At 44.5% G+C, this 61,775-nt stretch overlaps 2 protein-coding genes and 1 pseudogene across 3 annotated transcripts; 2 read left to right on the plus strand and 1 right to left on the minus strand.

The window, feature by feature from the left end:
- Positions 1 to 22,196: 22,196 nt before the first annotated feature.
- On the minus strand, positions 22,197 to 24,727 carry LOC308154440 (annotated as a pseudogene). The gene has a single exon. The product of its transcript is annotated as an uncharacterized misc_RNA (transcript).
- Positions 24,728 to 26,377: 1,650 nt separating this feature from the next.
- Positions 26,378 to 29,655, plus strand: nrm (nurim; the record flags this gene model as incomplete). The annotated part of the gene is made up of 4 exons (XM_080525589.1): positions 26,378 to 26,528; positions 27,518 to 27,711; positions 28,300 to 28,476; positions 28,944 to 29,655. 4 exons carry the CDS (start codon positions 26,378 to 26,380, stop codon positions 29,250 to 29,252), a joined length of 831 nt encoding a protein of 276 aa, XP_080381715.1. The 3' UTR covers positions 29,253 to 29,655.
- An 18,796-nt stretch (positions 29,656 to 48,451) lies between these two features.
- On the plus strand, positions 48,452 to 59,671 carry cratb (carnitine O-acetyltransferase b). The gene is made up of 15 exons (XM_080525516.1): positions 48,452 to 48,657; positions 49,494 to 49,715; positions 50,307 to 50,425; positions 51,132 to 51,185; positions 51,893 to 52,055; positions 52,478 to 52,652; positions 53,753 to 53,843; positions 54,509 to 54,596; positions 55,042 to 55,142; positions 55,571 to 55,690; positions 56,557 to 56,679; positions 57,198 to 57,333; positions 57,554 to 57,616; positions 57,729 to 57,866; positions 58,380 to 59,671. Exons 1-15 carry the CDS (start codon positions 48,607 to 48,609, stop codon positions 58,581 to 58,583), a joined length of 1,848 nt encoding a protein of 615 aa, XP_080381642.1. The 5' UTR covers positions 48,452 to 48,606; the 3' UTR covers positions 58,584 to 59,671.
- Positions 59,672 to 61,775: the final 2,104 nt, after the last annotated feature.

Consider the following 61,775-nt stretch of genomic DNA (forward strand, 5'->3'; position numbering starts at 1 on the left):
TGTGGGGTGCATGACAGATATTCAGGCAAGTTAAAAGAGTTCAAACTGATTCCTGTCAGGACCAAAGACTTCCAGACCAAATTACTTTGAGGCATCAAAGAGGCCAAGGCAGACCACAGAGAGAAGATTGAGGAATGCTTCCTGAGCAACGACTCCAGGCGGATGTGGCAGGGGGTTCAGCACATGACAAACTTCAGAGCCAACAGGCTCACAGCCGCAGAGGACGACCCCCTGCTGGCGGAAAAGCTTAACTTCTTCTACGCCCGGTTCGACGAGGGGCGAACGGAGGTAACCACAACACAAACACCACTCTCTCCAGCTCTCAGCAGCCTCACCCTCACAGAACATGAAGTGAGACGCGTGCTGAAGGCGGTGGACCCCAGGAAAGCCTCGGGGCCGGATGGCGTCCTGGGACGGGTGCTGAGGGACTGCGCCGACCAGCTGGCCGGGGTTTTCACCAACATCTTCAACCAGTCCCTGTCCCAGGCCACCATCCTACCCTGCCTGAAAACCTCAACTATCATCCCAGTCCCGAAGAAAAGCACGGTGAGCTGCCTAAACGACTACCGCCCGGTGGCACTCACACCAATCATCATGAAGTGCTTCGAGAAACTAGTCCGGGCCCACATACTCACACGCCTCCCGCCCAACCTGGATCCATACCAGTTCGCCTACAGAGCCCACAGGTCCACAGAGGACGCCATCGCGACGACTCTCCACGCCACTCTATCCCACCTGGAGAGGGGAAACAGCTACGCGAGACTGCTCTTTGTGGACTTCAGCTCCGCCTTCAACACCATCCTTCCAGACAGGCTAGTGACCAAACTACTAGACCTGGGTCTATCACACTCTATATGTGAATGGATCAAGGACTTCCTGACCGACCGCCCCGTGGGCCCCCACACCTCCACAGCCCTCAGACTCAGCACTGGGTCCCCCCAGGGCTGCGTGCTAAGCCCCATCCTCTACAACCTCTACACCTACGACTTCACCCCCGTCCACCCCAGCAACTCCATCGTAAAGTTTGCAGACGACACCACCGTGGTGGGATGCATCTCGGGGGGGGACGAGGCGGCGTACAGGGATGAGGTAGAGCAACTGAGCAAGCTGTGCAAGGTTAACAACCTGCTGCTGAACAAGTCAAAGACCCAGGAAATCATCGTAGACTTCAGGAGGAAAAAGTCTGAGATCCAGCCCCTGCTCATCGACGGAGAGAGCGTGGAGAGAGTCTCAACCCTCCGATTCCTGGGGGTGCACATGCAGGATGACCTGACCTGGAAGCACAACACACAAGCCACCATCAAGAAGGCACAACAGCGGCTATACATCCTGAGAGTCCTCAGGAAGGAACACAGCAAGCAGGAGATACTGGTGACCTTCTACCGCGGCGCAGTGGAGAGCATCCTCACCTACGGCATCTGCAACTGGTTCTCCAGCTGCACAACCGCGGAGAGAAATGTGCTACAGAGAGTCGTGAGAACAGCCCAGAAGATCACCGGTGCCCCCCTCCCCTCTCTGGAAGAGCTGTACAACACACGCTGTCTCAGGAAGGCCTCCAAGATCTCCAGGGACCCAACCCACCCTGGGTACGAACACTTTACCCGGCTGCCCTCGAAAAGGCGGTTCAGGACCATGGCCGCAAGGACAAACAGACTGAAGAACAGCTTCTACCCCAGGGCCGTCCAGGCCCTGAACACAGCAAAGACCTAGGTTCTGGGCCCTGGACAGTCTGGACGGATTGATGGCAGCTGCTGGACTGAAAAAATCAGGTGTAGTGCTGAGGCACAAATATGTACATTTCAAGCCTGCAAACTGCGACACTTTAAATAAATGTGCAATAACACTATGTGCAATATGACAACCCTAGTCGTCTATCTGTACAGTATAGTATAGTGGATAGTGTACATAGCCTTTATTTATGTAAACCAGCTCCTTCCCTTCGTGTTTTTTTTAAAGTGTTTTTTTTAAGTTTTTTTTTTTCTTTCCTAACACCAGGGGAGCCACCCCTCCTAAATGTCGTTGTTTGGTACCTGCAAATGACAATAAAGACCATTCATTCATTCATTCATTCATTCATTCATACTTGAATGTTGCACTAAGCGTTCGGACCATTGGTCTGATATAGTGAGAGGAAGATTGCTATATGTGAATGACCTTCACGCTGCTGACACAGTATACCACAAGTCTTGCAACGGCAGCTTCAGAACTGGAAGACAAGTTCCCAAGTGTTTTCAAGATGGCTCAAAAAGGCGTAAATCTGGGAGGCCCCGGTCCCTTTCTCGTGGTGATGCTTTTTTGAAAGTGGCAGACTATCTGCGCCATAGTGATGAGGAGCAGACGACAATAAATGACCTCATCATCAGGATGAAGGACTACTTAGGAGATGATGAGGAGCCATACAGCTTTCGCCACATGAAAGAACAACTTCAGAGTCACTTTGGTTGTGACATTTTGCTCAGTGAGGTAAAAGGAAAACAGAATGTGGTGACAATCCGAAGGACGGCTTCAGCAATTCTCCATGACTTTTTTGAAGGATCCAAGAGCAATGATAATGACAAGGAGAGGCTTATTATGGCTGGAGCAGAAGTCTTGAAATCTGACATTAGGTCTGTTGTGCAGGGAAATAGTTCCTATCCAACAAGTCTAGAAATGTCATCAGTGATGAAGACACTGCTATATGTTCCACAGTCTCTGCAACTCTTCCTGCGCACACTATTTGTTGGGAAAGAAAAGGAATTAAAAGTTTGTTCCATCGGCCAAGCCATGATGCAAGCTACCAGACCAAGAGCTCTACTTCCACCACTTCAGCTTGGGGTTGGTGTACAAATGCATCACCACTTTGCATCAAAATTTCTAGTTGACAGTCTGTATCACCTTGGGTTTGGCTGTTCATATCCAGAGGTACAGATGTATGAAAGAAGTGCTGCAGTAGCTGAGAAACTTGAGGTACGTGGACTCACACCTGGGCACTTCATACAATATGTTGCTGATAATGCTGACCATAATATCCGAACAATTGATGGCCATGGAACGTTCCAAATTCCAAATTCCCTGTTATAGAGGACCTTGACTCTAATATGACAACAAGATGAAACAAGAATTTTTAACCTGGCTTTATCCAATGTTCAGATTTCTGATCTTGAATGTTATGCAAATTAGCACATATTTCATTAGATAATGCCTAATTTGCATATTTAAACATAATATTTCAGAAAACTTGTAATACAAAAAATAGTAGTCTTAATGTAAGTGATTAACTGGGGAAGTTTCATGGTGATATCTATTAGTTAATTTTTTTATCCTATTAACTGGCTGTGTTGTGCCTGGCACTAAAAAAACACATTTTCGACCCCTGAATTTACCTTGATCCAATAAATATTAAGACTAAGACTTTTAATATGTTATTTGGTTGTCCCTAGGGATCACAAAAAAACTTGAATGATTACTATTGCAATTTCCCCTGGGTTAAACCACAGATTGACTGGACTACTAGGCCACCTCAGTCCCTCCCCCTTTTGTCCTTTCTGGCTCATTCATTGGCTAACAGAGGCAGAATGGGGACGAGTGATTGGCCCTCAGACCTGTCAGGCATTTCTGTGCTTCATAATGAGCAGGAGGTGTATTGGGACTACCTGACATTTATTTATAATGAGTACATTGTAATTAACACAAAATGTTAAGAGATGTTAACTCCAAAATAAGATTTTGCTGGTCTGGAAAGGAGAAAGCTCAGCTGGAGGGAGCTCTGGGGAATGGAGGCAAGCAACATCAGCTTCATCATCAGAGCTACCTATGATGTGCTCCCATCTCCAAAAAACCTTCACCAGTGGTATGGTGAGGACCCAACCTGTGCCCTCTGCCCAACTCCAGCGACTCTCAAACACATCTTGTCCGGTTGTTAGACCAGCCTCACACAAGGCCGCTACACCTGGAGGCACAACCAGGTCCTCAAGAGCCTGGCAGCAGCTCTTGAGAGCAAGAGGAATACCACCAACTCCTTGCCCTTGAAAGCAACCAATTCCATCACGGCACCAGCATTCATCCGAGAGGGACAGAAAAAGTCCAACCATCCTCCAACCAAACCAGAAGCTGGACAGCTAGCCATGGCCCGGGATTGGAAGATGCTAATGAATAAATGAATAAAATGTTTAAAATGTTTAAAATGTTTAAAACAAGCACATTTATTCAATTAAAAGCTTCACACACCAAAGCCACGTGTCATTATCACTCTGCCTGTCAAACGTGCGTGTGTGGATGTATCAACTCGTCTGGGACGTATTCTGACAGTTTAGAGGGGTTTAATAACGGTTTTAATGCATTTGAGATAAGTAGAAAATATGTTTAGACACAGACCGCATTTATCTGGGTTAAAGGACAGCGACGTATAGACGCAATTTAAACCACCACTTCCGCATGAATAACTATGCTGGACTACATGGAATCTCAGAATAAATGACGGTCTGGTATATATTTTGACAATCTACAGGCGTTTAGGGTATTAATTTAAACTCAACGTGCTGCTAGACTAAAACAGGTTTAGACACAGACCGCATTTATCTGGGTTAAAGGACAGCGACGTATAGACGCAATTTAAACCACCACTTCCGCATGAATAACTATGCTAGACTACATGGAATCTCATACTACATGACGTCTGGGACGTATTCTGACAGTTTAGAGGGGTTTAATAACGGTTTTCATGACTTTAAGATAAGTAGAAAATATAGCCGTAATATAGCTGGTCTATATTGGTTTATATTCTAGACGCGAGGTTGAAAAGACGTCTATTGCTCACTGGGTCCCATCCAACCCATCCCATTTAACCGGTATATTCATATTAATATATCCCAATAATCGGTTACAACGGAAGAGCATTACTACGGAAGATAAGAACATTAAGCATTGCCTTTAACACAGAGAGGGGGGTGCACCGTTCCTGGAGGTACTGCAATACCAGGTCGATGCGTGGAGTGGACGGAGCAAGCCCCTATTCCATCTCCCTGCTCCAAAAATCAATTTAATATATGGTCCCCGGGTAGGGGACGTATCAGATATTAAACTGATAAGAACAGATTTTTTCTTTCGAAAGGTTTTATTGTAAAAAGTACAAGTACACGTTATGACATTACATGTTTAAAAAAAAACATGGCTGTTGTACAGGAGCGGGGTGAGTCCTTATCAAGACTGCCTCGCCCGCCTTCATGAACAGTTCCCCGCGACCGCCGTTTCAGGCTCCCAGAGGAGACCCTCAACCATGGCAGCGGTGGCACTCGCGCAGTCAGGGCCGGACCTCTATGGTGGGCCTCTGACCCCCTCCTCCGAATGGGCGACGTGCGACACATCCCCTCAAGGTCTCAATGGCCGCAGCTACCACCGCCTGTGGGGTGGTCTCCACGCGCTTCCCTACCAGCAGGCTGCGGGAGGTCCAGAGTGCTTCTTTAAAGCATGTCAGGGTGAGCCAGAGTCTGGCGAAGTCCGCTGATGGTATGCTCCTCCGGCTCACCCTGTAGAGCACCAGTTGGGCATCTAGGACCTCTCCCGCTGGCAGGCACGGGTATAGTAGGGGGCCGGCTCGTGCCCACAGGTCTTTCGCTGTGTTGCACTCCCAGAGCAAGTGCCGCACCGTCTCGGGGGCGCCACACCCTGGTCGGGGGCAGGTGGCAGATGCCGCCATGCCCCGGGAGTGCATGACGGCCCTGACCGGGAGGATCTCATGGGCCACCATCCACGACAGGTCTCGGTGTCTGTTCATGAGGGCAGGGTGGGCTACGTTGCGCCAAACGGTGGAGGGCTCGCCGAATGCAAGCCCGCGCACCGGACTCACTGCTTCCCGCTCCTGCACAAGAGAAAGAAGAGAACGGTGTTTAATTAAAATAGCTTTGTTCTCATTCTCCATGTTATATCTTTTTAAAAACTTCTTGATAAAAACATATGCCGGTGGGAGATTAAAAGACACGGGTTCTCTCAAGTCTGTTTTTAAAAGTTGCAGCCGTCTCAGGTATGACCCCATCCAGAACCGTGCCATCGCAGTTGTTTTGTGATCTCTGGATGGGGCCAAGGCGTATGCCATATGTAGCGTAGTGTAGCGGCTGCCTAAAAACAGGTGGAGGTCTGGGAGTCCTTTCCCTCCGTTCTTGGGTGTCTTTTTTACCTCCTCCCTTTTCAGTCTCTCCCACTTGGACCCCCACAGGAAATAAAACATGGCTCGGTCTAAAGCTAAAAGAGTGGTTCGTGACGGGATAAAAACAGAACAGATGAGTAAAAGCACAGGTAAAATCACAGCTTTAATGATTAAAACCTTGCCTTCAAAAGTCAGTCGTCTGAGTCCCCAGTACCCCAATCCTCCCCAGTATCCTTATCCTCAGGCCCTGTACCAGCAGGCTCCAGAACAGCTTCTTTCACAGAGCTGTCACTCTGACAAACAATCCACCCCCCCCCCCCCCACACACACACTGCTGAACACCCCCTCCCCCGGGGTACAATGAATCTGTATCACCCCCCCCACACACACACACACACACACACACACACACACACACAGGGTACACTGACCCTCCCCCCCCCCCCCCTCCTTTGATATAGCCACTATTTATACAACTGTACATAGCTACCTTAACTGTACATAGTTCATAACTGTATACCGTACTTGCCATACTGTACCTATCACTATCACTGTCATGTGTTCATGTTCTTATCACTATTTGCACCTCTGGTTAGACGCTAAACTGCATTTCGTTGTCTGGTACTCTGCAATGACAATAACGTTGCATCTGATCTAATAGGTCTGCAATAGGGTCTTGACTTGCCCACTGCCAGACATCTCACCTCCCTGCCCCCACGGGAATAAAGACTAGATAATTCCCAGAGGCCTTCAGACACCTCATTAACATTTTGGATGGGGGTTGGAGGGTAGGTCTACTGCTCAGGTACCTGTCGGTAGACATTCGTCGGAGTAGCTTTTTACAATTACTGGATTTTAGCTGCCTGACGCTACTATATGTGTTTCCACCCAGAAACGCCAAACAAGGTATGTTGTTGTTCCCTACAATAGTTTGAAACTAAATGTTTTAAAAGAAAACGGCAACTGTAACTGCAAACGACATTCTGCTGCATGAACCTGACCTGTGTAGGTGTTTTGAGAGGGAGTCGATGCTTGTATGTGTTTTCTATGTAACTTTCGCTTTGACAACACGGTAACAGTGAATACTGTGGTTCCATTTGTGCAAAGATGTATGTAGAGAAATAGGCAGGTAGAGTTGTACTTTGGGTGACACACAGGCGGTGGGGTAGGCCTGCATTCCTAACGGAATTGTATTTAACTTAGGAGCGGACAACTGTCCCTCCTTGTTGTATTATTCTCATGTTTATAGACCAAAGGTTTGTAGCCCAAATGGTGAGTTTGTCAACTTTTTGCCAGGCTTGCCAAACATGGACAGGGTAGGTTCTTTACGTAGGCCAACTGTAATTGTAGGCCTATCAGCTAACAAGTGATGCTAAATAGACAGCCATTTAGTTTAACGCTTTATTGTTAAGTCACAAAGACCAATAAGCCGGCAGGATAGTCAAGATAAATAAAGTGGCAATAGTTACAAGACATGAGTGAAACAGTTGGACAATTGACAAGTTGTGGGAGACAGGACACAATTCAGCAGTACAAATAGTACAAAATAAAATAGTACAGAGAATTTACATTTTTGGCATTTAAGCAGACGCCATTATCCAAAGCGACTTGCAACAAATTACATTTGACTATGTAACTGACATGTAAGTGAATCATCTGTCCACTATCATAACAGGAAAAAGTCATCTGTGCTCAGGCCTGGGGCCATTAGCAGGCGTCGTGCTAGAAGAAGGAGGCTTTTCTTTGGTTTAATATATTTTTTTTTATTTAAAGGCAATATTAAAAAGATGGGTTTTTAGTTTTGACTTGAACATATTTGCTGAGGTTGCATCCCTAATGTAAACTGGCAGTGCATTCCACACTTTGGGTGCATAAAATGAGAATGCAGCCTCACCAAATCTCTTCTTTTGTACATGTGGTACACAGAGAAAACCAGCGTCAGAAGACCTGAGAGCTCTATTGGGCTGATATGCTAGCACAAGGTCTCTCAGATATTCGTGTGCTGTGCCAGTGAGAGCTTTATAAACAAGCAGAAGGATCTTGAAATCTATTCTGAACTTAACAGCAAGCCAGTGTAGAGTCTCTAAAATAGGAGTTATATGAGCTCTTCTACTTGTTTTGGTTAAAACTCTCGCTGCTGCATTTTTTACTAATTGCAGCTGGCCAATAGCTTTCTGAGAGAAGACCAGAAAGGAGACAATAGTCCAAACGGGTAATAACAAAAGCATGCATTAACACTTCTGCATCAGCTATCACAGGTGATTAGATTTAGATTCAACTTTATTGTCATTGCAGAGTACACGAGTACAGAGTAAGAAATGCAGTTTAGCACCTAACCAGAAGTGCAAATAGTGATAAAACACGACAGTGATAAGTGACAATATGGCAAGTATGGTAGTTAGGTATATACAAGATATGTACAGGTAGCTATGTACAGTATGGTGTATACAGATGTATACATTAGAGGCTAAAAAGTGGTATGTACAAATGTGCAAAAATATGGTATGTGCAATGGTAGTTTGTCCAAACAGCAGTGGTGCAATGGGTAATTGAGCGATCACATTGACCAGGGGTCTGTGCAAATAACAGTAATGCAAAGGCTAAATTGGTTGTCCAAGCTGACCGGGGGGATACTGGGAGTCAGCGTACCCCATGTTGAGGGTGGGGGTTGTTCATCAGACAACCATTCAGACTACCATTCATACCCTAACCCTTGCTCTGATGAATGGTAGTAGCATACTGCATACTAGCATACTCATTGGCTGTGTTCGGAATGGTATACTAGCATACTGCATACTAGCATACTCAATGAGTATATACTGCATACTGCCTACTAAATTCATATAATAAGTATGCATACTGCCTCCCAGAATGCATTTCGCCGGGAGCGGCGAATTTAAACCTCCATTAGCTAAAACCTGTACTCTTGGTTTTACAAGTGTTAACATGTCATTTTATGAAGTTTTAATATGCTTTCAGGCGAGACCTAACCCTTTGAGAAGAATGTCAATGTATCTCTTGTAACAGTGAATAACAATGCGATCATGTGAAACACGTGTTTGGGTTCATACCTAATGTTACTCTAACGAAATAGAATCCCTTATTTATTTTCACAGGTGTAGGAAGCCCCGCCGTAAAGCAGGGCATCAAAAAATTAGTTGATACTCATAATGTTCCTCTCCACGGAAATCTTTAGTAAAAGGTGTTTTTTATTGGTTTTTATAAAAACACAACACCGTATATACAATCAATTAATCAAACAATCAGACATTTAAGACATTACATTCAACAACAACCAACATTAAACTAACTAAAGTGCTCAGTGTTCAGTGTATTGTCCAGTGTAGTGTAATGTTCAGTGTTCAGTGTTCAGTGTCCAGGTTCCAGTGTCGGTAGGAGGCAGGGGTAAAAAACCTGTTCGCTGTGCATCCGGGAAAAAAATTCCCCTGCAGCCCTCTAGTTGTAGAGCGACTACTATCCAGTTTGCCCACCAGTGCAAAGCCGTGGCTCCCCCACCTCCCTCCCCCGAGGGACCCCACACACCCGACTCACCCGACCCGCCCCACTACCGGCGCATCCGGCCCAGCCCACCAGGCTCAGACTCCTGTAGCCCTTCACGAGGCTAGCCGGACCAGGCGCCCCAGCGGCGGAGCAGATCGAGCACGCAGGCCGACCGGAGGCCCCTGAGGAGAGGCCCAGAGAGCTCGGCGCATGGCAGGCAAGCAGAGGCGAAAAACCTGTACACAGCTTATCCAGGGAAAAAGCTCCCTGGCTCTTCTCAGCTTGTTCCGGGCTGGGGGTTGGGGGTTGGCGGGTCGGGGACTGGGCCTGTAGCTGGGGGCCTGGAGTTGGGGGGGGGGGGCCCGGAACAGGGGGTTTGGGGTCGCTGAGTTGGAACCTGGGGTTGGTGCTGGGGTGACGTGGTGGTTCCCGCCGGTCTCTGCTCCTGGGTCTGGAAGCCTGGGTAGGTGTCAGAGCTGGATATGACATGTGCCTGAAAAGATACAGGAGTGAGAGAAGGGAGGTGTGCATGGTTTGTGTAGTGTGCATTTTGGTGTCAGGCGGGTGATCAGTACTTCCCTGTGACCCAGTGGTGTTGGTCATCCTGGTGCTGGTGGTGCTGGCAGAGACGGCTGGTTCGGCTGTGGGTTGTGTGTGGTGATATTCTGGTGAGGGTAGGAAGTGGGTCAGTGCTGTGTACATGTGTAGGTGGTGGAAGGTGCAGTAAACTTCCCTGTTGGTGTTGTGCGCTGCTCCTCTCCTGGTCCTTGTGATGGTGATACTGCTGACCAGGGCTTGTGCTGGAACGGTGGTGAAGGTGATAGTGCAGGAACTGGTGGTGTAGTGAGGTAGGCCCGGGGTGGGGGGGGGTTGGGCGATGCGGCGCGGCATGGGGGGGGGATTTAGAGGATGACGTCCTTCCATCTCTCCACCCCCCACACCGCTCTTGCTTGATCCGGGTTATTTTTAAAGTCAACAATAGCATGGTCCCTGAGGCAGAGGGTGATTCTCCTCCTCAGGGTTGTCAGGTGGACGCTCTGTTTCTGATAGACCCTGATGTTCCTCGTCTCCCAGAGTACCTGCTTGACGGCGCTGATGATCCTCCACTGTTGTTGTAGTTGGGGGGTTGTGCACCCCCCGGGAGGACCATACAGGATGTTCTCGCTCGTCAAGCGGGGCAGGGTCAGCAGGCTGTTTAGGGAGACAGAGGGAACAAACAGGGCCCAGACCCGCCTGGCCACGGAGCACTCACAGAACAGGTGGTTAATGTGTTCTGTGTCCGTGCATCCGTGGGGGCATTTATCAGTCGTTGCGATGTGCCGCCTATGCAAGAATTCCCTAGTGGGGAGACAACCATGAGCAGCCATCCAGGCAATGTCTTTTTGTTTATTGTTAGTACATTTATGATTAATGTTTTTCCATACCTGTTTGGAGTCCACGGCTGTGCTGGCCTTGGGGTGAGTAATGGTTTCCTTCGACCTTATGAAGGTCATAATGTCTTTGTATTTCCATGAGGCCAGCCCAGCCGCGGACAATCCTGTCTTGAAGGCAAAGTCCCTCCATATCTTGTAGACTGGAGGGGGGTCCCAGCTGTAGGGCACAGTGTGATTTATTGATGCGGTCACCCTGAGTGTCCGGAGGATGGGTGTGGCATAGTATATTTCAAAGAACCTGGCTTTCCTATCTTTGTTGTTGATGTTGTTGATGAGGTTGGAGAGTCCCTGTGCCCTAATGATGTTTAGGATGTCTGGGACCCCTTTCCCCCCATTCTCCACTGTTTTGTACAGGGTGGTGCGTTTTAGTTTTTCCATCTGGCTCCCCCAGACAAAGGTAAACATGATCCTTTCGATGGTTTTGGATACTGCTCTGTCTGGGGGAAACACCCTGCCCAGGTAAAGGAGAATGGGAAGAACAATAGCCTTCAGGACCAGGATCTTGCCTGTCATTGTGAGAGGCCGTGCACTCCACTCACAGATCTTCTTTTGGACCTGGCGGATGGTCTCCTTCCAGCTGCCGGAGGCTCCTCCATCTTTCTGGTAGGTGATCCCCAGCAGCTTAATGTTTTCCGTCTTTACAGGGAAGGAGGTTGCCAGGTTCTCCTGCCAGTGCTGCGACAGAAACAGCTCACACTTACCCCTATTGATCAGGGCGCCAGTGGCTGCACAGTAGTCCTCCACCACTTTCGTTGCTGTGGAAATGGAGCGACTATCTGTGCCGACGATGGTAATGTCGTCCATGTACGCCACCACCTTGAGCCTCTCCCCCCGGGCCCCTGGTAGAGGGTAGCCCATGATGTTGGGGGAGCTCCTGATCTTCCGTAGGAACGGCTCCAGGTAGATGACGTACAGTAGAGGGGCCAAGGGGCATCCCTGCCGTACTCCAGCTTTGATGGGGAAGGGGTCTGTCAACTGGTTGTTGATCCGAACTCTGCTCGTGATGTTGTTGTAGCAGAGTTCGGTCCAGTTGAGCAGGTGCTGGGGGAAGTTCATGCCCCTCAGGACCCTCTGCAGGAAACCATGGCTAACCCTGTCAAAGGCCTTCTCCTGATCCAGGCTGAGAAGGCCTAAAGGGGACCTCCGCTCCTGGGAGTGCAGGATGAGGTCTCTCACCAGGAGCAGGTTGTCGTTGATGGACCTACCGGGGACGCTACAGGTTTGGTCAGGGGCTATAACTGAGGGGAGGAGGGTTTGAAACCGTTGGGTGAGGGCTTTTGTCATAATTTTATAGTCCACTGGGAGGAGATTGATGGGGCGCCAGTTCCGGAGGTCCTTGAGGTCCCCTTTCTTGGGGATCAGTGTGACCGTACTCTGTCTCATTGACTCTCCAAGCCTCCCTTCCCTGTAGACGGCTTTGAAGACCTCCGCCAAGTCCTCCTTGAGGAGATCCCAGAGAGTCTTGTAGAACTCTGCTGGGATCCCATCCGGTCCAGGGGCCTTGTGTGTATTCAAGGAGTGCACGGCCCGGGTGAGCTCCTCCGTGGTCAGCTCTGGGTTCTCACTCTCACCACCCTCGGGGACCCGGTCCAGACCATCCAGGAAGGTGGCCATGAGAGTCTCGTCGGTTGTCTTGATGTTGTAGAGACTCTCGTAGAACTCTCTTGCCACCCCCGGGATGTTGCCTCTGTCTGACACGGTGTCCCCATTGGTGTCGTATAGGGACAGGATAGGCTTGTGTTTTGACCGTGCCTTGCGGAAGAAGTGGCGTGTGCATTTCTCCTCCTCCTCCAGGCCCTGGAGTTTTTCCCTGAACTGTTTCTTTTGTTGTTGCTCCCGGTAGAGGGTGGCAAGGTGTTGTTTGGTCTCAGCCAGTTCTCGGGCCACATCCAGACCACCCAGTTGTAGGAGACTTAGGCGTTGGAGGGCCGCGTTGTGGTGTTGAAACCTGGCCCTCTGTTCTGCCGCTTTCCTCCTTCCGACTGACCCGAAGTAGCCCTTTGTCCTGGCCTTAACCATCTCCCACCACTCTATCGGGGAGTCGAACAGTTCTTTTAGGGTCCTCCACTCCAGGTAGCGCCTGGAGAAGGAATGCACCACTGTTGGGTCCTGAAGGATCGATGTATTCATCCTCCAGGTACCCCTACCAGGCGAAAGATTTATGCGATCTGAAGAGAAACCAGAGTGTACTGACTTCTACAGAGGAGATCGAGACATGCCGTTCTCAGAGACAAGAGTCGCGGTGACGGTGTTGACCTGGTCTGTCACACTGACAATAGAGACACACAAGAGCGATTATTAAACACGTATGTATGCTTGTATGGATTTGTGTGTGTGTGGATATGCAATTTATAACGAGTGTAGTTGTGTATGAATCTCCTTTAAGTTGTGTGTTCTGTTTGAGTTTTGCTTATTTTTACGTGCATTATTTCGCGCGAGGGGGGGATGACGGGAAATGGAGTGCTAGTCATTTCCTGGTTTAAAATAATTCGCCAATTCTAAGATATTGAACTCTCGGGTTTACTTAAGCACTGGAATACATGTAAGGCATCACAGGGATACAAACATAATATGCCATGTCAACAGTGTTGACAACATCTAACATGGTCAAATGTAAGCTACAAGGGCTGTAGTTCAACAATTGAACTTTCAACGCATGCGCATTTCCATCAGTGCATCATATCGACATTACCAAAACTGGTCGCCAGGTGGCAATCACGGGTCGTTTTCGGCTGTCCTGCAGTTAAGAAAATAAGTAGGCCCACAACTCTTCTCTTTTTTAATCAATAACGCCATACAATGGTAGGTCTACCTGTCTGGAGGAAAGTCGTTGTATTTCCACGATGGTTCATCAAAGTACCCTTACAGTTATGAAAGGTTTATAAAAATTACAACCATCAACATTATCAACCATCCCAAATTTCGTTGTATGGTACCTGTACTGTATAAATGACAATAAAGACCATTCATTCATTCATTCATTACCAGTGGCGGACCCTGTTTGAAGGGCAGGGGCAAAAAGAAAAAAAGGGCACCTACTGCACAACATGGGACCCCATCAGTGAGCAAAAAGCTATGATGCGTCATGTATGGTGAAATAGTCCTCATCCTGGATTAATATTAACCTTATGTAGTCCAGGCCAGGGGCGGATTTAGAATTGTAGGAGATCCGGGGTTTAGCCCAGATGGGTAAGGAAATGCGCGCATGGCAGGAAAATGTGTCGTTTTTTTTTTTGCTGCGACACCACAAACTTCAACTTACCACCACCTTATAGCTGACAAAAGGCACTGGAGAACACTTATACCAGGGGTCGACATTAAGCTTTTTATATAAATGATACATCTTTATCAAATCAATAGTAGTCAAATTAGTTATTTGCACTAACATACACTCACCAGACCAGCCACTTGCACTGGTACACCTTGCTATTACCAGGTTGGACCCCCCTCTTTTGCCTTCAGAACTGCCTTAATTCATCATGGCATAGATTCAACAAGGTGCTAGAAACATTCCTCCGAGATTTTGGTCCATATTGACATTCTAGCATCACACAATTGCTGCAGATTTCTGCCAAGAATATATCCCCCACACCATTACACCACCACCACCATGTCCGCCCAGAGAACTGACGTCACTGGATAGTTTTGTCTTTTTCTGACCGTTCTCTGTAAACACTAGAGATGGCTGTGCGAGAAAATCCCAGTAGATCACGCAACGTTTTCAACATGGTCAAGTCTAGACCATTGGAAGGGCCACTCAATGCCACTCAAAAGGGCACTTTAGCCACTCAAAAGGGCACTTTAGCATGACGTTTTTCAACTGTGGGGGCACATGGTCAAGTCTAGACCATTGGAAGGGCCACTCAATGCCACTCAAAAGGGCACTTTAGCCACTCAAAAGGGCACTTTAGCATGACGTTTTTCAACTGTGGGGGTCTAAACTGTCAAGTTTAGACCATTGAAGGGGCACTTACTTCTATAGAAGCAAAGCAGTCTTTGGACTTTTGCGATGATTGTCTGGATGAACATACTGGTGTCTCTCTTCATTCTGAGTGACTGGTGTCTCTCTTCACACTGAGTTTTAAGCATCGAATAGGCCGACTGTTGAAACCCAGGAGTGACTGTGGAAAGACCAAATCTTACGTTGATAAAATATTGCTGTCCAGATATAAATGAAAGCTGCTTCGATATGAATAGTAGGCTAAACTTCGCCTCTGTTACACCTTTAGGGGGTAGTGGTGGTCTAGTGGATAGTGAGTTGGACTTGTGATCGGAAGGTTGTGAGTTCAAATCCCGCCTGAAGCCACACCACTACTAGTGTGCCCTTGGGTAAGGCACTTAGCCCTCAGTTACTCCAGGGGGAATGTCCCTGTAATTCGTAATTGTAAGTCGCTTTGGATAAAAGCGTCTGCTAAATGGCAAAATTATTAATTATTAAAATTATTTAGGCAATTCTATTCTGGTTCACAAAATTATAGAGAATTTTGATCACACAATGGATACATATAGTAAGAACGTGTAGATCACAGCAGATAAGTATCTATACATTGATACAATGACATTATTTGCACCGTTTTAATAACATGACCTCACATGAATCGAAATATGATAAAGGTACTGGATTTGAACCCCCAGTCTCCCACATATTCTATAACTTAAAGTCACTGAGATGTGGAAAAATTGAGGTGAGGTGTGCTGTGCTATACAAACTGTATTCAGCACTCACAGGAGAAATAATAGCTCATTCTCTTGTACCTTTTTCTTTCTTCCAGGAGGAAGGCGACCATTGGAATAACATTGATGGGGCTCCACAGGCCATAACCCTAACCCATGGACACTGCAGTATTTAAACCCTACAGTCAATGCTTACCCTAACTCTAACCCTAACCCATGGACACAACAGTATTTGAACCCTTCAGTCAATGCTTACCCTAACTCTAACCCTAACCCATGGACACCGCAGTATTTAAACCCTACAGTCAATGCTTACCCTAACTCTAACCCTAACCCTTGGACACTGCAGTATTTAAACCCTACAGTCAATGCTCACCCTAACTCTAACCCTAACCCATGGACACTGCAGTATTTAAACCCTACAGTCAATGCTTACCCTAACTCTAACCCTAACCCATGGACACTGCAGTATTTAAACCCTACAGTCAATGCTCACCCTAACCCTAACTCTTCCCTAACCTAAACCCATGGACACGACAGTATTTGAACCCTACAGTTAATGCTCACCTTAACATTCCCTAATTCTAACCTTAAATGTAACCCTTACTCTAACCATTCCTTAACCCTAACCCTACCAATCACTGAAGCTTACTGAGCTAGAGAAGCAACTCATATTGTGGGATTTCTTCAGCATATCTGAAGATTTGACATGGCCACTGAAGAACATTCCCTAACATATCATTTGTTTGAAGAGTTGATCAGTAACACTTTCAGAACCAAACCAAACTCACCTGGTCCATATTATACAAGTGTCACAGAGTAGAGTAGTGGTACCAGAGATGATATGAAATGATTGGAAAATATTTCTGTACGGTCCATTATTCTGGGGGCAAGTACCATACCAAATAATGTTGATGATTGCTAAGTTCTGTGATCCACATTTACGGTACTCAATTTAAATGCTTAATGAAGTTTAACTTGGGTGCTTTTCTTTTGAAGAAATCCTCATTGACATTGACCAGAAGTAGGTTGTTGTAGCTCAGGGAACACAGATGCACCACAGAGCAGAACCAAGACACAACATGACCACTGTGGTGGTCTACAGTCCGTTAGTCAAATCATAACTTAGATTTTTAATCTTCTCTTCTTTACGACAGATCTCATCATAACAAAGATGTCATGTCATTTAATGAGGCATTAGTAACAGGGTTCCCACGGGTCCTTGAAATCCTTGGAAGTTTGTGAATTTGAGAAAAAGAAATCAAGGTCTTAAAAGTTTTTGAAAATAGACATGGGTCATTGGAACTGCTTGAATTCCCCTCTCTCTTTAAAAAAATAATAATATATATATTCAAAGATGTTTTACTTAGCTCGTCAACTAGTTCTGTCTCAAACTATGCCATGTTGCGTCCTTGAATTTGATGTTTCAGAAGGTGTGGGAACCCTGTAGTAAATCAGTTATCAACAGATTATTCCTGAGTAGAGGAATGATATCAATAGCCACAGCTGATATATCCACTCAGTCACAATAGCAAGATCCTACCCACTTATGATCTTATTTACCATAGATGCAATGTAGTTTGAAATTCTTATAGTTCAAAATATCTTAAGTCTATAACTTAATTGTGTTGAGAGCCATTGTCCAAAGCTAAAGTTCACACTTCAGCAAACTTACAAATACAGGTGTCTATTTTTCTACAGTTCTCTGAAATAAATCCAGCCAAAACGTGATTTTTCCATTAAAACAAAAGAAGTTTATTTAACTTTTTCTCTGTATACTTTTATTATAATAAGACACTTCTCTGCTTGTGCATTGCTCCCTTGAACTTAAAAAATGGCAACATTTGTTTGTGGGAATGTAAGTTGGGGTAGACAAAACTTAAGATACATACATGTTGTGTATATTACGGTTCCATTAATAAACCATAAAAGCTAGTACAGCTTGAACCACTCCAGGTACCTGGGTAATGCTGGAAATATAGTACAATCTTTGAGTATTTCAGGAAATACACTTGTTTTTTTCTTTAAACATGAGTACATGACAACGTACAATGAGAGCACATCAATAGTAAAGAGTTATGGAAGGAAGGAGGACTCTTGTAAGCCTGTGGAAGGGCATGGCTACCAATGGGACACAGGAGGTGAGCTGCATTTATGGATGTGTTCATGCCAAGTAGAAGTCATAGTGAAAAATAAAATATACCCACTTAATTTGCCTGCCTTAGAGTGTATGGTGAAAATGTCCATACACCATGAACAGTTCTCCACCACCATGTACTTCTTCATTTGAAATAAGCATATACACACATTTGGATGTATATATACGTGAATGTATATAAGAAAGCAAAACTGGAGAATTGTCCTAATATTTGTTAAAACAAAAGTGTGGGCAAACAAGGCAAAAGTGTTTGCCGTCCACATTTACCTCCTTCCCCTCCCCCCCCAAAGTTATCGCAGTAGTCACAAGAAAATGCACGCACACTCAATCAAAATGCCCTACTCACAACATCCCAAAGCTAATGTCAAAACTGTGGCCGTCAGTAAATACAAACAAACCCCAACTTACAGCAGTGAAAATTTGATGCAGATGGAAATTAAAACGTTATTTGATCTATCTCAGCTTGGGGGGTTTTGCCCTGTCAAATTTGTCAAAACAAGCTGTGTGCCATTTTGTGAGTTGTTGGTGGTGATGATACATCTGTCAGTGTACATGTTTGAATCCCAATGCATTTCCTGTAACACTCTTGGAGAATTACAGTATTTTACTTACAAATGTGCATATGGAAATGTGTTAAATACTGGTATGTGAGAATGATCCCTCTTCCCACCTCTCCACCACAGTCCTGAATTCAGTTCAAATGAGCTATATTGTCGCTGCGCGGCCTGCGCCTCCTCCGTGGTGTTGGAAGGGAGCGGTTCGCTTTGAAACACTTTCCCAAAATTGAGCTCTGGCCTGTTCTACGATGTCAGAAGAGTCTCAGGAGTGCAGATGTGTTTGAGTAGAGCCATCCTGCAAATCTGAGTAGGACAGCAGAGTATGTATATATATATATATTAGTACAATACTCAGATGGCCAATCTTCATACTCTGGGAGCAGAGTACCACACTGGCTGTGTACTGTAACTTGGCTCAATAATAAAAAATTAAAAAACACCAACCATTTCTTTATACTATAGGAGTGCTTAAAATTGACTCACCAATTGAGTCTCATCTATTGATGTAAAACCATTTTCTTAAAGTAAATAATAGTTTAATATGAACTTAAAAATAAAGAGCAAATAACTTTGTATTAATTGTTTTATCAATATGACTACCGGTAATATGAATATGACTAATATGACTATCACTGAACAGTTTTCCCTAACAAGACATTTCAGGCGAAGGTATGTTCCAGAGAAATAGTAGTCAGTAAAGACAATGTTAAAATAAAGCATTCAAGCTATCAATTCAGTCTTCTTAGGGGTAAACAAACTTGAAAATTAACAGGAGAATCTTTTCTTTCTCCCACAAAACGTGTTTGCAGTGTACAGAACCTCTGTAGGTGAAGAAGATGCGTTGTTGAGGGAAATGTAATGGGACCAAGCGCAACTAAAAGTAGAGCAGGTCAACGGGGAAATAATAAGAATAATAAAAAAGTCACACAGTCTAGTTGTGAACAAGCAGCAAATACATTGCTGCATTACAACACTTTCTTTACAACCATAGCCACTAAATTAGTTAACAATCTACCACCCCACTCAGGGCGCTATGGTGTAGAGCACATCCGTGCGTTCTACAATAAACTGGGTGTACGCAATGATGATTTTAAACTCACCATGGTGTCAAACGATGAGGTGTTTAAAAAGCTGGGCGCTCTACACTCAGAAAAGGCCACGGGCCATGACAATATTCCAGCCAGATTTCTAAAAGACTCAGCTGCCTCCATTACCCCAATCATCACCCACATAATAAACCTCTCCATCAAACAGGGACACGTCCCCCTTGACTTTAAAATAGCAAGGGTAACCCCACTGTATAAAAAAGGAAGCAAATTAGACCCAGGCAACTACCGACCTGTTTCTATTCTTAATTCCATCTCGAAACTTATGGAAAAAATAGTTTATGAACAGGTTGATAGGTACCTTACCGAAAAAAATCTGATGTATGAATTTCAATCAGGATTCAGAACATCCCATTCCACTGACACATGCCTTCTCTATTTGAACGACCACATCAACCATGAGGTGGACTCGGGCAAGTACTGCGGCATGGTCATGCTGGACCTCCAGAAGGCCTTCGACACAGTAGATCACCACATATTGTTAGATAAACTGAAAGCAATTGGGTTCGATAGAACATCGGTGAGCTGGATGCAATCCTACTTAGAGGGGAGGGAACAGGTGGTTAGTGTGAACGGAACACTGTCCCCCCCTCCTCCCAGTGACCTGCGGCGTTCCACAAGGAAGCATATTGGGACCTTTACTGTTCCTAATATATGTGAATGACATGTCATCAGCATGTGATTGCAATTTGTTCCTGTTCGCGGATGGCTCGGCTCTGCTGGTCTCTGACAGGGACATATTGCAGGTGGAAAAAGCGCTAAGCACTGAACTGAGTAGAATCTGCATCTGGCTAGCTGACAATAAACTATCAATACACCTAGGTAAAACTGAAACCATCCTATACGGATCCCCATCTAAACTCAGAAAGGCTGAACATTTTAAAATAAAAGTGGGTAACATTAATATCACAAGAAAAGAGGATATTACATACCTGGGCTCCATCTTAGAGGCAAATCTTTCCGGAGATAAAATGGCAGCAAAAGTAATCAAAAAAGTGAACCATAGAACTAGATTCTTGTACAGGATATCCTCACTTGTCAGTAAAAACACACTGAGGACCCTATCAGGAGCTCTCATTCAATGTCACTTCGACTATGCCGTAACATCATGGTACTATAGAACCACAAAGGCCCATAAAACAAGACTCCAGACAGCCCAAAATAAACTGGTTAGGCTTCTGCTAGGCCTCAACCCTAGGACACATCTAACCGCTGCTCATTTTTTGAGCCTTGATTGGCTACGAGTAGTTGACAGAGTGCAGCAGCTTGCACTGGGCCTGGTCTTCAAGATACGCTACACCACAAAGACACCCAAGTACCTGTCAACATACTTCCAAAAAGTGAACAACGTCCACACATACAACACCAGAGGAAGCTCCACGAACCACGTTCAACCGCGTTGCACCACAAACAAGGGGTTAAACTCGTTTGCAAACTATGCAGTAAAAATGTGGAACGCCCTTCCTATAATCTTAAAGGAGTGCAAAACACTGCCCACCTTCAAAACCACTCTCAAAAAACATTTACAGGAGGCTGCAATCCGTAACTGGACCCTCTAAAACAACAAAAACAAAAACAAAAATCAGATTAAAAGACCCGAACTACCCACTGTACATACTTTGTGTTTTGTCCCCCGCCCCCACCTGTGGTGTATGTCCCCACCTGTCCTACCCGATACCTTATGTTTTGTTGTATTGTTCTTCCCATGATGGATGTACGTTTATCTTGTAGATAGTAATAGTTATTTGTCTGTATTATCTTGTAGATAGTACTAGTTTTTTTCTTATGTCTGTTTTTTCTTACATGTAACGATGAATTGAAAATCAAGGACCCCAATTGAAATAAGCCAGTGGCTTTCTTGGGTTTTTATCCTTTTAGTTGACCTTGTATGTAATATGTACTTTCATGTACCTACTTCTGCAAATATTCTAATAAAGTTTTCAATCAATCAATCAAAATTGATATTAGAGACAAAATGTAAGTGTGGGTGAGCAGTAGTACTTGAAAGGGTCTGTGGTCACAGTAATTAGAGATGTACTTTTTCAGGAGATCAAAAACTCAGAAGGAGGTGGGGGATTGTATAAAAAGGTATTTTAATGACCTGCTTTGCAGAAGAAAAAATACACACTCCTAACTTTTTAAGGGAGGGAGGCTGAAACAAAACTGTCAAATGAGGCAAAAAAAAAAAAAGAGAAAAAAAGAAAAAATCTATGGTACAATAGTTCTCATTAAAACAAAGAACCTGCGAGTAACCCCCCCCACCCCATCCAGGGAGATTATGCATAACTGCCCTCCTGAACAACACCCCAGCCCAAAGCGTGGTATAAATATACACAGGTACATGAATATAAAAATCTGTTGTCTCTTGTTTGCCAATTCATCCTCAAACTTGTATTTCATGTTACACGACACCCATACTACTGCGTGTGTCAGTTATAGGTCATATTGTGCTTGTAAATGCAAACATGTATCATTTTTTTTAAGAGTGTTTAAAACTAACCATGTATCCTGCTTGATTCTTAAATGGGGGTGAGATTCAGAAGGGTGTGAGAGAGAGATGGGGGGGTGGGGAAACTGTAACGGGGGAGCATTACAGGGGGGGCGGCGCAGAAGTGAGAATTTACAATAACGGACGGTAGACACCAGATAGATGAGGAGAAAAAGCAGAGAGGATGGGGGGGGCTAAAGTGACTGTGTACACTGCCTCCATAACTATGTGTTGTACAATAATGTGCTAATATGTTAACGGGATGAGAAAGATAAGAGAGATGATGGAACGATAAAGACAAGAAAGGGATAAAGAAGAAGAAAGAGAGGGGTGGATATCCAGATTTAGATTCCATCACTTTCTGTTTTTGGGGGAGGGCCAGTTGCCGCGCCTTTCTCCACGATTGGCCCCTCCGTTACCGGCACCACCTCCACCCCCACCGGGCGGGCCTCGTGGGCCTCTTCCTCCTCCGCCCCCCCCGCCTCCTCCGCCTCCCCCCCCTCCCCCTCCGCCTCCAGCGTTGACCCTCCTGTTCTGTCTCTCCATCCCGGGGCGTTGGCTGGAGAAGCTTCTCTTGTTAGCCGCCGACTCTTTAGCGGTCATCTCTCGTTCTCCGACCCCACCTCCTCCTCCTCCACCTCCACCTCCTCCTCCTCTTCCTGGAGGGTGGTGATGGTGGGGGTGAGAGGAATAGGATTTCCCTCCCCCTCCCCCTCCTCCTCCTCCTCCGCCTCCCTCCCTCTCTCGGAACTCTGTGAAGTCACTGCTCTCCGAGGCGGTCTCCCACTCCTCGTTGGCCTGGTCTGAGTTCTGGTTGGAGAAGTCGGGGGATTTGGCGCCCCCTGTGGGATTGTGGTTGTGGTGGTGCTGAGGGTGGGTCTGGCCTGCGCTGCCGCCTTGGTTGTAGTGATGGTGGTGGTGGTGGTGGCTGTTCAGGTTCACTTGGTTGGGACTACCGATATGGCCGCCGCTACTGTTGTTGCTGGTAGTCGTCGTGGTGGCGTTAGCGTGGTTAGCATTCGGGGCGTTGCCAGTTGCGGTTGGAGCGATCGGAGCTCCGTCTGCTTCCTGAGGGGAATTCTGGGAAGGCGAGGAGGGTCGACCGCCTCCGATCACCCCGACCCCGCCTCCTCCTCCATTGATCCGGGCGGCGTTCTCGCACTCCTTCAGCCGGCGGAAGCGGGGCGGCTTGTCCTGCTGGTGCTGCGAGCGCCCGTGGCGCCGGCGGCGGGGGGGGTCTCTCGAAGCCCCGGGGAGGGAGTCCCCCCCCGTCAGGGCCGGAGGAGAGAGGAAGCGGGAGAGGGCCGCTGGAATTCGACGCGGGGTTGTTGGTGGAGGACTGCTGGGCTCCCACCCCTCCTCCGTTCTCTGTGGAACCCTGTGGAGCTGTTGGAGCGGTCGTTGCAGCAAGGGTCGACTGAGGCGGGTTTGCAGCCTGATTCTGGGCTTTGCTTCCGTCCACCGCCGCCTTGTCCTTCTTCTCCCCGCCACTCCCCCGGCCAGAGTCTTTGGGCCCAGAGGACTGCGACGGCGCCTGCTGCTGCTTCCGGACCGAACTTCCGGACTTGGAAGCCCAGCCGTGGGAGGAGGCCGAGCCCGATCCCGACCGGTGTCCTCCGGCCATCCCTCCGCCGCTACGGTAGATGCCCCCTCCTCCGCCGCCTCCGCCCCTGCCCCTCCTGGAGGGAACCCCACGGGGGGTGAACACCCGGGCCTGGGAGCCTCTGGCGGGAGCTGAACCACCGGCCGGGAGGTTCTCAGGGCCGACGCCGTTCTTCGCGGGCTTGCGGTCTTCCTTGTCCGACTGGGCGAGGTCGCTGGCCGCGCTCTCGCTGCCCGTCTCCGAGCCTCTCTGCCGCCTCCTCTTGGGGATCTCCTCGTACTCTGAGCCCTCGCTGCGGGTCTCGCTGCGGTTCCTGGCGCGCCCCGGGTTGGGCTGTTGCCCCCCCATGCCGTGTCTGCCGCCTCCCGACACCTCGCCCTTGAACTCCTGGTGGTAGCCACTGCCACCGGACGATCGGTAGTCTCGGCTCCGGCCTCCCGCCCTGCCACGACTGCTGCTGCCTCCGCCGCCGCCTCCTCCTCCTCCGGCGCTACCCGCGTACGTTCCCCGGTAGCCTCTGCCACGGCCGTAGAACTCCCCTCCCCGCCCTCGGCTGGCTCTGCTGCCCCGGGCAGGGACTCCTCCCTGGTGGTAGGACGCACCGCCACTGCCGCCTCTTTCGAAGGAGCGTTCTCTGTCCCTCCTGGAGGAGGGGTGGCCGCCGGAGTAGCACGACTGCGAAGGGACGGGGTGGTCCCCGTCTTTGGGCCCCTTACTCGTCCCTCCTCCTCCTCCGGTCGATCGGTCCTTCCCTCCGTTCCTGGGCTTGGATGTCTGGGCCTGTTGCTCGTCTTTATTACCGGCCTGTCCGGAGGAGGAGGAGTTCTGGAGGCCGTAGGGAGCGGCCAGAGACGACCCGGAGCAGTCGTGTGACTCTTTGCCGGCCGTCGTCGTCTTTTCCGCCCCTCCTCCTTCGCCCTCCCCTCCTTCTCTCTTCATCTCCTTCAGCACCGGCCTCTTGATGGGACCCGCCCTCTTGTTGGCGTTGACGCCGCCCCCCAACTGGCCGCCGGAGGAGGAGGGTTTGTGGTCGGACAACGCGGGGTTGGTGGACGACTCGTCCCCTCCCCTCCCGCCTCCACCCATGCCTGCGTTGGAGAGAGAGATATGTCCCCATCAACACCATATCTGAGAAAATTGGAAAAGACATGTCTAACTGTCTACCAGCATGTCATGCACTCACTGGCTGTGACACAAGTAGTTTGTACAGAATAGGAAAGACAACAGCATTCAACAAACTCAAGACCCATCTCAGCGAGCTCAAAGATCTGGCCCATTTTGGACTCTCTGCCAGCTTGGAAGAGTCTTTGCCAGTCGCAAGAGAATTTGCGCTACTCCTATATGGAAAGAAGAAAATGGAAAATGGATTGATGTGCACAAACCTGGATGAACTGAGGTTCATCATTGCATCAACATCAGATACAGCCTCTGCAAATCTGCCGCCGACAGAGGATGCATTTCAGCAGCATGTGCAGAGAGCAATGTTCCAGACAGCGGTATGGTGTCACAGCCACATGCCCAAACCCCTGTTATGGAGTCCTATTGGCAAGGGGTGGATTATCAGAGATGGGGCCATTCAACCTGTCCTTTTTACAAAACCCCCAGCACCTACAGAAGTGAGAGACATCACTCACTTATATTGCAAAGATGCAAAGTGTGGAGAGAGTGGAAAGTGCCAGTGCCTCTCTGTTGGCCTTCCCTGTACAGAGTTCTGCACCTGCTGTGCAGAATGTCAAAATGTGTCCCCTAATGTTTGAGGACTTTATTTAATTGTACTTTGAATTAAGGTTCCAGTTTTAATAAAACCTTTACTATTTACACCTATGTTTTAGAGGCTTGCAATTTAGAACTAATAAACTTTATTTTATTGGGTTACTCTTATTCTGACTATTTGGTGATGTAGTTCAGCCACCTGGTATTTCCCTCTCCAAATATGATGACCATCAGAGTGAGCATTCTTAACTTATAGGCTATTATGCCACTTATCCCCCATTCGGAATTTGACTGTATCAGAGAAGAGGTAGGCCTATGTCTAAAGAAATCTCATTTGCAATAGAACTGTATGAGATATTTCCATACAACTACTGGTTAGTGTTCAATAGCACCCTAGACAATTCAGTAATGATATATTTTTCAGGGATTTCTGTTTTTCTGACAAATTAGAGAAAAGTGATGGAGTCCTATGTTCCTGTCACCAAAAAGTACAATTTCCGTCTTAACTAAAGCTACGTTTACAGGACTATAATTCAGTATTTATTTAGGTAAATAGTTGTCTGACTATTTGGTGATGTAGGACAACCACCTGGTTCATACCTCAGCAATTCTGAAGAGGAAAAGAGTGATCATTCTCAAGTTATGGGCTTTTTTGTTACCTTCCCCATATTCGGCCTGGTCTGATTTGGCTATTTTTCAGGGATTGGGGTAGCTCTAAAGAACAAAAAAAAAAACTCATTTCCCCAAAAATAAAATTTGACAACAATCAATTTCATTAATGGGAGACCTTAAAGATAAGAAAAATCATTGTTGTCATTTGTTCTACCTCGGGTAGGGGTATCTCAAAATCTGAGGGCCCTTCCTGCTATTATGGCGTTATGTATTGCCTACATTAGTGCAAAAAAACTAAAATGCTGTAAGCAGTGACACCTTGTGGTAATATTCGTTCCCACATGTTTTCACCCCCGGAAGAAACGAAGCTGTCTCTCTAATCAAGAAACTAAACACAGGCCTAATGGAAACATGGCGTCAGTCACGGCTCGGGGTTTAATGTTCTGCACCTTGGCTCTGATCAACTTTGTCTTTGTGTTTATAAGCGGCGCTGACTTTGTCCGGTTCATCTCTTTTAGAGCCATATATCACAACATCACTGGAGAGTCCACTCTCTGTCAAGGTATGTCTCCTTGTTACAGTGTTACAACATGTTGCTCATCACAGTGGTTGATGCGACCGGAACACAAGTTAATAATACGGTAACAAAGTAGCTGGTGTGTTGGTGTTCAGATTCAGATTCAGATAACGTTTATTGCCATTATGCTTGACACATATAGGAATTTGTTTTGGCATTACAGAAGGTGCATTTATGCTTTTTTTCCACATATACATGAACAAAAACAAATACAAATACAAATGCAAAAACAGGACAACACAGGACAGACAGTGCATGGATAGTGCTGTATATGTATATATAAAGTGCAGTGCAGAGTTATTCAACGTGTATTAGCAGTGTTACAACAGCGAGCGAGTGAACTAGTAGTATGTAGACAATGATATTGTATTAGTATTATTATTGTATTATTTTCTGCACCATCTGACACTGTGTGACCGTTTGAAATACATCATGTTTGATGGCTGACTGCAGAACACTTCTCCGGCATAATAAGCCCCAATTGTGGCCAGATTCAAAGATGAACAGAAGTTCATGGGGGCTTTGCAAATAATGGGTTTTTAACCAGTTTGTCATTTGTTTGGGCTCATCCTGTTTATGACTGTAATTAATTCACGGCATTTCTGCGTGACATTGTGTACTGATGATAGGCTCGCAATGTTCTTTTCCGAGTCCGATTCGTCTGTACAATTAGGCAGAACAGATCTTTCCAGTCTTATTCAAACTCTCCGCGCAATAAGATGTACGCATGTGCAGTGTGGTTATTACCGCCCGGCTAGCTCAGTCGGTAGAGCATGAGACTCTTAATCTCAGGGTCGTGGGTTCGAGCCCCACGTTGGGCGCTACTACTTTTTCAATCATTCTAAATAGTACGGGACAAAGCGGTAGGTTAAAGTGTTCACATTTCGTTCCTGTAGATCTGCTATCACCTATTATAAGAAGATTGAACTTTTGAACTCTTTTATTTCCCTCTCCAACTGTGTCTTTGATCAAAGACTCAATACCATGGTCAGTAGCCTTGCGGGACAGCTCGGTGCTGAGGGCTCTGGGTGTGGACCTCGGACTGCTGGCTCTGTTCACGGCTCAGCACAGCTTACTGGCCTGGCCTCCCGTCAAGCAGGCCTGCCAGTCTGTCCTGGGCGTGCTGAACCGGGCCATGTACTGCTCCACTACTGCGCTGGCACTGCAGGTAACTCGCATGTTAGTGTCTCAACATCTCAAAGCCTTAAAGGCCAATAATGACCTATAATAATTACAATAATTACAATAGCTACATTCATTTGTGTTCTTATTATTCTTTTTTATTTCTTGTTGTTGTAAAATTGTTTTTATTAGCTTACCGTATCTTTATTACATTCATTGTTGTTGCTGCTGTTGTAAATGCTGACAGCGGCTCTGCCCATGGAATTTGGTTGCATTGTGTACTTGTGTTCAGTGTAATGACAAATAAACAGAACTTGAACTTGAACTAATGCCTTAATGGACCTATCGCTAAGCCACGCCCCCTTTGAAAACTCGGACAAACAAACAACGCTTCACTGACAGTGACTGACTGACCGACCGTGACTGAATGACATTCAATGACTTACAATGGCGGGAGTCGGCACATCTCTGAAATGTCTGCACATTTATTTTCACCATCAGATATTAGCGAGTTGTTTGTCCGAGTTTTCTGCCTGTTGTGACTTTTGCTGTGATATGATTGGACAATTTCTATTTTGGGGACGTGGCTTAGCGATAGGTCCATTCACAGTTGTCTGTCCTGTCTCCATACCAGATTTTGATGCGTTTCTGGCAGCCTGTGACTGACGCCCCGTGTCTGTGGTCAGTGCGTAACACACCCTGGGACATCTGGTTCCCCCTGCTGTGTTTCACCCTGCACTTCCTGTGCTGGGCCATCATGTGCAGCATACTGATGATATTTGACTATCCTGAACTCCTGGGCATCAAGCAGGTACGTCTATGTATGCAGACATGTTTGTTGTGTTCATCATTATACCTTTCACATTCTACACTGTATAAGAATCCTGCGTACATTATATTTCCTCTTCGGTTTAATGGCAATGCCTGATATCGGTGCCAGTTATTCTGTGGAAATGATATTTCAGAAGGATTATTCAGGGTTCCCACGGGTCCTTGAAATCCTTGAAAGTTTGTGAATTTGAGAAAAAGAAATCAAGGTTTTTCAGGGTTAGTTTTTGAAAATAGGTTAACATTGGTAATTGAAAGTGCTTGAATTCCCCTCTCTCTCTCTCTCTCTCTCTAAAAAAAAAATAGAATATGTAAAAATGTTTTACTTAGCTCGTCAACGAGTCTTGAAAGGTGCTTGAATTTGATGTTTCAGAAGGTGTGGGAACCCTGGATTATATTCCCTTTCCCTTGTTTCTCTTCACCCTCTCCCTCTCTCTCCATCCCTGTCAGGTGTATTATGAATGCCTTGGTCTGGGAGATCCCCTGTCTCTCAAGTCTCCGCGAGCCCAGCGTCTGTTTACTCACCTGCGCCACCCGGTGTGTCTGGAGCTGGGCGTGGTGCTGTGGCTGCTCCCCGCCCTGTCCCTGGACAGGCTGCTGCTGGCAGGCTGCCTGTCTGCCTACCTGCTCCTGGCTCACTCCTTGGACAAACAGGATTTCACCTACCTCAGTGTCCAGCTAAACAGCAAACTGCAGCTCTTCTGCGCGCCACAAGGGGGCAGTGCTCTGGCCGATGATGGTAACCAGAAGCAAGAGTAAATTGGGAGTCGTGTTGCGTGTTATTGTTGCACAAACAAATGGGATTGGATGAGAATTGTGGTACGTGCAGCAAATGACCACACTGAAATGCAATAATAATAATAACTTTTATTTGTATAGTGCTTTAACTGCAAATGTTGCAGCTCAATTACCTTTTTTAACATAAAAATAATAAGAATAATGTTACATGTAAATGTCACAAAGAATTTATGCAGTGCTTTTAGTGTTATAATAACTGTATTTGTGTGTTTAACTACTTCTCTCTAACTACTAGAAAATCCTGCTCTGATTAACATGATATTAGTCAGTTCTACATTCCACCAACATAACTACTGTACTGTATAGCATAACTACTGTAGTACTATATTTTAGTTTTTATACATTTTTTGTTTTTATACTGTAGGATATAATAATATCCTATACAAATCTTATATTGCCTTGTACTAACATTATATATGAATGGTACTATTAAAGGAATATTTGGTACTAATACTAATAATGGTACTATTAAAAATATTTAATAGAATTAAGTAGGCATGTCCTTTTTTTAAATGTATTTTTTTAAATATTAATGTTCTACACACACCCATATTGATTGCCTCTTCCCATTCTTAATATTTTCTCTCTATTTTCTTTTTTGTTTGTTTGTTTGTTTTTCCATGTGTCAAATATGTTGCAGTTAAATATGCATTTACATAAGTATTAAATTCAGAAGGTCAATTCCATGCCACTTGAGCTGAATGAATGAATTTGGTCAATTGAGTAGAAATATTATGTCATGCCTTTTAGAGAGGGGGGATGAAAGCAGAGGAGGGAGAGAGAGAGAGAGAGAGAGAGAGAGAGAGAGAGAGAGAGAGAGAGAGAGAGAGAGAGAGAGAGAGAGAGAGAGAGAGAGAGAGAGAGAGAGAGAGAGAGAGAGAGAGAGAGAGAGAGAGAGAGAGAGAGAGAGAGAGAGAGAGAGAGAGAGAGAGAGAGAGAGAGAGAGAGAGAGAGAGAGAGAGAGAGAGAGAGAGAGAGTGTGTGTGTGATGGAGAGGAACATGGAGATAGACATTTGCTATGGGAAAGAGGTTAAGTCCTGAGTTGTCACTCATACTGATGCTCAGTTGTCATTTTGACATCTTGCTGAGTTTTGCTTGCTAGGTTCAAATTCGATATGAAGTTAATTTACTTTGATTAGGCTACTTACATTTGATTGCAAATATATGATGTAGGCTATAACTGTCGGATACTCTAATTCCTCAAAGTTCTTGTGTAGACTACTTGGACTGTACCGAGAGTTGACGTTTAATTCCTGCGAGGTTAACTCGTACCCTTTGATTTGATTTGATTTTTGATTTGAGAATGTTTATTTTGGTCCCCTATACAATTCACAATACAGATATAAAACATTTACACAGTCACAATGCATAACACTAGGACCAAAAAGGTCACATGCATGTTGTTGTTGTTTTATTATCATGCATGCATAATCAAAACATTGAAACTTTTACAAACAAAATTTCACTTACGCATGTCAACAAAAGTTCAAAAATACCAAACAAAAACTATATTTAAACCTCTGTCTATACTTGTTAATCATCTTATTTTTAAATAATTTTTAAAATCCTTTTAGTGTACTACACATTTTCATTTCCTTTTCAAAAGTATTCCATAAGTTTACTCCTTTAACTGTTTACATCTTTGTTTTGCATTTGTTCTAATCTTTGTTTTCATAAACAAACATATTCCTCTGAGTTCGTAATTACTCTGTCTAACTTGAAATAGTCTCTGGATACAGTCTGCACGGAGCGCAGTCAGGGAATGGGTGACAGACGGGTGTCTTCTTTAGACAGAGGAGTGAGGGGGTGGGGGGCACCAGACGGGTGTCTTCTTTAGACAGAGGGGGAGTGAGGGGGTGGGTGTGGCACCAGACGGGTGACTTGTCATAGGTCGGACAGTATGGTGTGTGCCACTAACTCCCCTGAAGGAATCTAATGTAATTATCGGATTACAGTCGGACTGCGCTGAAGCTGAGGATATTAACTACCAATGGAGGTGTCTCAGATGTAGGCCTACATGCTCGGATTGTTCGCGAGGTGGTCGTTATCTAACCGAGTTACCGGCCTATAAACATTGATTAAGTAGATGATGGGCTATTTAATTGGAAAAAAGCAGAGAGGGACGTATTGGAATCGCGAGCACGTTACGCACACGTCCACGACCCAAAGGCGCACAGGATCAGGAGGAGATAGCAGGTCTTAAACGGACACAGGGGAGACTGTTACTTCGGAGTACCTAGGATATCGGTAAGTTTGGAAACGATTTAATAAAACATACTACTGTACTGACAGATTACAAAATAGATCATGGCTCAACGATTGTGGTCAACGATTTACAAACAAAGGCTATATCGAGATGTAGTTCATCTCCTCTATGAGTGAAGTGCACTTCATGAATGAATTATTATTTTTGATTCCACATAACATTACCTTTCATTACAAAAGCATTTACATTTTCTATCTCTAACAAAGCTAGCTAACAATCTAACACCTGTTTGGCTAGCCTTGTAAACATACACACACACTAAAACACATTGAACTTTTACTAGATTGTATTTAAACATGTTGCAGGGAAAATAAACAATTGAAAGAAAAATACCCTATACGTTTGAACTACATATTATCTACATTAGACTATATGCCAATATATTAGCCTATGTGTAAAATTCACAGTGGCAGACAGTATTTTAAGTATTGGTTACTGTAAAAAAAAAAAAAAAAAAAGCATTTGTCAATTTGTAATAAAATGAGTTTCTACTAATTAAAAAAATATATAATTTGATTATGTCTTTGATTTGTGTCTCACTATTTGTTCTTTTTGACAGATTCATTACCACCACAACCATAGAAGAGGAAAATCAGACAGTTGGTCTGTTTTTTCTCTGTTATGTCTGTCTCCTCATTACCAGAATGGAAACAACTCCTGCTGGAGAGAAAGAGAAGAGAGGAGGAGGATCGAGAGAAGAGAGAAAAGGAGGAAGAGGAGAGACTCGCCAGTATGCCTGCCTGGAAGCGAGGGATCATCCAGAGAAGGAGAGCAAAGCAGGATACTTTCGGGGACAGGGAGACAGAGAGAGAGAAAGAAGAGGGAGCCTTCTTCCAAGCTGTGGATGACAAGGCCCCATCTGAGGCGTCGCTCGACACGGACATCTCCGTGTCGGTGCTCCTGGGAAGTGAACCATCACTTAGTCCAGAGGGGACAGGGGGGCCATGGCTAGATGGAGAGACCGAACTACTGAGCCAGGTGTCTATGGAGACCATAGGCCCTGTCCATCAAAACCCATTCATTTGTGGATGGAGGGGGAGGGGAAGAGACTGGATGGACAGAGTTGGAGAGATGGGGGGCCATGAGAAAGAAGTGAATGAACAACAACACACAGAGATAGGAGGAACAGATTGGGAGAAGGAGATAGGAGAAAAAGGTGGTTGTCTCAATGATCATGATGGAGAGAATTCGGGAACGGGAAGAGATATAGAAATAAGAATAGAGAGGTACAGGAGGAGCGAGGGCAGAGAAAGAAACAGGGAGAGAGCTGGGAGGGAACCAAGCCGAGAGAGGGAGTGCCTGAAAGGGAAACAAGATGAAGAGAGAGAGGAGAGATACTCCGATCCTCCCAGCAGCCCCCTGTTCCCCCATCCACTGGTCTCAGGCCTTCGGGGTATTAGGGCAGACAACATTATCGTTATTGAACCAGAAAGAAACAGTAACAATGAGAGAAGGGGTAAGCGGAGAGAGGTGGAGGTGGAGGGTCAGGGAGAAGAGCAGGAGCAGGAAAACAGAGGCATGAAGATGGAGCTTTTGCCTGGGAGTGTTACAGAGATCAGAGCAGCTGAGATACTGATGATCAAACCCTCGGTTGGGACGGAGGACAGGAGGGGAGGTCTAAAAGGGTCCGGAAGAGAAGGAGATGGAGAGAGGGATTGTGAGAGGGAGCAAGTAAGAGAGATGGCGTGCGTTAGAGACAAGGAAAGGGGGGGGACTTATAGGGAAAAAGACTGGCCAAGGGGACAGGCAGCTACTCACAGAGGAGATAGGACATGTGGCACAGATGATAGTGTCTTCACTGAGAGAGGAGGAAGTAGGGTGAGTGAGCTGCTGAGTAAGTTTGGGCAGCATCCTAAGCATCCCAAGCCACCTTCCAGGTCTAAAAGTAGCGACAGTTTTCTCCGGCCCGGAAGGGATGGAGGTCTGGGTCTGGGGGAAAATGATGATGATCCATTCAAGGACAAAGTGAGAAGAAGAGATGGAACAACAAATGGAATGTTCAGAGGTGTGCCAAAACGTTCGTTCAGCTTTTCTGACCGAATAGTAATATGTGCAAAGGAGAATGGGGAGAATGACGAGGGAGGCCACCATGAGAAGAAATTGATAGAGAGGAAGTATTCGGATAGGACGGTGGTAGCTGAAGGGGGGGATGTAGTGGAGGGGGGATGGTCAGAGAAGGGGAACACACAGACTCTGCTCTCAGACAGAGAGTGGTTGGGAAAGCAGAGAGAAGGGCGCATGAAAGGAGATAGGGAGACAGGGGGACAGATGGAGAGAGAGAGAGTGATGGAGAGGAACATGGAGAAAGATATTTGCTATGGGAAAGGGGCAGTAACACCAGTTAAGTCTGAATCTACTTACAAGGGGACTGATGAGCTGACAGACATGGTGGATAGGGAAAAGGGGTTCACACTGGCCTCGGTTAAAAACCCAGAGGGCCTGATCTCATTTGCCCGACGAGTTCCTATCACACAGGACGGGAGAGCGAGAGCCGTGGAAAGAAAAGTGCAGTGTCTGAGGGAGGAGAGCGAGAGTGCGTTGGAGAGGGAGAGGGCTTTAGAAAGAGTGGTGATGGGTGGAAGACAAACGGACATCAGGAGAGGAGGAGGCACAATCATTCAGCAAAACTGTGCGATTATCTTGTCCATAGATAGAGCTAGTCCAATTCACGCTATTGACAGTCATTACAGACACGCATCTGCATTCACAGAATGCTCCAATCTGCTCCGCACAGTGGCACATCGGCTTGGGGACCCCAATAGAGGAGCAGAGTGGCATTCCGGTCGTTTAAGAGCACAGGGGCACCATTCAAACCAGTCAGCACTCTCACAGCACACAGAGGATCCCATCAATAAACTAGAGAAAGTGGGCGAAACAACGAATGCACGTGACGATGACAACAAGAGTGGAGCCAGAGCTTACAGGGTTTCAGACGAGGACATTCACAGTGAGGCTCATGCAGAAAATAGCGTCCAGGATGTCCCCAATCAGGGAATCACCCCAACTCCCCTTGAAATTCACATACCGAGAACTGTGTTCTATGGCGTGGAGGAAACGTTGGATAGAAAAAGGCTATGCATCCAAAGTGATGAAGGACAGGACAGAGAGGGAGGGAAAGAAGGAGTTGAGAGGAGGGATAGTTGGAGGGTTGGCAAGCCTTTGAGTCGCATCGAATCCCTGCGAAAGAAGATTCGTCAGAGAGAGCTGGATAGGCTTAGGATTATGGAGGGCGCGGGAGATGAGGGAGGGATAGAAATCAGGATGACTGAAGTGATAGAAAATGTTTGGACTCAGAGCGGAGATACGGACAGGTGGGAGGAGAGGGTCAGTGAAATGAAGAGAGAATGGGAAGCTGCTGTTCATGTGAAGAAGGGAGGAGCAGGAGTTACAGACAGGGGACAGGAAGGCCCTGCAACACAGACTTCTGCATCTGTGCTTGACGTCACACAGGACGTTAACGTGTCGAAAGCCACCCCCCAGCTTCCTGTTCCTCTCTCATTGTCGCAAGCTGTCAAAGGAGCGCAAGAAGCAAGAGGAGGAACCTCCATTGCAGCCTCTGAGGTAAAATCTACCTGCTCACACACAATCGAGAGGGAGGCCGATTCAACAGAACATGTAGAAGAGTTGGCATGGGATGACAGTGGTTGGCAGAGGCAACAGGACACCAGAGGACAAGAAGGAAACGAACAACTATTGGAGGAAGAAGAAGAATACATCCCACATTATCTGCCTCCTTCACACTCTCCCTCAGGGTCTCTCTCCCCCTCTCCGCCGCCTCTCCCCTCTCACTCTCTTGCTGCGATGAGTAGGATCTACCAACTGAAGCCGATGGGGCCTAGGACGGCAGTGTGCATAAGTGAGAGGACTGTGGACATCTCTGCACACACTCCCAAGGTACAGTCCCACATATCAGCACAAGAGTCGCCATGCAATCTGAAAAAGACATCCGATGTGACGAGGCTAGCACAGAGAGAGAAACTGTGGGGTAGGGATAAGGTTTCTTCTGGCGACAGCGAGTTGTCTGGACTTCAGACGGTGCAGTCTCAGGTGGAACAGCTGCAGCTGAGGGAACAGGAAGTACAGAAACTGTCGCTCGTCGACGACAATGCGGCACAGTCCTCGACACAAAAAAACAAACAGTTGAAAGACAAAGAGTCAAAAGCAGTGCACCAGAAGCCGAGAACACCGCACCAGCAGAACGAGGACCGCCAGAGGACACAGCCAAAGGAGCAGCAGACACCCTCCAGTCCCAGAATCCAACCCCAGACATCTCAATTGCGTTGCTCTCCGAGAACTCAATCAAAGCAGCAGGTCCAATCCAACCAGTCAAATCAGCCCAGATCCATAACTATAAACTCTCGATCTCTCCTTGACCCCTCTCCTGAGAACTTACCAAAACCAGAAACCAGGGGTTGCCTCCCCAGCCCATCACCTTCTCCATGCTCACCCTCCCCAACCACGTCCCCCTCCGTCTCACCCTCCCCATCTCCGACTCCTACCCGCTTCTGTATCAGGAGTGCCTCTGGAGGCCAGGGGAAGAGGGGGGGCACCACCATCACCATCAACCCCAGGAGGCCTGTGGGAGGGGCAGCAGTGGCAGCAGCGATACCAGGCTCCTCGCCCAGGATGTCTGCCCAGACCAAGACCCAGACCCCTGCCCAAAACGAAGCAGGCGAGGGAGGCAAAAAGAGATATCCTACTGCTGAGGAGATCGAAGTGATTGGCGGGTATCAGAACCTGGAGAAGTCGTGCTTGGTCAAGAACAGAGACTCTCCCAAAAGGGTAAGAGAACGCCAGTGGGGCATGTAGCAGATTTAGCAATTTATAGTGATTTTGTGTTTTGTGGTTCAAATGGATGCTCCATATAGTGTTTCTTCACACTCATAGTATAACAATCAGTAAATGTCCACCTTCCCTCATCTACGTGTTTTACCGTATACACTTGAAGGCCCCCATAAAATGTATATCTTATAAGATATACATTAGAATCCCCTTTCACTGGGAATGCAATACATCATGTTTGATTGAACTGAGAAGTTAAAACACATTGAGTTAGCGTGTTAAAGCCTTGTCAAGCACACCATCGTGATTCTCAGCTACAATATACTCACACCAGATTGACTTTATTCACCATTCACCATTCCCTTTTTACTGTAGCACATGAGGATACATTTAATGCATGTGTTTAGGAATCCATATCTTACACTCCATATCTTCCCCCAGAAATTCTATACATAGTACCCCTATTTCAGGGCACCTGAAAATAGGTAGCAGGTAGTAGATGTCTCAGGAGGAGCAGTTAAGGTGTAGCCTTGTACATGTATTGACATACACTTGAGGCAGGAGGAGTGTGAAAAGGAAACCACAATGACGTACTGAGACAGCCACCCTCCTTCCTCCCGTCTCTTTCTGTCTCATTGTTTCTCATACTCAGAGTCATGCAATCCACAGCTGTCCAACAGCCAGTGTTAGGTAGTGCAGTAGTTACACTACATGTAGCTCATCTATTATTTAAACTACATTTTGCAGTAGCTTGGTGGTAGTTAAACTAAATGTAAATCTTAGTAGTGTTTTCAGTAGTAATTACTTGTTTGCTATAACTGACTGGCATGTGTTGGACAACGTAGTTTTGATGTAGTGAGCTGCTTTTTCGAAGTACCTTTAGTTTAACAAATTATATTTCTCTATAATAATAATAATAATTTTATTTGTACAGCGCTTTTCATGCCGACGTTGCAGCTCAAAGTGCTCCAATCATTATATAATCATCATTTCATTATTTAGTCATTTAAAGGCAATATTAAAAAGATGGGTTTTTAGTCTTGACTTGAACATTTGCTGAGGTTGCATCCCTAATGTAAACTGGCAGTGCATTCCACAATTTGGGTGCATAAAATGAGAATGCAGCCTCACCAAATCTCTTCTTTTGTACATGTGGTACACAGAGAAAACCAGCGTCAGAAGACCTGAGAGCTCTATTGGGCTGATATGCTAGCAAAAGGTCTTTCAGATATTCTGGTGCTGTGCCAGTGAGAGCTTTATAAACAAGCATGATCTAGGGCAGGATTCCTATTTATCTGTAGTTTAACCTAAACTTGTATGGGCATGACTAGTGTCCTACATGTGCCACACACCATTTTATAGCAGGTTACATACTCATAATAGTACATCAAATCCTGTCTTTGACTGAGTCAGCCTTCACCATTCTGACAAGTCTTCCTTTGTGTTCCTGTTTCTGCTGGGCTTGTTTGCTGCGCTGGAATTTTGGCAAACAAACACTTTAGTTCGACCAAATTGACCTTCTGTCGTATTAGTGCAGTGTTAGCCAGTGTAAGACAGAACACAACAAACACCACAGATTAAACATGTTTTGTGAGATATTTTATATACTGTAGATGAGGAACCTTGAGATGTTTCTTCTGTGTTTTTGTAGAAATTAGTATTGACAGTCCCACTGTAACTTAATTTCCCCCAACAAGCTTGTGTGTGTGTGTGTGTGTGTGTGTGTGTGTGTGTGTGTGTGTGTGTGTGTGACTGTGGGACAGTCTCTCATTTGCTACTGAGAGAGGGTAACAAGGAAAGGGAAATAATGAGGAGAAACAAAAAGAGCAAATTAATGAATGAATGATCTTTATTGTCATTGTACGGCGACAACGAAATTGAAATGCAAACCGTAGGTGCTAACAAACAAAACACAGTCCTAAGATAATAAAAAACAAGAATGAGACATAAATAGACATAAATAGGGGGATATACCTAAAAGTAATCGGTAGGAATCTGAGTATGTATCTATTATGTTAACTTGTATACTTAGGCTATATACACTATATGGCCTATTTACAAGGGGGTATATAGACAGGGGGGTGTTAGCATGTAACTATGTACTTTTATAAACATATAAACATATGAACTAGTAAACTTATATACAGTGTATGAAAACCCAAACACAAGAATGTAAACATATTGCACGGTTCTAGAACATTGCACATTCCCCAAAATGGCGACAGACAGAAATGAGTCAGGCGAGGTAGGTAAGGCCTTTACAATGCCGCTGTTATTTGTACTAACGCTGTGTGACTCCCTTGCTGTTCACACTGCGTATTCTCAGTCATTTCCTCTATCAAGCACGCTCACTTCCTCTAGAGGGGAACAAGAAAGGCAGTGAAAGAGAGAGCAAAGACATGAAGACATGAATAAATCCTTTTTGAGTGAAAAGGCAAGGCAAGGCAAGTTTATTTGTATAGCACATTTCATACAACAGGGGCAGTTCAAAGTGCTTTACATACATTATTTAAAAATACAGCAAGAGGAGCATAGTAAGAAAATACAAATTACAATGAATAAAAGCAAATACAGTGCCTTGCAAAAGTATTCACCCCCCTTGGCTTTTTACCTATTTTATTACATTACAACCTGTAATTTAAACATTTTTTAATCAGAATTGTATTTGATGAATCTGCACAAAATAGTGTTAGTTTTTAAATGAAATGAGAAATATATATATAAAAAAAGAATTAAAAAAAATAAAGAACAGAAAATTGGCATGTGCATATGTATTCACCCCCTTTGTTAAGAAGCCCCTAAAAACTTCTGGTGCAACCAATTACCTTCAGAAGTCACATAATTAGTGAAATGAAGTCCACTTGTATGCAATCTATGTGTCACATGATCTGTCAGTATATACACACCTTTTCTGAAAGGCCCCAGAGGCTGCAACACCTAAGCAAGAGGCACCACCAACCAAACACTGCCATGAAGACCAAGGAACTCTCCAAACAAGTCCGAGACAAAGTTGTTGAGAAGTACAAGTCAGGGTTGAACACTTGAAATTGAAGTTGAAACAGCGGGTATAGAGAGGAGAGAGGGGGGATAGTTGGAATTATTGGACGTCATGACGTAATCATAACAGGGGTTGGTAAGTATAGTGGTATTATAGTGTTATAATCCTATAGTGTTATAATCCTATAATGGATGCATGCAGCTCTCCTTGACTGTAGCTGTCCTGCTGAAATGCTTTTGCATTGGTGCTTTCGACCACCTGTTGCTCACGTTGCACTGCCCTTGAGACTGTTTGACGTCAGCTCCCTTGCCTTCCTCCAGGCTGGTGGGCTCTCCCCCCTCAATCCCTATGCTAAAACGACTCCATGTATCTGTTAAAGAACCCCTTTTAGTAACATTTCAGAGGTTGAAGAGCTCATGGTCCTCAGTGGTATAGATCTCAACACGGCGTCTCCCTCTGTCTGTTTTCCCCCTGTGTGTGTTTCTCTCAGTCTGTTCCTCTCCTCCATCTTCTCCCCTGCTGTGTTAATCACTTCAGTCAGGAGGATTAGCCTCCTGTTCCTGGGCTTGATTTGTCTAACCTCTCTCACAGCAGGTTATTATCAGACTACTGTATCTACACGTGGGTTCAGTCAGTCTCTATAAGATCCAAGACACTGTGGTGAATATTGTCATACACCAACCTCCTGGGGAGACTAGGTTTAATTTTAAGTCCTGGCCGCCTGTTAATACTATATTATTATCGTGCAGTCAGTAAATAAACGGCACACATATGTTACTCAGTGGAGCTCCAGACAAGCTAATTGTGGAGGATGTATACTATAGGTGCCTTGTATTTCACCTTTTGACACGATAAAGACAACGCGATATGAGTTGTTTTTTTGTTTGTTTGCCAATAATGAATCTCTATCAGACCACTAGCTTGACAAGTTGCAGCTGCCTGTCAGTCTGTCAGGGTGTGTATGTCAGTCAGTCTGTCAGGGTGTGTATGTCAGTCAGTCTGTCAGGGTGTGTATAGACAGATAGACAGACAGACAGACAGACAGGCAGGCAGGCAGGCAGACAGATAGACAGGGCTTCTGACAACTGAAACTCACTTCGCTATCACTGGTCTAAGAGTGTATTTAAATACATATATATGTCTATCCATATGTCTGTCAGTCTGTACATGTGTGTAAGGGTGTGTATGCTGTACAAAGCCCTTGACTTCTTTCCTCCCCCTCCAGGTGAAGGTTTGCTTCAACGAGGCCCACCTAGAGCAAGTGTGTGAGTACCCATCAGAGATCTCCCTGCTGGCCTCTGCCCCCTACCCCCAGGAGAAAGGGAGGGAGGAGAGGGCACAGGAGGAGGAGGTGCAGGATGAAGAGGAGGTGGAGGAGAGAGGAGTGTTTGTGTCCAGGAACAGCAGGAGTGTGGGGGCAGCAACCGGAAGAGTCCTGAGAGTTGGTCAGTAGTGTCACTTCCTTTGAAAATAACTGCCAATTCAAATCCAGACAATCAATAAACCAACAGTGATACGTCAGTTGACATGTAGAAATAAAGGAAAAATGCCCCGCGGTGGTGTAGCGGTCTACGCACTGGCCGCTAGTGCATGCTGCCCACCGGGGCCGGGGTTCGTATCCCGGCTCGCCAGATCCAGATAATGGCCGAGGCACACGGGAAGCGGCATATTGGCCGGCCGCTTCCGAGGGGGGGTATAGGAGTATTTCTGGACTAGGATCCGTCGCGCAACACCGCCCCCTGGGGTGCCGGAATAACAGTACTGGGCTCGAGGAGCCAGTCAGCCTAGTCTGCCTGGCGCCCTCCTCTGGGACTGCCGGCCACGGGGTCGGGCGGCGGATCCAATGCAATAGGCAGGGGATAATTGGATGCTAAGTTGGGTTAAATTGGCTACCAAATTGGGTGAAAAAAGGGATAAAATCTGAAAAACAAATTTAAAAAAAAAAAGAAATAAAGGAAAAATAATAATACAATAATAATAATAATAATTCATTATATTTATATAGCGCTTTTCCGAGGCTCAAAGATGCTGACAATATGGGAAAAACAGAAAACAAAGAAACAACAAGCAACAGATAACATGAGCACGTAGAACACAGAGTTAATGAACGGGGAACACAGTAACGCAGCAATGTCCAGGGGGGGAGGGGGTTGGCAGGGTTAGGGGAGATGGTTAGGCGTATGGGAGGTTGTATGTGTGGGAGAACAGGTAGGTTTTGAGGTGGGATTTAAAAGTGGAGAGTGAGGGTGAGTCTCTGAGTGGTTGAGGGAGAGAGTTCCAGAGGCGGGGTGCAGCTCATGAAAAGGCACGGTCTCCGAAGCCTTTGAGTTTTGAGGGTGGGACAGTGAGGGGAACAGTGGATGAGGATCGGAGGGTATGGGTAGGGCGGTGGGGGAGAAGGAGGTCATGCAATAACATGAGAGAGAGAGAGAGATAGTCAAAGTGTTATTCTTCTGCATTGTACTCACAAAAGAAAGACTGTTCAGTCATGTGGTGGTAATTCATAAGTCTCTCTTAACCCCCCTTCATCTCTCTGTTTTACAGATGAATCTTGCCATCGGTAGACGCCTGTCATCTCGCCATATTGCGTATTATCACGTCATGTGATGTGATCAAGGTTTTAAATGTTTTATTCGGCAATACATGTGTTTTTGTAAGTATTTTTAAAAATACTGTTTGTTTGTTTGTTATCCTTTTCATGTAAAATAATTCGTTTAACCTAGGATCAGAGACTATTGATTTTGTATAAAATGTACATTGTTTTATGTAGTTACTGAGAAGGTTTGTTGAAGCATGTAATGGAGTATTAATGGCAGAAATTACTTAAATGACCTCCAATGTGAGGGTAACAGTGATATTATTATGAATTACATTTACATTTATATTTTTGGCATTTAGCAGATGCCTTTATCCAAAGCGACTTACAACAAATACATTTGTCTAAGTAAGTGAATGATCTATCCATCAGTCATCGCAAGGAAAAGTACTCTCTGCTTGGGCCTGGGGCCATTGGCAATCATAATGCTAGAAGAAAGAAGAATTATTATTATTATTTGTTTTGGTTTTTACAGTAGAGAAACTGTACAGGGGGGGTAGAGGGGAAGGAGATGTCTCAGGAGGGACAGTTAAGGTGAAGCCTGAAGAGATGGGTCTTGAGTATACATCGGTAGATAGGGAGTGACTCTGCAGTCCTGACAGCAGTGGGAAGCTCGTTCCACCAGCGGGGCGCCAGGATGGTGATCGGGTAGCACGACTGCTGCACCCCTGTAGAGGCGGTGGTGCCAGTCGGCCAGCAGAGGAAGAGTCGGAGTGTGGGAGAATTTGGGGAGGTTGAACACCAAACAGGCAGCAGCATTCTGGATGAGCTGTAGAGGAATTATGAATATGAAAACATGGTACATAGTAAATATATATGAGTAACTTTTTTGACCATCAGGTTTACTGTTGGTTGGGTGATGATCACATGTCTATGCAAATTAGTGGAAGATACTTATCGTTAAAGAATGGTGGAAAGAATACTTTAGTTTGTTCTACATAACGCAACATAAAAAACAACAACTGTAAACTGTAAAGATTGAGTGATGTTTGTGTCATCTGGTCTCTGTGCCTGCTGGATTTGCTCATACAGATGTTATAAAGATCATAGATTGTAGATAGATAGATAGTCCATTATAGGCCACCTGTAAAATTATCAATGATAATTATCATTAAAAAAATGACTAAAGTAGTCATGTTTGAACCTCAAAATGGATTTTGCCTTAATGCTCACATAACGAAACTCAGGTAAATAAATAAATAATGATTTGATGTTTTTGAAAACTATAGATATTGCTGTTGTGTCTAGGTCTGTTTCTTGTGGAATTAATGTGGAAAAAATGGAAAAGCTAACAGCTAACATTGGTATTAAAGAATGGCCTACGCAGTTTGTGAGGCAAAGCAGGCACTGGTACCCATGGAATGATTCTCAATTCATCTCATCTTGAAGCTAGGATGTAGCCGGTATCTCAATGTTAGGTAGGCTATATGCACAATCTAATAATTAAAATGTAGTGAATTTAATGTAAGTGTATTAAAGAATACAATTCAAATATATGTATAGCTTCTCTTTATTACAAATATGCTAAATTCCTATACACCAGAGCCTTTTGTTTCAGTTATGTTACTTTGGCATAACGTTTTTTTCTGTTTTCTATTGTGGTTGAAGAAGCTGGCTTTATGAGAAATTAGAATATATTTTTATGAACTACAGTATGAAATTACTGGTTGGTTGGGGTGGGCTGTATATTGTGGACATCAATTTATGGAAAATGTGATCAGACTACATGCAGCCTGTGCATAAGACGGATGGAAAACGAAAACATTTTCATTATTAAATGGACTGACTATAGCACCTTATTCCAAAGCACTTTACAACGGCCTCTCATTCACCCATTCACACACCAATGGCGACAAGCTACCATGCAAGGCGCCGGCCCGCTCACTGGGAGCAATTTTGGGGTTCAGTGTCTTGCCCAAGGACACTTCGACATTGGGCCAGCCAGGGCTCGAACCGCCGTTCTGCCAACCTTGAGATCATTAGATGCCAGCTCTACCTCCTGCACCACAGCCGTCCACGCCCATTAGTACACTTAGTACATGGTTATCAGTTCATAAATGATTATAAACTAGGAGCTAGGATAGGGTTTGGGGTAGTTTTCGGGCTCGAGGTAAGGTTAGGGTTAGGGCCAGGGTCAGTGTTAGGCCTGGTGCTCCGATTACAGCCAGAATAAGGGTTACGGCTAGGATTAACCCTCCTAACCCTAGCTCCAGCCTTACCCTAGCATAACACTAACCCTATATAACCATAACCTTAGCCTTCACCCTAACACCTACTTCTTAGAAGCACATTGGCAACAGTTCAGTATGCATCAGTTCGTGGTGTGACACCTTGTGGACAAACCTTGCTACCGCACCTTGCTACAGCACATAATATACACAGACAGACTGCGATGTTGTTATTGTTTCCCCCCTGCTAGCATGGTGTGGTGCGGTGAGTGGGAGGTCGGGCTGGGTGATCTCTGGTGTAGTGATGTTACGCTCGACGCAGTAGTCACGACACATACAAATACAGATGCTTGTGTCAAATTGGCAAAAACCACGTGACTACTCGAACGAAGCCTTGTACGTCACACAATCACCTCTGACCGATGTGTCAATCATTCCGCAAACGAGGCGTTCCAAGTTTGGTTCTGCATAAAATGACGTGAAACTCTCTCTCATATTCGAGGGTTGTAGACAGAGTGGAGACATACGGAAGCTAGACAGAATTTATTGACAGAGACAGAGACAGAGAGACAGAGATAGAAATAGAAATAGACAGGAGATTGGTAGATATTGATAGATAGATATAGAACATACAAAGATAGTCGTAGATTCATAATTGCAACACATAGGCTAACCAGATAGATACACATACATAAAAATAAAAAAAATAAAAAAATACACCAGGCCCACATATACATACATATAGACATACATAGACAGTGTGAGTGAATGTGTGAGTGATATTGAGAGAGTGTCAGAGATTGAGTGAACTTGTGCAGAGTGAGGGAGAGTTTGAGCGAGTGATAGAGAGTGAGGGTGAGCGAGAGCTAGAGAGAGAGAGGGAGTAAGGGAGAATGGAGGCAGGACGAAAAAGAGCCAGATCATATGTGTGGGAGCACTTTTACTTTCTAACTCCCAGCAAGGTCAAGTGCATGATCTGTGCTCAGGAGTTGTCATATAGCTCCAACACGTCCTCCATGCTGCGCCACCTCAGAGCAAAGCACCCAGAGACCACACCTGATGCACCCAACATGGCTGGTGCTGGTGCTGCTGGTGCAAGGCAAGGTATGTGAAATGTAGGCTATACATGTGCAGGAATGACTCATAGAGCTTGGAATGGAGGTACATTGAAACATAATAATGTATTTAAGATCTGCAATAACATAACTACCTGTATTTATGTGGTTTTATTTTAAAGGGCGGCAAGCAGAGCTGGATGAGTGCCTACTGGACATGATCATCAAGGACTCCCAGCCATTTTCAGTGGTGGAGGATGCTGGATTTATAGGGTTTGTCCAGAAACTCGACCCTACCTACATCCTCCCCACAAGACAGGCACTGAAAATGAAGCTGGCCTCCAGATATGAGGAGGCCAAGGCCAAGGCCAAGGCTGAGGTGTCCCGTGCCCAGATAGTAAGCTTAACGTCAGACATGTGGACATCCATGAATATGGACGCTTATCTTGCCATCACCTGCCACTTTATCGCTGGTGATGACTGCAAGCTCTCCACCGTGCTACTGGGGGTGGCCAAATTCCCTCAGACGCACACAGCTGAGCATATCAAGGAGGCCAAGAGTGTTCTGCTGGGAGAATGGGGCCTGAAGGACAAGGTTCACTGCCTCATCACTGACAACGCCTCCAACATGATTTTGTGTGCAAAGCTGCTGGGAGTACACCATGTGCCGTGTTTCGCTCACAGCCTCAACCTGGTTGTGAAGAAGGGCCTGGACCTCACACCTGAGCTGAAAGACATACGCTTGAGAGCCAAAAGGATTGTAGCCTTCTTTAAGTCTAGTAGCACAGGGAAGGAGAGACTGTCCATCTTTCAGGGCCAGTTCGGGGTCCCCCAGCATAAGCTGATCCAGGAGGTGGACACAAGGTGGAACAGCACCTACCTGATGCTACAAAGAATGAAGGAGCAGCGCCTGTCAGTGGGAGCGGCCCTGGCCAGCCTGACCACAGACATCCCTGCTCTGACTAGTGGGGAATTCGATTTAATGGCTGAGTGCCTTGATATATTGTCACCATTTCATCAGGCAACCTTAGAGCTGTCCGAGGAGAAAAGAGTGTCGGCATCAAAGGTGATACTTTTTTTTTAATAATATTTTTTATTCCAGTATAGAAGATGTCATGTACATTGAAAAAGGCATGAATATTTTCTGTTTTTCTCCCTCCCCTCCACCCACCCCTCCCTCTCAAACATGTCGGCATCAAAGGTGATTCCCATAATAAGTATAATGCAGCACACGGTGTTGGAGAAGTGTGGTCGGATGACCAACCCTGCTGCCTCACAGCTGGGCCTGCACCTGGTCCGGCTCCTGACGGCATGGTGCGGTGTGGAGAACGTTAGGGTCCTGGCATTTGCCACGCTGTTGGACCCCCGTTTTAAAATATTGGCCTTCGGTAACGCCTCCCACGCTCAGGAGGCGGTGAAGAGGTTGACAGCTGAGTGTGCTTCAGTTATTCAGAGCACACTGAACGCACCTTCAACCTCACAGGTAAATACCCTTTCCTTTGCACTGTGTATTTCAACAGCAGCACATTGTATGTCCTGAACAAATTCCTCCCAGAGGACCACAAAGTTAATTTTATTTATTTTATCTTTCTCTCAGCAGTCAACCTCAGCACAGGAAATGCCTGCCGCCGAAGAGGCAGATGACTTTTGGGACATTCTGGACACTCAAGTTGGTTAGTTGCAAAACATAGTCAATTGTTGAGGATCACATGAAAAAGCTGTACATTTGACAACTAGGCTAATTGTTGTTGTGTTCCCAGGTGCAGCACATAATGTGAAAAGCCCAACAGCAGACGCCACGGTGGAGGTGCAGCGGTACCTGAGCGACCCCTACCTCCCCAGAGGGGAGGACCCGCTGAAATACTGGGCCACACACAAGACAATATATGTGAACTTGTTCAAGCTGGCCACCAAATATCTACATATGCCAGCAACCTCTGTCCCCTGCGAAAGGGTTTTCTCAAAAGCAGGGGACATTGTAAGCAAAAAGAGGAGCCGTCTCAGTCCCAGCACTGTGGAGAAAATCGTTTTCCTGAATAAAAATGTGTAGACTAATCTGTCCCACACAACCATGTCCCACACAACCATGTCCCACAGAACCATGTCCCACACAACCATGTCCCACACAACCATGTCCCACACAACCATGTCCCTCCCACACTTTGCCTGTTCATGTACACAAGCAATACATCTTTTATTGTTCACATAAGCACATGTCTGTCCAGTTCCCACAATATAGCCTTGTTTTGCACTCTTTCCCTGTTCCACAAGCACAGCCCAACACTGTGGCCCCTGTTATGCCATGTTGACCATCTGTATCTGCCCCAATTATCAAACAGCCATGTCCCACACATGCCTAAATGTCGTTCAGATTTGTATCTTTACATAGAAATCAGAAATGGACACAACATTTGCATTTATTTATTCATATTTATTTATTATAGTCTACTAGACACATCAACATTTAAGATCGTATATGGCCACATACACATTGACACAGTTTGTCACAGCACCTTTATTGAACAAGACATCACAGATGACGGTGGGCTTATTGTATTTTGACTTGTGAATCAGTCGATACAGCCGCCATACCCTGACCTGACCAGCAGATGGCATTATGGAGCTGCTGTATCGACTGCATCGATAGATCGACACTTTTTCCGACACAATTGCGTCGAAAGCTTCGTTTCCCCCATCACTAATTTGGTGTGCACTGCACTTCGTCATTCAAACAATTGACTGGCTGCATCTAAACGTCCTAAATACGGTTTGAACTAAAGCTAACATTGTTCAACAGTGCTGCTGTGGTTAGACATACCTGATGTTTTGTTGTATTGTTCTTCCCATGATGGATGTATTTTTATCTTGTAGATAGTAATAGTTATTTGTCTGTATTATCTTGTAGATAGTACTAGTTTGTTTTGTCGGTCTTACATGTAACGATGAATTGAGAATCAAGGATCCCAATTGAAATAAGCCAGTGGCTTTCTTGGGTTTTTATCCTGTTAGTTGACCTTGTATGTAATATGTACTTTCATGTACCTACTTCTGCAAATCTTCTAATAAAGTTTTCAATCAATCAATCAATCAAAGACGACAATATCACAAAGTCGTTTTTAAACTGACTTCCGCCTTGCGGACGTACGTCACGTGGCGTACGTCAGGGGGGGCGGGGCTCTTCTGGGTTTGGTTGATGTTGTTGATGGTGAGAATGTGTTTCATGAGTTTTGCAGAACTGAGAAAGTTTCCGACTCCAAAGAAACACTAGTAGCTAGCCAGAAGAGCTTGAACACACCTGGCATTTGTTCGTTAGCATGCTAAACTATCTACACACATCTCTAATTTGCAGGTTACGTTTGTAACTTGAGCTAAAAAAGTCAAACGTTTTGCAGTTTAACCCTGATCCTGCAAAGTCGTGCAACACTGCGCGCGGGTTGAAGATAGCAGAGATGATTTTGCGTAAAATCCCATCAACAACATGCAGGACGTGGCTGTCTTGGGTAAGTGTTCAGACACTGTTCAGTATATTCCACTAATGTTGTCTGTCTACGTGGTGACATATCAAATGAATGCACTTGTTGTGGTTGTTCTGATATTGTCTTGTGTCTCGTCATGTTAAGATTGTGTTGCTTTCTTAAGCCTGGTGTTACATAGCTGAACTTCTTCCTAATATCTTTGTGCACAAAAGTGTGTTCTGTTATCTTTATGCTGCAAAAACATGAATCTTTATGAAACGAGGTTTCTGCAATCAGTGTCAGTTCTTTAACCTTGTTTCATTCAGGGTATCCGCGGTGTCTTGAAAAGTATTAAAAGTTGATAAATCAATTTTGGGAAAATCAAGACCCTTAATAAGTATTAAAAAGTCTTATCACGATTTTATGAGGTCTTGAATTTTGTAGGTATTTTTCTGAACTAGACTCTGTCCAACGAGTTTGAGTCCTAAAAACTATTAGTAAAAGTTAATGAATTTATTATTAACTTGAATTTATTTAGTTTTATTAAAAAACAAAGATGAACCGGAAATTGTGTTGTATGATAGTGGTCTAGTCTATTGCAAACTAAAACTGTTAAGTTAAAGGTGTCACTGATGTAAACGGTTACAGCTCAAAGTGGTGGTGAGGTCTGGAAAAATATTGACACAGTCTTTAAAAAGTCTTAGAAAGGCATTGAAATGAACCTCAAGATTCCTGTATATACCCTGTAGCTGAACTTCTTCCTAATATCTTTGTGCACAAAAGTGTGTTCTGTTATCTTTATGCTGCAAACATGAATCTTTATGAAACGAGGTTTCTGCAATCAGTGTCAGTTCTTTAACCTTGTTTCATTGAACGTCAAGGTGGCGTACAGACAGGAACACTGCTTCTCCTCGATGCCTGACCAGCCCGTCCCCCCCCTGGCTGCCACCCTGCAGGGCTACCTGCATGCCCTGGAGCCGCTGCTGCCTCCAGACGAGCTGGACCACACCCGGAGGATGGTGCAGCAGTTCGGCAGGTCCGGGGGGCTGGGTCCCAGGCTGCAGGAGGGGCTGGAGAGAAGAGCAAGACACTCGAAAAATTGGGTAATAGGATAATACAAAATCAGTAATAGGACAGTATGATTGTTTTTGTTTGAAACAGACCAGTAGTTTGGGGTTAGGTATTGGTTTTTGGAGGAATAATTATATATACAGGGTTCCCAACGAGTCCTTGAAATCCTTGAAAGTTTGTGAATTTGAGAAAAAAAGAAATCAAGGTCTTAAAAGTTGAAAGTGCTTGAATTCCCCCCTCTCTCTCTCTCTCTCTCTCTCTCTCTCTCTCTCTCTCTCTCTCTCTCTCTCTCTAAAAATAAATAAATATATATATTCAGAAATGTTTTACTTAGCTCGTCAACTGGTTCTGTCTCAAACTATGCCGTGTTGGGTCCTTGAATTTGAGGGAATTGAGTCTTGAAAGTCTTTGAAAGGTGCTTGAAAGGTGCTTAAAAGGTGCTTGAATTTGATGTTTCAGAACGTGTGGGAACCCTGTATATATTTTTAAAAAAAATAGATGGACAAAGAAAATATATCATACGGGACACTGCTGGTGGAAAGGTACCAATTTAACGGAAATTAAAGAAAAAGTTAAAATACCGTATGAGTATAATCTACTCGTCCTCTCCCTCCTGCCTCCAGATATCAGACTGGTGGGTGCAGTGGGTGTACCTGGAGAGCAGACAGCCGCTGGCCGTGCACTCCAACCCAGCCATCTCCCTGCCCAGACGGGACTTCTCTGACTGGAGGGGTCAGCTTGTGTGAGCAGCCTGACAGCAAAGTCTTTATATGCCACCAGTGAGGTACTCGGGATAAGGCCAGTTTGCTGACTGTACACAAACCTACTGATTTGACATAACCTGGATGGATGAGGTTACACACACACACACACACACACACACAGTTCTTTCTTTCTTTCTTTCTTTCTTTCTTCCTTTCTTCTGCATACTGTATGACTGCACAGCCGTCTGACAGGTATGCAGACACACTCGCACACACACACACACACACACACGCACACACACGCACACACTCGCACACACACACACGCACACGCACACACACACACGCACACACACACACACACGCACACACACGCACACACACACACACACACACACACGCACACACACACACACACGCACACACACGCACACACACAAACAAACAGGGACAGATTTACAAAACACTTTGCGCCTGTGCAGATCAGTTGTTTTTAGTGGGGCAATGCTGAGTAAGACGAGGACAGCCTACTGCCTAGGCCAGATTATAGCATTTCTGACCGAATGTTTCATGTGGATAGGGCAAAGCTGCTTTCTGTGTCGAGGCTAGATAGTTTTTCAGATAGTTCCTCCAAAATGTGGTTGATTAGACAATGAAATATGATTCTTTTCAACTGCCTGTTTTTGCAGTTTCTGCAGACTAACTGTTCTGAGCAGTTCTCTACCGTATCTTGTTTCAACCCAGCTTTGCCTCCAAGCTGATCGCTGCTGTACTGGATTTCAAAGCCAACATAGACAAGTAAGTCATCTTATGTTTGGGCATAGCACACTTGATAAGACATTGATATGACATTGATATTACACACACGTGTATAACCCAATAGGTTTTTTTTTTTTTTTTTTACAATATATTTATTGATTTTCAGTTTGCAAATCACATCAAATTGTACATTGAATCACAATTTAAAACATGGCAAACATTTTTGTTCCCACCCTCCCACCACCCTATCCCTAACAAATGAATACAGACATAAGCAGGATTTGTAGTCTAACTTAACTAAACAGAAAATAAATAATGTATTTTTAACTAAACAAAAACAACCAATAGGTGTTGATTACATTGATTTAATTAATTAAGTTATTATTTGATCAAAAGGTGAACAATATCAATATTATTTGTATCAAAAGGTGAACAATATCAATATTATTTGTATGATCCCATGTTAAGGATACCATCTCTACCCATGTCGGACCCCAGGAAGACTAGCTAATGTCATGGCATTAGCTAATGGGGATCCTAATAAACGAACAAATAAACAAACCCTCAGCCCCAGGCTATGTCGGGCGTTAACCTTTAGCCTCTGTGTCGGCTTGTGTGGCTTTCATTGAATGAAGCCGATCTAAATCCATGGTGGCATATTGTCAGTAAGTAACTGTATCCGTGATAAGACCTCTCTCTCTCTCTCTCTCTCTCTCTCTCTCTCTCTCTCTCTCTCTGGCTGCCAGGGGCGGTCTGCCAGATGAGTTCATGCGGGGCCAGGCCCTCTGCATGGAGCTGTTCCCCCTCCTCTTCTCCTCCTGTCGGATCCCCGGGCCCAAACACGACCACGTGGCCCACTACGGACGCTCCGGCCGCCCCACCCACATCACCGTGGTGCGCAACTACCAGGTGAGCTCACGCATTTAGGTTATAGGAGTAAGTAAGTAAGTAAGTAAAGCTTTATTTATATAGCACCTTTCATACAAGAAATACAGCTCAAAGTGCTTTACAACAGGATAAAAACATATACAAGCATAAAATGAATATAAAAGCAGGGGAAGTATAAAACAGTAAAAAGAAGCTGGGAGCAATTTGGGGTTCAGTGTCTTGCCCAAGGACACTTCGACGTGTGGCCAGCCGGGGCTCGAAATGCCGATCTGCCAACCTTGCCATCATTAGACGGCGGCTCTACCTCCTGCGTCACAGCCGCCCCACACCCCACTATTGTTGTCATGCCCATACACGCCTAAAGCACATGCAGATCTGGGGGCTGGGCTGTGTGTCCTGTCCTGTTTGTTGTTCCTGACAACCTCTCTCTGGTCCTGTGCCAGTTCTTCCAGCTGGATGTGTACAACAGCGACGGCTCGAGGATGACGGAGAGCCAGATCCACGCCCAGCTGCTCAGGATCAGGTCTCAGTCCTGGAAGACAGACAAGGAGCCCATGGGCATTCTGACCAGCGAACACCGCCACACCTGGGGCCTGGCCTACAACCGCCTGCTCAAAGGTACAGCAGCACACTACATGACCCATAATGCACCTATATACAGGGTTCCCACGGGTCCTTGAAATCCTTGAAAGTTTGTGAATTTGAAGAAAAAAAATCAAGATCTTAAAAGTTTTTGAAAATAGACATGGGTCATTGAAAGTGCTTGAATTCCCTTCTCTCTCTCTCTCTCTCTCTCTCTCTCTCTCTCTCTCTCTCTCTCTCTCTCTCTCTCTCTTATACGAATTATAAACAGAGCTGCCTATCAAGAACCAACTAACAAATTATTCATAAACACCTATGATCTCAAATTTAAAGAATTGGTGGACTTCAAAATGGCACAAGTAATGTATAAAGTAAAAAATAAGATGCTTCCAGACTGTATCCAGAGACTGTTTCAAGTTAGACAGAGTAATTATGAACTCAGAGGAATATGTATGTTTATGAAAACAAAGATTAGAACAAATGCAAAACAAAGATGTATAACAGTTAAAGGAGTTAATTTATGGAATACTTTTGAAAAGGAAATGAAAATGTGTAGTACACTAAAAGGATTTTAAAAATTACTTAAAAATAAGATGATTAACAAGTATAAAACAGAGGTTTAAATATAGTTTTTGTTTGGTATTTTTTAAACTTTTTGTTGACATGCGTAAGTGAAATTTTGTTTATAAAAGTTTCAATGTTTTGATTATGCATTCATGGGGGGACATGCATACATGTAACAAGGGAAGGCGCAATAAGCCACGGCTTCAGCCTACACCTTTTTGGTCCTGGTGTTATAAATTGTGACTGTGGACATTTTTTAATATCTGTATTGTGAATTGTATAGGGGACCAAAATAAACATTCTCTCTCTCTCTCTCTCTCTCTAAAAAAATATATATATTCAAAAATGTTTTACTTAGCTCGTCAACTAGTAAATAAGTCTCTCTATTGCTTAACACATATTTCACAATATATTGTTTTGCTGTGCTGTGGTAGAGAAGGCAAGAGACCATCTAGTGTTCACACATTCAAACCTCTCCTTTTTTTCCAGAGCTGTATATACTGTACATGCAAGCTAGGTCTCAGAAATGTTTCATGCTCTTTTTGTCTCTCTCTCTCAATGCTGTCTCTCAGATAAATTGAACAAAGAATCGGTACGAGTGATTGAGAAGGGCCTTTTCACGGTGTGTCTGGACGCTCCAGTCATGAGGATTTCAGATGAGAAGTATGACCATTTGTTCTTTTCCCTTTACCTCTCCTCATGTCATCATAATAAACTACAGTATATTATTTGTGTGAAGGCTAAAATACTAAATATTTGTATGCTGTCCTTTCCATGAGACTCTTCTCACTCCTTACATTTTGATATAGGCCTATAGTTCTTGAAGTAGGCTGAAGAGATTTCTGATTTTCTATCGTACAGTAATTCAGTCAGAAACGTAGAGGACTTATTATTACCATTGAATTTGTGTTGTTATTGTGACTCAGCTGAGAATACACTACCGGTCAAAACACGCCTCCATTTTCCCAGTTTTTTGTGATATTTAGCTAAAATGCAAAGATGTCATCAACAAATCACTCAATAATTAAAACTCACAAAATTAATAAAATGTGTTATTAATCACAGCAAACCATGCGATTAACTCGATAAATCTTTTGTAATCGTTTGACAGCCCTAGTGTTTACAATAACATGTCCTAGTTATGGTGAATATAAGCAGATTTACAGTTTGTTAATGTGTCAGCATTTTATGTGTTTATACGTGTTATGTTTGACACTATGCACAGTAATTTTTGGGGCACTTTTCAACTTAAACATCTCTGACGTATTTCAGATCATGAAATGAAGTACGGTCTCGCTGTTCTGAGTTGTTTTGATTTTCACTGACAGGTACTCTAGTCGCATGGCAGCTCAGATCCTGCATGGAGGGGGGAGGTATTCGAACAGCGGCAATCGCTGGTTTGACAAAACACTGCAGGTGAGTAGGTAGGAACCACTCAGAGACTCACCCTCACTCTCCACTTTTAAATCCCACCTCAAAACCTACCTGTTCTCCCATCCATACAACCTCCCCTACCCCTAACCATCTCCCCTAACCCTGCCACCCCCCCTGGACATTGCTGCGTTAATTGTTCCCCGTTCGTTAACTCTGTGTTCTATGTGCTCATGTTATCTGTTGCTGTTGTTTCTGTGTTTTGTGTTATTCCCATGTTGTCAGCGTCTTTGAGCCCTGGAAAAGCTCTTTATATATACAATTAATTATGAATTATTTTTATTAGAGAACAGTGGAACTAACCAAATGACCAAATAATCAGCTGTACTAGACTAGAGTAAACGATCGAACAAACTAATGAAACTCTCTTTTTCACTGTCTCTCTCTCTCTCTCTCTCTCTCTCTCTCTCTCTCTCTCTCTCTCTCATAGTTTGTGGTGGGTGAAGATGGCTCCTGGGGGCTTCTGTATGAGCAAGCTACTGCCGAGGGCCCGCCAGTATCAACCCTTCTGGATCACATTCTAGAATACTGGTGAGATAAAACACAGGGAGGGTCTCAGTAACTCTACTGCCCAACGTGCTGTAAGCAGTGTGGTAATATTCATATTGGGGCGGCTGTGGCACAGGAGGTAGAGGAGCCGCCGTCTAATGATCGCAAGGTTGGCAGATCGGCGGTTCGAGCCACGGCTGGCCACATGTCGAAGTGTCCTTGGGCAAGACACTGATCCCCCAAATTGCTCCCAGTGCGCGGGCTGGTGCCTTGCATTGTAGCTTGCTGCCATTGGTGTGTGAATGTGTGTGTGAATGGGTGAATGAGAGGCCGTTGTAAAGTGCTTTGGATAAAGGCGCTATATAAGTGCAGTCCATTCATATCACGCAAGAGTTTTCCAAGAGTTACTTGATATTGTAATGATGATGATGAATGAATGGTGATAATTACTCATCCATTTTCTACAACAGTAAGAAACCAGACCCAAAGAGAGCCCCTTTGGTCCCTCTTCAAATGCCCAAGAAGCTGTACTTCTCCATCGACCGTGAGATCAAGAGAGATATCGAGCATGCCAAGCAAAACCTTGATATGTGAGTTTACCCTGGACACCCTGGAGATATATAGTGTTTATGTACAAAAGAAGAGATTTGGTGAGGCTGCATTCTCATTTTATGCACCCAGATTGTGGAATGCACTGCCAGTTTACATTAGGGATGCAACCTCAGCAAATATGTTCACGTCAAGACTAAAACCCCATCTTTTTAATATTGCCTTTAAATGACTAAATAATAAAATTATGATTATATAATGATTGAAGCACATTGAGCTGCAACGTTTGCAGGAAAAGCGCTATACAAATAAAGTTATTGTTATTATTATTATTATTATTACTCACTTAATTGACACTGTTTTACTGTGTGATGTGCACTAGTGCAGGTCACTAATAAAGATATGTAAATACCCAGCCTCAGGGTAGATGTTCGCTTTGCTTCGAAATCCAACACACTCAAAGCTGACATGAATGAGAGCAATTGGAGTCAACATGATTATGTACCTTCAATGTTGATCTAACCTTGACAAAAACATGATGGCATAATGCCCTGGTCGGCTTTGCTACCCACCTGATCTCTTCAGTCTATTTAAAGTGGCGTTTGTGATCGAGTTTCAGAGGACGTGCAGCCCTCCGGTGGCCAAATACTGAAATGAACCACAGTGGAAATATCTGAATGGAAATTAAGATTATATTATATTATTATATTTGTTTGGTGTATATGTTACGGTACATGTGGGAAAACGGTTTATGTTGGCATTTCTGGGGACATGGAAGCATAAAACGTCGACTTGGTACATGCTGGCATGTCTAACCCTAACCTTACCCCTAACCCTAGTTTTCCCAGTACCATAACATATATATATATATTTTTATCATATTAATGTAATTGGATGTTTTTCACAGACTGATCAATGACTTGGACATCAACTGCTTCAACTTCCAGAGGTTTGGGAAGGAGTTACCCAAACAGCACAACCTGAGTCCCAACTCCTTCCTGCAGGTGGCGCTGCAGCTGGCCTACTACAGGTGACTCCAAAGAGACCACAACAGTCACAAGAGGTTGCATCATTGTGCATCACAATTGGATATGTTATAACAGGGTTCCCGCGCTGGTCTTTAAAAGCCATAAAGTCTAGAATCCAGCAATCCAACCTATAAGGCCTAAAAGGTCTCAAATTTCAGTTATTCGGTCTAGAAATTAGGTGCTAGGTCTTAAAAATGAGATCCTGCAAGGATGACAAAAAGCTATCATATGGTGTCGCGAAAGGTCTAAAAAGGTCTTAAATTTGACTTGTTGAAACTTGTAGGAACCCTGTATAAAGATATGAATAGTTCATGTTCTATTCACAATTGGTGATGCAGATTTTCCTCGATGGCTAATTTTCATACCAGGCGCATGATACTCCCAATATGTAACAAAAACATTTGGTTTAAAAGAATAACAAAATGATGAGATGGATATCATTAACTGCCAATTAGAAAATCCTGCATTGGGTAGTGATGACACTAAAAAAATCCCTACTCTCCCACTCCAACTCCATTAGAGTTCACAGTGAGGTGTGTGTCTCCTGTGACATTGCTTCCCAACGAATGTTTCGAGGCGGGCGCACAAACTTCATCCGGTCTCCCACCAATCAAACCCTCGAGTTTGTCCGTGCCTTTGACGAGCCCTCTATCTCGGTGAGAAGCTTTGCATTGCCTGTACAAACATTGACCTTAGTGTGTGTTTAATCTTTCAGTTGGCGGTAGCAGTAGCACAAATAACTGCCGTTATCAGCAACCAAGCCAGCCACATAGTAGCTTGAGGAGGGGATAATGAGGGTTGCGTACAAAGGTGCGGAACAGCTGTCAGTTGATACCGTGTGTATTCATTCTGTAAACTTTCGTTTATGTGCGACAGAGGGAGGCAAAACTCGAGTTACTGAGAGAAGCTGTAGAGGCCTACAGTGCTCTTACTGATCAGGTAACTGGATCCAAGACTCTACAACAGCAATAACTGCCTGCCACATTCTCTCAGTAGTATATAGAGCTTCCTCACTTGGTCACTCCACCTTAACAGTGACTTTTCTGTTTAGACGCTAAGAGGGCAGGCGATCGATGGTCACCTGCTTGGCTTGAAGCTCCAGGCCATTGAGGAGGGACTGAGTGTGCCCAGACTCTTCATGGACACTGCCTATGGACTGGCCACCCACTGGAAACTCAGAACCGGACAGGTACACCCATGTGAATGTGAAAGATATTGATATGTTTGTTACCAAAGACATACAGGGAAGAATTCTGTCACAACTGAGTTCAAGCTAATACAAAAAAACCTGACCGTTTTGCAGATGAACAAATGCAACTGTCCCTCACTAGCACATAGGAAAATGTGTGCCTCTAAAATGTGTAACGCCACATTGGCCCAACACAAGTTTGTACAGTGGGGTGCAAACATTTGGGCACACCTGGTTTAAATGTCTGTTACAATTAACATTAATCTCCAAGTGATTGAAAGCAAAGTTTTTGAATGATAAAAAAGGAAAAGGGCCCTGTGCAAAAGTTTGGGAACCCTTTTGGATTATTCTTTGTTACCTTTTGAGAAGATGATTACTAAGGCCCAGACCAAGGTGATTTACTCATTAGGGCTTCAATGAGTCAGGTGAACATAATTGCAGGGTTGAACTATATATTCTGAAGTAACGCCTTCTGTCTCCCCATCTTCTGTACTTTATCCGGACGCTTGACAGGTGCCGACGAACACGGACAGTGTTATGTGTTTCGGGCCTCTTGTTCCTGATGGATATGCCGTTTGCTACAACCCCCAGTCGGACCATGTCCACTTCTCCGTAACCGCCTTCAACTGCTGTGAGGAGACCAACGCTGAGACGCTGGCCCTCACCATAAACAGCACCCTCTGCCACCTCCAGGAGTTACTGCAGCCTACCGTCTGACAAAATTACCCTTATGGAAAGCGACTCCAAGGAGCTAATGATTTGATTTCTGATTCATATTTAGCTTTTTACTACGTGTGAGCTAGTTTTAGCTTATTTGCTTCATGGCTATGCTGGTTATGCTTCATGGCAATTGAGTACCTTTGTTGGGTGAAAGTAAACCAAAACAGTTCAAACTACTTACATTTGATAAGGGCAATCCAATCCAAAACCATAGCAGACTGGACTTTTAAAGCTATGTGTGTCTGGGTAAAGGTTTCAAGAATTTCCTTGACTGGTCAAGATGGAGATGAATGACATATGTTGTCTAATGCAGAGTCATAAGATGATTTCTTTCTTGGTATCTAATACCATGTGCATTTTATATGCAATTTGCCTATTGTTTGCTGCACTGCTTTGGCAGGCAGTGTGAATGTCAGCACTGCAGTATCCGTCCTCGCCTATGATACTCCATTTTGGAAGAATTTCTCAGTAGTGACTCGAAAAGGTCCAAATGTTAACAAATATGCTTCAGGGTTCCCGCGCTGGTCTTAAAAAGCCTTAAAGTTTTAAATCCAGCAATCCGATTTACAAGGCCTAAAAAGGTCTCACATTTCAGTTATTCGGTCTAAAAATTAGGTGCTAGGTCTAAAAAATGAGATCCTGCAAGGAAATCAGTCCGACCACATCAATTTACGTGGAAATTAATCAAGCTGGAACCAAAAAAATGCCAATTCGCTTCCTTTTTTGTCTGTATGGCAATGAAATCCCTAATTTCATCACCTCGAGGATGACAAAAAGCTATCATATGGTGTCGCGAATAGGTCTAAAATTCTATTCAAAGAGTTCTAAAAAAGGTCTAAAAAGGTCTTAAATTTGACTTGTTGAAACCTGTAGGAGCCCTAATGCTTCGATTGGCATAAAGTGTGTTGGAACTTGGATTTCTGTTGCTAGTCTCTCCTTACATAGCTGCAAACACAAGCAGAAATATTTCCTCCTGTACTTTTGTAATGTAATTTAGAATTCGTTTGAATTCAATCCTGCTGCTTTATTCAGAGCTCCGATTCTTTGTGCTGTTCCTCTGTTCTACGTTTTGCTAATAAAATCCTAATGATTGAAATGTGTTTGTATGGGTGATGTGCCATACAGGCATATTTTGTTGTTGTAATTCAAATCAAATCAAATCAAATTTTATTTGTATAGCGCATTTCTTACAAGATGCAACTCAATGCGCACACAATGAAAATGTTCAGTCAATCAATCAATCAATCAATACTGACAGAGCCGCAAGCAGGCAAAAGTAAAAAACCTGTATACTATGTAGCCAGGAAAAATTCCCTTGCAGCCCTCTACCAATAGAGCGACTACTAGCCAGTTTGCTTACCAGTACCTGTAATTGGTTATTTATAATACTCTTTTTTATTAATGAGTGGGTTTGCTACAGCAAGTCCAACTATGGTTCTTGCTCATACTAATTATTATTAAATAAAGGTAACAAAATAATAATAATAATAAATTATTATTACGCCATAATAATAATTTATAATAATACATTATTATTATAATAAATAATAATTTTCATTGATGATCTGGCCAAGAGGCCCCGGCAATAATAATAACAAACATGTAAACAGAAATACTCAGGGTCGACATAGAACAATACATACAATACATGAGAACGGCAAAGACAGTGAAGATAAATAAATAAAAACAAATGGAAACAAAGTCAACTAACCTATGTGTGAAAAGAGAGCGGGGTGTGTGTGTGTGTGTGTATGGGGGAACAACAGTCAACCATGACCAACTATGACCATGTTTATTTTTGAAAATGGTAAGTGATGTGAGTGTTCTGTAAGGTGGTCCAATCGTTTGCTGCCGCAAAACTGAAGGGTATTTGTGTACATGTTGGTTTTACCATTCAGAAATTACACCACTTGATATGCATAGTCCCCTTATTTCAGGATAGCCAAAAGTACCTTTTCATGCAATAACTACCTGAAGTCTGTGACCCATTGACTCCACCAGATGGGTATATTCTCAGGTGATGCTCTTGCCAGGCCTGTGCTGCAGCCATATTCTGTTAAAAAAAAAACTTAGGCCTCAGGAAATGAAATGCATGTTCAGTTTGAATTAAATCTTAAGATTAACTTGGCCTCCCTAGTTGCTATGGCAGTGAGTATGTTTGGGGTCTTTGTTTCACTGTATGATGTAGCGCCATCCAATGAAGTTGTTTGCTTGCACTCGAGCAGACAAGATGTTGTTGTACACTTCAGAATACGCTCTGCTGCTGCAGCAGTTGCAATCATCAATGAAGGGAAGTTGTGTAAAGGCAATAAGTTACTTGAGTTCATGCTTTATGTCATATCTGTGTCTATTGACATAGCATGAACTCAAGTGCCTTACTGCTTAATCAACTAAGCTCCTCATTGATTTTTTAAAAAGTGATTAGTTCCCCCTCATAGAAAAATAACTTTTTACTGCCAAAGAAATAGTTCATGACTAGGAACTGCTTATCGACAAATAGAGTGATTCATTTGGCCATCTATTTGGCCATGCTGCAAATAATAATTAGACTCCTAACAGCAAATAAAGCTGTTGGTGTCGTGGAAAATATTTTACTCTAATACTTTCAACTATAAATACTTAATTAATCAATAATAAATAATAAAAGAAACCGGAGCTGATGATGATTACAAGAGAGCCTTTATTGAGAACAATGTCGGGCCGAGTTAGTTTGCAAAGCAACTCCCGAGCTAGTTCAAATTGATTGATTGATTGAAAACCTTTATTGTCCCCAATGGGGAAATTTTGTTGTCAAACAGCTCAGTTAGGGCAGAAAACATTCAGTACAGAAAACAGAAAAACATTCAATAAAATACATAAAACAGTGCAGGCTCAATAAGTAAAAAGTTCCAAAAGTTCATCCATCACCTTTAACCAAGCAGCAAATTATTTGAGCCGCATTCATGGAACTGAATTATCAAAACTAGTCTGAATTGGAGCTAATCGCCCTTTGTGGAACAGTCGCCTGGCTGCCTGTCTCCCTGGGGGGTATTCCATCAACGTCGCTAAAGGACAATCCAGGTTTATTTTGGTAAATCTTGCGAGATTTACAAAAAAAATCCAGGTTTATTTTGATAAGCCTCGCGAGAGTTCCTTTAGCGACGTTGATGGAATACCCCCCTGATCACAAATGGTGCCATGTGGTCTTTG

Source organism: Nansenia antarctica (assembly GCF_963989245.1).
Source record: "Nansenia antarctica genome assembly, chromosome: 3".
NCBI classification, from domain to species: Eukaryota; Metazoa; Chordata; class Actinopteri; order Argentiniformes; family Microstomatidae; genus Nansenia; species Nansenia antarctica.

What these genes read in the sequence shown, in the direction of transcription:
- cratb (XM_080525516.1), top strand. Translation starts at nt 48,607, where the DNA reads ATGATTTTGCGTAAAATCCCATCAACAACATGCAGGACGTGGCTGTCT. An exon ending in ATGAGGATTTCAGATGAGAA is followed by an intron (nt 53,844 to 54,508) that starts GTATGACCATTT and finishes TTTCACTGACAG; the next exon opens with GTACTCTAGTCGCATGGCAG. An exon ending in ACAGTGCTCTTACTGATCAG is followed by an intron (nt 57,617 to 57,728) that starts GTAACTGGATCC and finishes TTTTCTGTTTAG; the next exon opens with ACGCTAAGAGGGCAGGCGAT.